The 60,948-nt window shown below is 37.3% G+C and overlaps 1 protein-coding gene across 1 annotated transcript; it reads right to left on the minus strand.

The window, feature by feature from the left end:
* Positions 1 to 15,481: 15,481 nt before the first annotated feature.
* On the minus strand, positions 15,482 to 40,166 carry GABRA6 (gamma-aminobutyric acid type A receptor subunit alpha6). The gene is made up of 11 exons (XM_062587089.1): positions 40,108 to 40,166; positions 39,621 to 39,739; positions 39,356 to 39,423; positions 38,064 to 38,284; positions 37,879 to 37,961; positions 37,154 to 37,297; positions 36,574 to 36,726; positions 36,340 to 36,492; positions 31,621 to 31,880; positions 19,735 to 19,998; positions 15,482 to 15,532 (listed from the first exon to the last, which is right to left on the minus strand). Exons 1-11 carry the CDS (start codon positions 40,143 to 40,145, stop codon positions 15,482 to 15,484), a joined length of 1,554 nt encoding a protein of 517 aa, XP_062443073.1. The 5' UTR covers positions 40,146 to 40,166.
* Between the last annotated feature and the right edge of the window lie 20,782 nt (positions 40,167 to 60,948).

Consider the following 60,948-nt stretch of genomic DNA (forward strand, 5'->3'; position numbering starts at 1 on the left):
GAGTTTCCATGCTGGAGGACCAACTCCAGCAGCTGTGTGCCGCTTGGGGTGGCTGTGAGACCCAGCTTCGTTACACTGAAGCCGAGCTGCTCTTGGGGTGAGACTGTGCAGAGCCCGTGCGATTCCTGCTTGGCTTCGTGCATGCTGATGAGCAGGATGTGCTGGGGCCTCGACCTTGGGGCCGCGCAGGCTGCCCAAATTAAAGAGCATGTCAGGGCTGCCAGAGGCTCCCCAATCCCTAAACTGTCTTTGAGGTGTCTCCAGGGGTCCCTCCAAGCCTCAACTGTCCTATGATGCTGTGACAAATCACAGCATCTGACTGCTGTGATCTGAATATTATGTATCATGAAATCTAGCCCTTGACTCATTTCCTCATGCCACTTGCTGTCAATTACAGTCTGTTGGTTGAGTTTTTGTACCAAATTGCTGAATGTTATAACTCCTGGCATGACAGTGATCCCAGTAAGAGCAGCCTCTAGTTGTGCTGATCTGCTGTTTATCCAAATGGGAAATAGGCTGGAGACAGCAACTGTATAATTGAAAAATGTACGTTTGCATCTTCCCCCACTGCTTGGAGAGCAGCCCATGACCATGGTGCGCTCAGGTCGGGAGCAGATGTTTCACCACTGAAACCCAGGGCCAGCTGGCAGCATGGGCCAGCCCCTCCCTCCTGCTTGAGCTTGCAGATGTCCCTCCTGGGACACATCCCTGTGCAGAGGGTGACCCGACAGTGCCAAGCCTGGCACGGGGCAAGGAGCTGCACAGGCACATCTGCCCTTGTGTGCTGTGACGGAAGTGCAGGGCTGTGCCTGTGCTCTGGTGGACATCAGTGAGCAGCTACATATGTTGATTTATGGACTGACTCCTGTGGGGGCTGTTTATTACCACGTAAGCATGGTAGAGCAGTTTGTCTGCCAGCTCTGATGTTCCTGCTGCCAGAATGTGTCTCCTCAGCCTCCAAGTAACTGTAATCATGCTGGTGTCTTGGGGCCAGCGGTCTCAGTGGTGTGGCTCAAGGTGCCACTCGGACTTGCAGGTGGAGGTGTATGAGAGCCATTTAGAGAAGAAAAGGTGATCCATAGTTACTTGGGACTGGAGGAGGTTGTGCTTCCTCTCCCTGTGCTATCAGAAAGAACTGACGTTGGAGGGGAGTGGATGGAAAGTAACTGCGGGCATTTATGGCATCACTTGGTGGGATCTCTACATCAGAGTCGTAACCAGCAGCTGTTTTGTTTCTCCAAGTGTGAACTCTTGTAATGTTGCTTTTCCAAGATGCCCAGTATAATCAGTTTTCTGCAGTTATCTAATCTTTTGCTCTTACAAAAATCACATTAAACTAGGTTTGTCAGTGGGTTATAAATCAGCCTTTTGTGCAGTGTGATGTGCTTGCAAACCAAGGAGACTTTCCATAAAAACTTTCCATATGCTAACTTTGTCTATAGGCTTATGGACTGGAAAGTGCCAGATGATAGCTTTTCTCTTCTGCAGCCATTGACTGTAAAGCCATGTAAAATCATGCTTATCAAGTAATTAAAGTATGATGTCATTGCTTGCCAGAAATACTAGAAGTGGAGTGCTGCTTTTAAGAACAGAAGTAAAACTCTATAAACTTGCATTACTCTAGCTGGCTGAGCAAGCAAAGCAGCTCGGGGCAGGTGATGCTCCCCAAAGACTCCTTCCTGATGGGAAGATTGTACCATATCCCCTTGTGACTGTCAGTAAGAGCAACACCCAGCTTCCCTGTCCTCATCTCCTTCTGCTTTGCCGTGTTTTGTCCTATGTTGGCACAGATGCCACAATGAAGGAAACTTCTCTTTACAACAATGTTGATTTCGTGAAGGGTCAGTCTGAAATGACTGCAGGTCTTTTTAAACATAGATGAGGGAAATTTTATTTTCCTTTTACTTTGCAGAAGAAGGAAGGATAAAATAGAATAAAACCAGATATGTAGAAAAAAATATTGCTGTGATCTTTTCCTAAGGATGTAAAACCCAGCAGTTTTCTATAGTTCAGACGATATAAAGAGCTTATTTTAAAAACTTCTGATAGTGACTCAGATTAATATTATTTTTTTCTGTTAGCACTGAGGTGCTTCAGGGGGTGTGTAGCAAACTATTGATTCATTTCTTGGTCTGTCAAAAGCATTCTCCTTTAGGCTTCTTGCCTCCTGCTTTAGGTGTACTCCAGTAGCTTACTACAGTGTTTAACCACTTTAAAGCAGCTCTTTAAAAGCAATCCTTCATGAAGTGCTGTTAAAGGAAACCAGCTACCAAATATTCCAGGGGAACATGGGTTAATCAAAGATTATACCATGCAATCAAGCAAATAGTGTTTAATGATCACTTCAAGACTGAGGGATATTTCTATGTTTTTTTTTCCCTAAGAGCCCCCCCCCAAAGGAAAAGCAACTGCTGTAGGTAGAAAAGTTGTCCAATGGAAACAAGACTAAGGGGGCAGCGGGCTTAGAAAGATTTCTTCCAGCACAGGATATGGAACTTGTCAGAACAAGCAAATTACATCACCTTTCTGTAGACTCAAACCTGAAGTAGCCAAGTCATAGCCACAAAACCTTGCTTGTGATTACAGCTATACCCTTGGGTATAGAATCTCGTTTTGAGGTCCGACACCATCAGCTGGGATGGGAAGGTGTGCAAGGATAAGGTGGAGCCTTTGGTTGAGGAACAGCTCTTGCGACAATACCAACTATCGCATTTCAAGGTGGCTCAGTCCTGGTTTCTCATGCCTCTCTATGGTACTCGATTGTTATGATACACCACGGGTCAGAACAGAAGGGATTCAAAATCCCTCAGCAACTGCAGGGTGGTGGAATCCCAAAGCAAAATGCTTTCTCCTTTTTTTTTTTTTTTTTTTTAGCCACTCCCGATCTACTAAGAGCTGCAATGATGTTTATCTAGCAACTCCATTCTCCTTGAGGCATATTTTCTATTAATAGTAATTATCTATGACTTATAATTTGTCTTGAATTCTCCCTACTAGTGCAGCACTTGAACTGATTATGTACTCCCACTATTAGGATAAAAAATGATGCGACTGCATTCTTAACAGCTGCATATAAGTGTGTGCATAAAAATATCATATCTTCTGAAAATGAGAGGTGTTTCTACCCACAGTGAGGTGGATGAATGTTCACCAATTACAGAATAAGTGGGTTGAAGAGGCTCCTGACATTCTCTTTAACTAGACAGGACGTCTCCTGACACTGACTTGCGTGCCTTGGAAAACTCAAGTTATTCTTAGTTCCTTTATATATTGTGGAAACACAGAACGATAATTTTGGTGCTTAATTGGGGATTTTCACTATAAGTGCATAAGGCAGACCTTGACATGAAGAGTTTACAATCTGAGCAGGAAATACAGAAATCATTACTGTGTGCAGCTGCCAGATGCAAATGCCTTGGACCTTGTGAACTTTACAAGGTCGTATATGTTGGACTTTTGACAACACCAGGAATCAAGCTTAAATACTTCAAATCCTGGTTTATTGCATGAACTATAATGCCCTACATCTTATTGGTCTTATTTTGGTGACTACAGATTGGGTCCTGATTGTTATGCCTCTACCTGGTTTGTGGCTGAAAAGCGCATTAGCTCTCGTTAGCACCACTGTGCAAATCCTCCTGTCGATGAGTGCTATGCTTTGCCTTCTTAAAACACGAATTCAGTTTTTGCTGCATGTGCACAGGTAGGCTGCAAGATGGTGGCTGAAGAGCAGGTGGGTTTTACCCCTTTGAGAAGATATTTTTACAATTGTACAGTGCTTAGAGCTCCTCGTATGGATATTGCTGCTCTACTAGGAGCTATAAAACATGCCATAGAGGAGGAAACTTAGAAGTTCTAATATTTGTTCTATCTTGACTAATTTGACCTTGAAAAGTTGCATCAAGGTTTTTTTTAAAAAACAGTCTCTAACTTTGAATGTCTTGTATGTCAGCTGAGTTATACATACAACCCTAAATAAAATTGGTTTTCTCCTGCACTGGATGTTGAATGTCATACTGGGCTGGTGACCCTGCCATTTCAGTTTTCCTGTCTCTAAAAATAGACCTCTACATTTACCTCACAGGAAAGATGCAAAATTAAAGTTAACCTTCTGGGGGGTGGGGGAACCTTCTGAAAAATCTGTCACCAAGACTAATAACTGCTGTGATATGAGGACAAAGAAGATAGAGATATAATACTTTAAAGTGATCTAGCTAAACATTTTTTAAGATGCACATTAGGAAAATGTCACGCATTTTGGGCCTAAATCTTTCAAATTTTACATATCAAGCCTCTTTTCTAAAATGGTTACTATTCATATTCCTACATATGATTCATGTACATAACTGATGCTATTTTTACAAAGGGCATCATTCATTCTGATTCATAGCAGCTACAGGTGTGGTTGGAAAAACCTCAAAATTTGGTTATGCAAAGTCTGTGTGTGTGGGGGGGGGGTGGGCAATGCAAGCTGGTTTGAGTATTAACAGGCACAGTGCTCCCAGGGAGAGAAATAGTGATGTTGAGCTGACCTAGCAAATAAAACAGGAGACACTGGCTGCTGTGTGTAGATTCTTCAACAGATGTTCCTCTGCAGCGTGCAGGCAAATCTCTTTGAGAAGTATCGTACAAACAACTTATTGTTCTTCAGCAGGCTAACTATGTGCTAAGACTATGGAGACAAACGTGGAAGCAATGCCTCATTTTGTGCCTCTATGTCCACTTGAAACAACTGACCAGCAGAATCTGAACTGTAAAACAATATTTGAATTTATATAATTAAATAGTTCATTCACAATTGGAAGTGAACTTCTAATGCTACACCATCTTGTGATTCCTGTCATTGTAATATGTTCAACTATGTTTAACTGTATAATCTTACATGGAGCATTATGTTCTGCTCTGATCACCTCATCTCACACAAGACTTAATTTCAGAACTACATAACAAAAATGACTACAGGAGGAGGGAGAGAGATTAGGGCTGATTACATGAGTGATTATAATTACTTTAAATGAATGGCCTAGAGGAATAAGGTTTGAAAGCTTTCAGTTTTTTCTTGTGCCATTGGAAGCAAGACAGAAGTACATGGACAGGTTTCTCCAAGGTGATAAGTTCTTGTGCTCTAGGAAAGTGAGCTACTGGGACTGATGCTGCGGAAGTCTATGGGGGGAAACCTTGTGGAAGTCTATGTGACCTAAGAGTTTACTGAGGAATATGCAAACTAAATCTGGTTCTTCTAATATTTGGAAAATGTGACAGTTAAATCTCAGAACTGAAGAATGGAGTCAGTAGATAAGCAGAAATTTGTGGTGTTTTCTCCAATCTTTGAACCTAGGTGTCTAGTACTTAACACTATTCTAAAAATGCCGCAAAGTGGAAATTTATCTAAAACATATGTTTATGCATGAGCACCCATAACTATCTGCTCATATTAACAAGCACCGCTGATAACTTTTTATTTAGCAAAATGACAAACATCTCGTATTTAATTTACTTGCAGATGTAGAAGATGGCTGCAGTAGTTAGTTTTCTGCTGGTTTGTTAGCACTATGGAGACATTTAGTTTTATACAAACATAAACAGAAAAAATGCGTATGTAATAAGTTTTCTTATTTGGGTGAAGTGACGCTATAAGCATACTCTTATATACACGTATGTATATAAAAGTATCCAATTACCAGAAAGGTTACAGCAAACTCCTTTAGAAAGGAAAAGAAACACCTGATATTTTATACTGAAGTTTTTGTTCTTTGTAGATAAAGTACTTCTCCCTTTTTGTTTTCTGCTTCCTCAACCCATTTAGTTCAGATTAGTCCATGCTTTTTCTGTATAGAATATCCAGAAAAAAACTGTACAGAGTTTATAGTTGTGAATCCAGCTGAAGTATGCTGGGATGTTTCAGAGGCTTCTCAGCATATTTGTCTGTGCAACTGTTCTGACTGGAAACATCTTTACATACTACGCTTCCTGTGTAATTACGCTGTCATAGGTTAATCTGGGCATTCATCTGGGGCACAGAGTATGACAATTCTGGTGTTTTGTTAAAGTGCACCAGCTCTTACTGACCTGTGAGACGGCCTGGGTTCCACCAAGTGACTGATGTTTTGGTCATCAAGCAGGTGTTATGGGTCCTGAACTCCGTGTGCTGAACCAACAGATTAACATAGGTATGTTAGTAATAGAAATAAAGATCTATAACTTACAGGAACATCAGGAACATTGTAGTCAAAATATTTAAAAGGGAAAAGAGAAATGAGACCTTGAAGAAACTATTGTGGAAAAATATCTCTGAGCATTTTTGCAGTACTGTAAGATAGTTAAAGTGGCAACTTCCACCTGGTCAGAAGCATGTACAAGATTGTCTATATATCAGCAAGTCAATATGGATTTAGCACAAATTTCTGTATTTGTCTTTGACCTCTAAATGCCTGACAGTTGTCTCTTTTCCCCCCTGAAGAGATGTCCGTGGAGTTAGCGCTTTAGAAATGTGGGATTTATGTGGTCTTCATGCTTTATGGACTCTTGAAATGTCTTATCATTCTCTAAATTGCCTATCTCCATACACTAAGTGCCATTATGTGTTAAGGACTCAGATTTCACTAGTGCTTCTCCAAGGAATATAATCCTATATTTAAATAATGTTCAAGTAAACTGTACTCCTTCATTCTAAACTGGACTTAGAATTTTGGTCATATGATAAATATGTACTTAAGTACATACTATGAGAACCTGTAACCTACACAGACATTAATTCATTCTCATTGTAAACAGCGTGTTAATAGCCTCAGATACAAATACATATTGAATTACCAATCAGATAAAATGCCTGCTGAAGATCTAAAAGTAATTATTAACCTAGCTTAGCCTGGCTTTATGTACTTGTCATGTTTTTGGGAGAAAAACCCACATGTCCGTGACACTTAGAGTAAAATGCTTTGGCTATGAATTATGTGCCCATAATGACTGAGATGCCCACAGTGATCGTTTGTCTAATCACAGCAGCACAGGTGACATTGTACTCTGGAACATTTTCTTTCTACTTTTAAGATACTTTTGAGATACACAGTGGTCTCTAAGCTGTGTCATAGCAATGCATTATATATAAGTGTTTTGCAGTATCAGTATGTTAGCCTTAAAATGAACACAGCATGCTGGATGAAAGTAGTAATTCACTTCTAAATAATTCTTTTTCTAAAAAATAGAAGGTAGAATAAAACCACCTGGTGAACTTTGTTTCACTATTTTAAGAGTTGGTTCAACAGTAACAAATATATTTGTGCGTAATGTATTCAGCAATTGACAAAAATGTCATTAATTTGTATTGTTCAACCAAGTATAGACAGGCTATTTAACATGAAAAAGAATAGATGAAGTAATTGTACTGTAAGTGGTTTCTCTGGAGTTGCAAAAAAGCTATAGCCTTAATCTTGGAGGAAGAATCTGTGAATGCTACTTGAAACTATGAGAAGGAGATTCTGGAAGCTATTTTATAGAAATGAGAAAGATGCTGTGAGATTGACCACCAAAAGCTTGAATGGATGATAGCATGTGATGGCTACAGTCTTGCTGTAAGCACAGCAGTGTATACCCCATATAATGAGTTAAGTAGAGTCTGTTTTTATTTAGATGAACTGTAAGATCAAAAATAATCAACTGATGTGATCTTCAGCAGAAGAGCTTGTGAACCAGTTAGATGGGACTGGATGTCTGTAGGTGCCCTCTAAGCCAAGAGGGAACTTTTAGGCAGATTTGGTGAGGTAATCCCACGACTGAAACAGTCTTGACTGCTTCCTGCTGCAGCTGCGACACCTGCAGCTGTGCACCCATCTCTCCTGAGCTAGCAGCAGCTAGTCACCAATGTTGGAACATTGACTGTCTTTCACAGAACGTCTAGAACAGATTTTGCCCTATAATTCAAACTATAAACTTTCCCTCAAAATAGATCATAACTACTTACTCTTGTGTGTACTGCCTCCTTTAATCCAACAGGAATACACTGCTAGTAGTTCACAGTACTTTGTTTACTTGATCTGCACACTTTGTGAAATTCCTTGGCAGACTTGGTTAGTTTGATATAATATCTTCAGTGGCATCTGAGATAGCTGCCACAGTTCTCCAAATATACTTCCTTCTCTTGGAGATCGTGTGGAATTTTGCGTGGCAGCCGGTACATGAAGTCTGGGACCTGCAAACTGCCTTCCACGGTGGAAGTGCTGCTGCTCTTCTGTTTGTCTTGTCTTCAGTTACAGTATCACAAGTAAGAATGAAAATGCCACTGCTTAAGGTAAAGGAGTTTCTACTCTCCAAACTTTTTAATAATACAGGATGCATCATCCTATGGATAGTGCTCTGGATATGATGTCCTATATTTTACTGCTATTTCTAACGCTAACTGACCCTTGTGTCAGGACGCATATCAGTTCTTAATGAAATGAGCAAATTCCTTGAATGTCATGTCTGTCTTTCCAACACTCCTCTGTTTGGGTTATGCTGTAGATAATGTCATTCTGATGAATTAATATTGAAGTAATTTTTCAATGGAAATGGTCTCTTCATCAAACAACATTTCACAAGTTTTTCAGTCTCTTTGGGGAAGGAGGAGGACTCAGGTTAGTCTCAAACCTAAAACTTTTTAGAGAAATGTTAAAACTGAGAAAAATTATCTGGTGAACTGTAATGTTTCATTTTTTTAATGAAATCATAAAATAAACTGTATGAGTGCTTGATGCTGATCTATGTTGGTCACAATCACACAGGGAAAGGATGCAGGATCACTATTCTGCCCAGTTCTACGTTTAAATTCTTTATTTCAAGAAGCGCTTTTGCTGTGAGTCTGACCCGGGGCCCCTTGATGTTACTGCGCTTTCCCTTGGATTCTCCTGGTATTAGTCCCATCGTGTTTGCAGATGGCCTAGCACAAAGTGCATCTTAGTCTTGGGTGAAATCTCAGAGCTCCTAGAAAACTGTATTATATAAAGAATAATATCTCATGTTCTTAGCAAATTAGCCTTATCTTCTAGGTATCTACTCTTTCTATGACCTTTTCTACGCTTCTGTGTCAAACTCTTGCATTTGCCATTGGCAGGCAGTTTGCTACTAGAGAATCTGGCAGTCTTTGTGCAGTTCCTTTGTATAGATGTATTATCTGAGCTTTGGAGTGGGATTTCACAGAAATATCAGACTTACTCAAATTCTTCCAAACATTATTCCGTTTTTGCTGCTCCAGTGACTACATGGCCCACTGTCTGTCCATAGATTTTTCCATAGAAAATCTGATTCAAATTTTCCTGGTAGCTTAGCCAACACCTTTACCTGTTCTTCAACACTTAGGCCAACATGAGTTGTGTGACCAGTGAAGAGAATGGCTCAGATCGATGAATTAAGACCTATTTTCACTATTGTTGGAAGAGTGTCCTCTTTGAGACCACCACACATGATAAAATTATTTGAAGACAGAATTTGTAATTTGGTGGCTAAACTGTCTCCTGCAGAACTACATAAAATCCACTTCACCCTTTTAGTCCTAAAATCAGAAGTTTTTCCCTTCCTATTTCTATTTAGTGCCTTTAGGAAATAATTTTTACCCTGTCTGGCTGTCATGGAGGTGCTTTGAGATTGCTGTACCTCTAAGTGGAAGTCTTAAAGTGTCACATTAGCTCATCGCTAACCTGAATATTCTCCTGGTGATTTGGAGAATCTTTAAAAGTTGTGATTCCTTGATTGGTCTCTAATGAAATGATACCTTGTAAATGAACAAATTACTATTTTAAAATGAAAAGAGGGTGCTGGAGTTTTATGGATCTTGAACTTCAAGTATAGCTGGAATTAGTTTTAAACTCGCTCAGCTTCACTGGCTACTTATTAGTCCCAAATACAGCACATTTATCCAGTAGTTTTAAATTTTTTCAAGTACCCAGTAATTCTTCTGTGACTGCTCTGCAAAGAGGTGTTAATGAGCAGGTTTCAAATGTAGAAAGTGATTTTTTTGATATAAAATTTTTGTATGCCTGCAGAATAAAAAATATTAATAGCTACATTGTATATAGTTTGCTACAAAGACATCACTGGTCTTTTTGGTTTCTAAGTTCCTGCATCCCTGAGGGTTTGTCTTTTATTCACTATGATGATCTCCTCACGTTGCCTGCATAGGGTATATCAAGACTGGTTTGCTTTTTGTTTTCATTCTTTAAAAATGTACTGCTATAGCAAGAATTTCTAAGCATAGCTTTTAAAGGATACATTTACTTTAATTCATGTAATTATTGAAAGATACCTTGATTTTTCTTCAGCTGGTTGTCTTAGGCATTTCAATTTATGATAAATGGATTTATGTGATTTTTGAATAGGTTGTTTCACATTAGATTTAGGCAATATAGTTCCATTACAACTGAGTGATCACAAGTTTAAAAACTGATATTTAAAATTTAATATGGTCACAGTTAGTCTTGGTTAATTTGTTTCATTTTAGTCTCAATCAGCTTTGGCATAATTGTTCCCCTCTTACAGCATTAGGAGTAAGATCAGAGTAAAGCCTTAACTGACTTAAATTTCTACTTGTATTAGGTTTAGTTTAGATACTTAAAAAGCATGAAATATAACAGTCAGACATGTATGCTGACTTGTACCAGCAAAGGCTCTGACCGCTTTGTCTAGCAGAAAAGGGCTTTTTAAAACAGATGCAGTAACTGTAGTTGAAGTGATAAATGTCAGAATAGTTTCAAAGACAAGGCTAGACAGGTGATGTGCTTCCAGATTTCTTGAACTGGGAAGCAACCATTTGAAAGCAGGAATACTGTGGTTGTTGCTGTGGAATATCTTGACGGTATTACTCAGGTTCCCGCCCACACACCTGGGAATTTTTATTTATCGTTTTCACACCCTGAAATAAACACTACCTTAAAAAGTACTAAATGAAACTCCATAGGTAATGTTAAATGTAGTGATTCTCCATGCTAGGCCTGCCTTCTACAAATGCAAAGATAAGGTGATCGCCTTACCTTGCCTCTGTCCGTGTTTTGAGTTCTGGCTGCCATTAGTGGGATTGCTTTCCCTGAGGGAAGGCCCCCGCATACCGCTCAGTTTTGCTCATGAGCATTTGCTGTTCCAGGATACAATAAATGACCTAGACACGCAGTCTTAACTTTTAGAATACAACCTCTATCTGCCAATGCAAGATTCCGGGGTACATTACAGTTTTAAGTACTTTTTCTGACTCTTATTTTAATGTTTTTTTTTGTGTTTTGAATTTAGTTAATTAACAGAAGAGTCTACTCTTGGCAGCATGTAGCACAGGAGTCAACACAGCAGAACAGTAGCTAATACAAAGGCTGCACTCTGGGTGTCTCACATGTAGTCATAAAATTATAAAATTACTAATACTTACCCAGTTACTCTTTTGAGGCTGTGCAGCTGATCTGCAGTAATCTAGGAACAATTTATAAGTTATTCAGGTAATTGTTTACTGCACAGTACTAAAAGGCCTCTGCACAAATAGATTTATTTAATTCACAAAAGTCTGTTTGAATCAAGTGAGAAGGCTATTGTTCCTAAATAAAATGAAAAACTTAAACTGATGAATTCAAAAAAAAAACTTTTCCTTCAAATAGATCTGAGTTGCAAGTAGACTTATGCCAAGCAAATACTGTAGCTTTTTTTAATGTGAAGACTGGATCAGAAAGGAAACAAGTTTTAACTCATCTAAAAATATGCGAGTACAAAAGAGTGTGCCAGGTTTTAGCCCCTGAGGAATTCATAACTTATTAAAATTGAATATACATGGACACACTTATGAGACAAAACAGCCATTTGTTAGTACAAAAAATATTTCTGCCTTTAAAAAAGTTTAATTCAGTGAAATTCAAATCTTTAAAGTATTCCATTTCCAAACCCCAAACCTGTGCAATACTGCTTGAACATACAATTTCATATGGCCCAAAGAATGCTTACTTAAGGTGTGTAGAGAACTTAGTATGTTAAAACTATTAAAGGCTTACTCCTATAGAGTGAAAAAAATAGTCCAGTTATAATTGAGGTCAGATCATGTTTTCATGAACTTTAAGGACTTTAAAAATATTGATCTGAAGACAACCGAGATGTTGCAAAGTATTTGTTTTGACTTAGTAAAAATGCAGTTTAAATGCTTCATGAATTTCTGCAGTGACTTGTCCTAATTTTATGCAACTGTATTAAATACATATGGGCTAGGATTACTTTCTCCTCTGTTTGAAAGATTGTATATTTTGTTTCTGGACAGAACTCAGAATATGTCCTTGTAAACCAGGGACACTCAAGAGGTGTAGAATTCTGTTTGTTAGCTTAAAATTGTATGGGAGATTTTTTTTTTTTTTTTTTTGTCTTGGAAAGCCCTTCTATTTTAAGACTTCTCAGATATAATTAGAGAGTATTGCTGGGTCTCATTCATGCTTTGTTAGTAACATCTACATTCAATGTACTGTGCTTACACTCAGTTGCTATCACGATCACATCAAACCGCTATCTGGAAATGAAGTGTGGCTCTTTATTCTTTGTATGTAATCATCACTCCAGCCTCAATTGCCACTCCCAGCCTCATGACTCAGAATTTAGTAACAGTTCTGTTGAACAGGTGATGCAGGATGGAGCAGTTTATTCTCCCCAACTCTCTACCAGTTGTGCTTGTAGGTAAGAACTTTTTTTTTCCCTAAAGCCAGATGGTGGACAGCCTTTCAACAGAGGTGAAAGGCTTTGATTGTTTCGTGATTACAGGAAAAACCTGTAATCATGAATGCTATACAGTAGATGAGGAATATTCTTGTCCTGAACTGGAAGAGAGAAGAATGTAATGAAACTAAATGACAGAGTTGCATCTGAATTTTGTTTACATATTTATAACAGAAAGCCAGTAAGCTCTCTCTGAGGGTTTGTGGGCTGGAAGCTTCCTACTAGGATATAGAGAAAACTAGGTCAATGTCAAATAGTGTATTACCAGAGTGTAATAACTCAAGGTAACTGCCACATACAAAATTCCTTCTTATAGCTACTTTAGTTTCTGCTCTTCCTATTGTATATGCCCCCCTAAATGCTGGGAAAACCTGTATCACTTAATTTTCTTTAATTTTGTATTAAATATACATTATAGAGTCTGTAAAATGTATATAAATATACATATAATTACACTAATTACATATAAACCTTTCTATTTACCTGTTCTTCACTGCATAGCTTGTTTGGTTAGTGTTGGACCATAACCAGGCTTGCTAAGAACTGACATAAATAGCAAGTAATTATATTTATTCTAAGATACATCTGGACATTATTAACGTTACCATTGATTATATCTATGTCTCTACAAAGCATTTAATAGCAAAAATATACATTCCTTTACTAATAGTTAATGTGGAGAACCAGATCTTCTCTCTTGTCTGTCTCTTGTCCTCCTCTGAAGAAAGATGAGCGATTTACGTGGTTATGTTGAAAAATGTCACGTACAAAGAGCTGCTAGTGCATTTTATAGTGCTGATATACCCTATAAATTAGGCAGTTACTAGTATTTTACACATTTAAATACTGCACTGCAATGGCATTTGACTATTCAATAGTTCTCCAGCTTTGCTCTAAGACTTTTACTAAGATTTCTCTTTAGACAAAAGATTCAACACAAACTTCAATTTTGTTTGTTTACCTGCAGCTTTTAAACACTTTCATTTTGTGCAAAAAAATTTTAAAGGATTCTGAAAGTACTTAATGATATTAACATATGCAAAATAAATGTCTATGAAGCAAAAGTATAGTTATACTGTAAAATAACCTGTGTCCCTACAACACCAATATGCTTTTTGCAAAATATGTAAATACATTTTATAAAATAAACATTTGTATGGAGTCTGGTTCATTTTAAAAAATAGTATATGCAGGCTAAAAATGGGGAAAATACAAATTTGTTCTCAAACTGAAGAAAGAATTCAGTGCACTTAAAATACATCCAAGTCTGCCAGTCTGCTGCCAATGGGGAAAAATAAATTCTGTATTTGTCTCTATGCAGACTGTAGCTGTTAATTCAAGTGTACTTAAATTGCCTAAATCTAAGCTCTACAAAGACAAGAGTAGGGAATTTGAAAACTGATCTAGCATGTGATCAATTAGCGGTCCAGTTACTACAGTGCTGAAAGGTATATGTCTCTCTTCAAACAGGAGGAGAAAAGCAGCTGGAGTGAGGTCCTTAGATTAAATTGTTACAGCCTCAGCAGAGCTCTGTAACTTACTGGGATCAGCCAGACCCTAAATATTTTCTCATACCAACCAAGATGTTGGTTTAGGAAATGCAAAACACACTGGACTTCCTGAATTAATGCAGCATTCCATTATTCTATTTAAAATATAGCTTTGATGTACTAGAATTAATTTGAGGATAGGAGTTCTTAATTTATATTTGGCTGTTTGTAACATTTGCTTGTGTGCTTTTACCACCAGCATCTATTATGCCTGCAACAAAGAAGGCTTGGGTTTGATTATTTTAGACATATCCTAACTACATTACATTCTTAGGTTTATGGAGATGAAGAGTGAATGTACAGTAAAATGAGATCTAGGAAATGAAATCCTGTAAATCTGTGGTGAGAGTGAGAACTAAATTAGTTAACAGTACTTTGTGCAAAAACTACTAGGTAGTTTGCTATGGGCAGTTCAGTACATCTAGCTGATAAAATGCAACTGGTTCCCTGACTATGGTGACTTGCCTTCAGGAAGCTCTCTGGAGCCATAGGTTTGCATTTAGCTTGATGAGTAGCTGCTGCTGCTTCTGTCCTTTCTGATTTGGCCCTTAAACTTCTTGGTATTAGTCTGGCTGTTCCTAGATCCGGTTCCCAAATTGCTTGTTATTAATTTGGTTGTACTTCCACTGTCACTCTCAGCAAGAAAGTTACAGTATCATAATTAACCAGCTGAAGTTCATAACCAATAGTTTTTCCTCCTTTATATTTTGTTCTTTACAAATATAACTTTCAATTTTAAAGGAGATGAAAACATGATGGGATTGCAGCTCACTTTCATGGGGTTTCCTAGTGTTATTTTAGGCCAATTTCAACTCATATAAGTCACTGCAGCTCCTAATGTTTCAGTGAGACTGTGCTTGGTTATACCAGTTCAGAATGTGGTTTGCCTCACTATTCTAATTATTAAGAGAAATAATCCTATTGTTGATGGTATGTGTCAATGTAAACATTCAATCATTTACAATAGGACTAGAACAAATACACATTCATATTCTTTGACCATTCAACAGAATAATAAACTTTTATAGTAGAATCAATTGAGAAATTGTAAGAAAGTATATTTAGAATTCTGTAACTTTTTTGAGTTGTCCAGAGTCTGTTTCCAGGTGATGTTCAATATAAATATTCCCTGGTTGACAATTAGAGCACCTGTGAATGACATATCCTTTGAAGTCACGTAAATCCTACAAAACATTCAGTGAAGCTTTTCTGAAACAGTCTGCTGTTCTTCAGTTGGACTGATGATCATTTCGAAGATGCATTGCTGTTGGTTCAAAAAACTGGAAGAAAAATTTAGAGAAGTTTAAGTTACAGATTGTCAACAATGTAGTTAATCATCAAACCCACCTCACTTGTTACTGCTTTTTTTAGGTGTCTGTGCAGGCTTAAAACAGAACTGCATTACAAGAGAATCTCCTCAGTCTGAAGCTATATTCATTGCCTGGATGATCAAAGCTCAGTTTTAAGCATATATTCCAATGACTGTTTTCTCATGAACTTTATTTGCCTATAAGATTTGCAAGCTTTATGAATATGAACATACTGATGCTAAATGCTCAGCAGGTTTAGTACATTAGTGCCTTTTACCTTTTTTCACACCTCAAGGACAAAAACTGATGTCTCTGCTAATAATATTTTCCTACAGATTATCTTTAAAATCTTTAAATCACAACCTCTTTTAGTTTGATTCACTCCATGTAGACACTAGTCCATGTTTTTAAACATATGAACTGTAGTATGTTCTGGACAAAAATTGGTACAGGTTACTGTAGAAAGGAGATGCATCAGAATACGCCTGAAGAGCATGTGCACTATGAATGAGATGGCAAAGTACCTGTATTTTTCTCAGTAAAAGGGTATTTACATTTTAAGTGAAGTAAATTTAAAACTTGTTACAATAGATCAAGCATGCAATTCACTTATCAAAATCATTGTCATGAATTAGTATTCAGCTCAAGGACTTGGCAAGGTTTAAAAAAATGCAGGAATAAGACACTAAAACACGAAGTAACTTTTTCTTATTTGTCAAATAAAGTTCTTGAAAGGAGAACAAGCTTATTTGGCTAATCTATACAAATATGTATTGTTTATTAATGTGTAGAGCTTTTTGTGGCTGGTGAACATTGTGCTCTATGGAAGAATATGCATCACAAACATGCCTGGCAAGATTACATCTTCCATGTACAAATCATGGGGATCTTGTATTCTCATAATTTCAGTCTAAATTAATTAGTAATGGACCTTTATGTTGTAACAGTAAGTCCTTTTAAAATAATTTTAATGCTTTGATTTTTTTTCATATAATAAATGGTATATCCATGTTGCTACTGTTAAACATCTGTCAGCATTTCAGTTAAAACCTTTTGAGAAAGAGAGGCTTGTAGTATGAGTATCAGCATTTTCTGTGGTCTAAGACCGGACATCTGTTATTTCAACTGGAGAATATTTTATATAAATATTTTCAAATTATCTTTTCTTCTATGTCTTCCCTCAATTAAATGAGGCCTTAACAACATGCTGTCTAGTAAAATGCAGGCAAAGAATTACAATAGCTTTATTTCTATAGTTTTGCCAACATAGCTGCTGTCCTGCAGCACTGTTGTTACTCAAAATGCAAAACAGTCTTTCAGTTGAAACATCTTTCAAGTATCAAGGTGTGTGGCAGACTGCCACTGAATAGAAATGCTTTCCCAGCCATCTTATGGGAGAGCTGAGCCATTTATTTAAAGATAGAGGCCAGAAAAGAACTTTCTTTTCCATGTACAAAAAGCATTTAGTTGGATCGCTTAGCTTCAATTTGCAAATTCTTTCCATCTTTTCTGAAGAATGCGATTTCGCTGAAAAATGTAGCGAAAGGAAGTTACTTAAAAGAAATCAGGAAGAAAAGCAAATCAGGAAGTTCAATAGTTGAGTTGAACTTGGTTCAGCACATACAGAAGTAAAAATAGAGTTCAGTGAAAGCACCTCTTGCTATTTGCACAGCCTGCCTGGTTTAAAAATACTCAATGTGTAAAGGTATACATTTCAGAAGAAACACCTTTGATATACAAACATCCAAATCCTAGAATTTGTAATTCTTGTAGTTTACATGTACAATATGAGAAAAGGTGGTAAACCTGAAGCCTTCTGATCAGGAAATGACTAAGGAGAGGGGAGAATGTACTTGGAAAGTACTTTTAACCATAATATATTCCAAAGTGTGTCTCAAATATATCAGATGCTACACAAGACTATTTCATTCCTGTAACACAGGGCCTATTACTTGAGCTGTAAGAAAAGTGCTTAGTAATGCAAAGAAATACTACCAAATAGTTTAGAGGACAGCTCCTCATGTCATGCAACTGTGTCATATTTTGGGCCTGAGCCTCTGAGTTGACCATGCCTTAAGCATGCCATGCTTTGCTTGTCTAACTTATGTATCTTCTCCCCTTGAATGGAAAGGGTGGCATATACATATTTTTAAAGCAAAAACAATTCTGATAATAATTGAATTAGATTCAATAATCTAATTCAATGTGAATTAGAAACCCACCAACGTAAATCACAATCATTACCATTTACAACTGAGTAAACAAACAGGAAAATGGAAAATGTAATTTATGAAGAAGAGCTTGAGCCACACTTTACATAATTGTTTACGTTCATCATTTAAAGTACCTCAGCTGCCAATACTGTTCTGCTCTCTAAATCTTGCTACTGGATTTCTGTCATTCTGTAAGGCTACTACAGAAGATTTGAGCTTTTGTGCAGGTTTGTGAGCTTGCAGAAGTGAATGTATGGCCTAGTTTTTAGAAGTATTTCAAAAGCCTAGTTCAGTTCTAATATGACTATTAATATACACAATTCAGTACAAATATTTGATAGCTACCAAGGGAAAATGGTAGCCATCTATAAATATTTCTGTATCTAAAATATTAATGGTTGAATGAAATCACTGGAGTTATGGTAAGCTATATAAGCTGAGGAATGGCCCCAAAACAGAATGCTACCAGAAACTGTAATAATTACACGTGAGCTTTTTTTTTGATATTTCTCTTGATTGTGACAAGTAATGTGCGCACACAGTCAATATTTTAGAGGGATCAGTTCTCTGGCACAAATGATAAATTTAGCATTGGACAGATTTTGAGTGGCCAGGAGTTAGCAGCTGTGACCTCTTGAGAGAGACATCTGCAGGAACATTTATAAGAGTTAGTGCCTCCTATCCTCCTGCCCTCCTGACTTCATAAGCTGCCTGGCAGCACATTCCCTCTTTAAGAGAGAGCATTTTCTAGATCTTACTAGTAGCAGAGATCAGCAAAATTAGCAGCTAGTAACCTTTGCTTCAACCAGAGGCACGATGCCACCAATCAGCTGATCAGCATTGTCTTGCTGCTTCAAACTGCAACATCTCCTGGCTCTCTGTGAGATTACCTTTTGCTTGCTTTACCTCTAATCTAGGAAATGAGGGTATAATCTGTGCACCACTCATACCAGATTGCAAGCCTCTGTTTTTGTTGATATATGGACTTTCTGCATTCAGTGCTGTCTAAATACCATCATTATCTCCCTAGCTGTCCTAAAAAAAATGTAAGTGTATCAATTATACTGACAGCAAAGTATAGTGAGTTTCAAAAACTCTATGGTAAAAAGGCAAATGAATATATTTTGTACCAATGAAATGGGACACCATTAGCTGTATTTATGTGAAGGAAAAATTAGGAAATTAAAGCATTAAAGACTTAGCTTATTTTCAAGCAGTCATTAAACTAATCACTGACTGATTATTCCAGGCATGCTCAATTTGTAGGGCATCTCTCTTCTGGACCTCATGAAAATTTAAAGACAGGATATCTCACTGCCTGATTCAAACAAATTTATGCTAAGAATTCAGCAGCTCTATCTGCATAAAGTAGTTCAGTTATACTGAAGGAACAGAAAAAGTCAGTTTTACAATTCTTTGATACAATTGAGTCCCAGTTTTTAGACATTGTATCTTAAGTGTGTACTGCAAGTGCAGATAATGCTTTGCACTACTGATAAATGTTCATAATGTATATCCAACATTTTTCTAGATAGTTATCTTATTTCTTCATCAAGGAAATCTTAGGAGATATTAAGGCTCTTATTGCCTTCATTGCATTGATTCAACAAATGCTCTATCATTCCTTACTACAAATAGGAAAATTAAGAAATGGATTATGCAATATTTATATTTGCTGAGAATGGTGTCACACCCTGCCTTACACACTTGTCTGTGTCCCACTCAGTACTATATAAAGTGTTTACATTCCTCAACTTCAACTAGCTTTTTGGCATTGTGCTTAGAGTGCCATTATTTCTGGCAGTCACAGTTAATTTTTACAGAAAGGTAACATCAATTACTTTCCTCACAGAGAACCGATTAACTGGAGTTGCAAGATTAAATAAACAACTAAATGAATATTGGCCCTCTGAACATATTACATATTATAACTGAGTACTCTAAAATTCTACTACTCACTTCCATAGTGTCTTTTGAAAGGTAAACCACCCAGTATACCAGGTTGAATCCTGCAAATGCCACTGGAAAGAGGATCCTAGAATATTGGTCTATTTTACTTGTTCCTCCAACAGGTGGTGGTGGTGGCGGCAGAGCCGGTGGAGCAACAGACATTGGTTGGCACTGGGATGTAATATCTGATATTATGCTGGCTTCAGGAGATTGATCTGCCTGAGAGGCTACAGAGTTTACTCGCTTCTTCAGATTACAGTTGGAGTCAGAATGCTGTGGAGAGAAAAAAAGTGTTGATTTTTATGGCTACAAGGAGTTTCACCTCCAGGTTTTGCAGTATTAGGCTTCTTGCCATTTTTTTTTTCATTTTTGTGCTATAGAACAACCCAAAGAAATCACGGGTAATGCAAATATACAGAGGTGTATTTGTGGCCTATATTTATATTTGCTGTAAAAAGATAAAAGAATATGTGCTCTCCATAGTGTTAGCATGTTACTAATGAGAAACTACAAGAGGGGAAGAAAAAAAGAGACAATTTTAAAAGGAACAGAAAAAGAGGTAACAGTATGCCTAAATTGCAGTACATTGATATGATTGGAGCTTATGTAGATGTGAATCAGCTTTAAACCAAACAGCATGTTTTAGCTGGCTCCAGTGCATTCTTCACTGTATAAGCCCATTGATCAGCTTTGGCAAATACTTGCTGAATGGAGCCAAGTTGTCACAATGTTACTGGTCCCCAAACTAGCTGTCAATAAACTGAAAAACTGATGAAAGAAAGGAAATAAACTAACTTTACAGGTGCTGAAGACATTAATGCCAAGAATCTCATTGTTTTCTCTAGGCTGAAATTCAGTTTTCAAATACGTGATTTCTACAGTATTTTCATGCCTACAAAGACAAACTCTCCTAAATATAATGAGACTATTTTTAGCATAATTTATGGTATAATCAAACCTCATGATTCCCATACTTTGTGCAATATTCACGGCCAGCTCTAGTTACTTTTCAGAGTTGTACAAAATCTCTTAAAATTTAGTTAGACCCCAGGACATTTATATTTACCTCCTTAATTGTTAAGTCAACATCTATATTCATTACCTGCCTGTTTTATTTGGGCTTTTTTTTTTTTTTTTTTTTTAACTTTGACAAGAGAAGTGAAAATTTCATAGTTGCAGAAATGGCTTCGGAATAGGATCTACCATGCCTACTATAATGTATATTATTTAGCCTGTTCCACATTAGTATCAAATGAGAGGAAATTTTCACAACTTTGCTAGCAGTTCCTGCTACTATTGCCACCACCCCGAGATCGCCATGAGGAATAAAGATCCATAGCAGCAGGTGCAAGGACATGCCTGATGGCTGAGAAGATGAGATGGTAAAGAATGCCTTCTCTTTGATTTGAAATTCTCAAGTTTTATGCTAATGGGGAGCAGTATCTTAGATTCTGACAAGCAACACTTTAGTTAGGCTTGAGCCTAAGGATAGGTGAGAGAGTGACGACTGCAAAACTTATTTCCAGATCACCGATAAAAAATGTTGTGCAGTCAAATTGCAAAATATTGATAGTTATTTCTGGGTTTGAATAAGCAGCACTTTTAGTCTGCCAAACCAGATGATTGAATGCATGAAGCTGATAAGGGAAGTCTTAGGCCATATAAATACTGTCACAATACAACAGTGTATACATATCAATTGTAAAACAGAATAAGATGCATTTAAATGGTTTTAGGGTAGTAAAATTCTGTTAGTCATATACATAATTTCCAAAGTCATTTTTAGGTATCATTTACTTAAGCGTAGACCCCCCCCCCTTTCCAATACTATCATGACTTATTGTGTAGCATTTCTATGTATGGATACAGATTTTTGTCAGTTGCATATAGAAGCATGATGGACTGCATCTTTAGGAGAAAAAGGAATGAGCATGTTTTGAAATACATTGCCCATCCTTGTAATTGGGCCATAAATTGTATATAAACTAGCCTAATCTACCTTCTCGGAATCTCAGGTATGATTTAAAAAAAGAGTTATAACAAGAATTATCCTCTCAGTGTTCAGTATTACTGCCAAAGTATGAGAGCAAGTTACATTGCTACAACACAATGCCAGTTTCTGTTTGAGGATAAATGTACTGGCATCCAACTGAACTTGAGGAGAGATGGATTCCTTGCAGAATTTATTCTAAGTAGAAGGCAGAGAGAGCAACAGTATCTTATTTGCACTAAAATAGTATTCTTTCTGTACGTATGTCTTTATTTATTGCCCTTTTTACTCCACTTCCTACTAACACTTCCTACTTGCCTTATTGCTCTTCCTTTTGCTTTGCTATCTACACATTAAATGATGAGCATCATGGTATGAATGGATATTAAGAGACATTCATATTCTGGGGATGTTCCTATCTGGAACACAGATGTTTGATTTTGTATTTTCCAGTTACATAGCAAGCAGCAGAGATTTAAATGGAGGATCATCTATAGATGTGTCACAGGAACAGAAGGTTATCCATGTCTACTTGCACTAATCATAATAATCTCACTCTATAAACAGACTGACAGCGCTAGAGCCATTGCTTTCATTCAAATTGTTTGTATGTTCTGGTTTGAACTGAATTGTGGGAGTCGCAAGATAGCTTGTCTTTTGCTTTACAGCAGGATGGCTTGACCTTTTGTTGTGAATGAATGGTTCTTAGAAAGACAGTTGTTAAAGTATATCTTAGTCCTTATCTGGCAATATTCCAATTTAAGCAGGGTCAGATTTGCTCTGCGTTGCACAAGCATGAATCAGGAGTTATTGTTCTGAGATGATGATTAAAAATAGTAGACAGAACAGACATAGCACAGGGTCTGTGGATGATCTGTATTGGGCATATTCTGGAATGCAAAGGTAATAAAATCTATGATAATCTGTACCTTGGAAAAGGGTAATACTGGTCATTACCTAAAATGTTTATTAAATCTTATATATATATACTACCATAGAGGGAGGATTATCTTGATGTCATTCCAGAAAATCCTTTAAGATTTGGAGATGGGAAGTTTTCTGGAGTCAGTATATATCCTCAGAACTTGGGGAGGGCACTGACTCTCAGCCAAGAACAATTTTATGGTCCTACTTTTGGACCATTTGGAGACTGCTCATTATCTAAAATATCTTATTCTGATATTCAGAAAGGAGGAGTGCATTTTACTGTTTCAGTAATGCCACAGTTTCTCGTCATCTTGCTGAAGATATGGTTTAGAGCTGATGATTCAAATTCTTTCCATTATTTTTGACACCCTTGTTCAGATGCTGAGGATATGGTTCAGAGTTGATTTAAATCATTAAGTCCTTGAACAATTCTTTACACTGTCTTTGACACCCCTGTGTGCTAATCCAGTAAATCAGGGTCTAGATGATTTTCCTGTCTGCCACTATCCAGGCTACAGAATCAAAAATCTAAATTTACCTCAGACTTGTAATGAAGATGTTTCTCAGTTTGGTAGCTGACAATAGACTAGTCCTGATGCCCCAGAACAACAACTCATACTTATTAGAATTCACTGCTAAATCAGGAGGAGGAGGAGGTGGGAGAAAACCATATAGTTTCTACAACATCTGAGTTTTGAACAGCAGCTACAGTCATTTGTTTACTATGTTTAGATTTAGCATTTCCTTTTGACAAAGACTTCTGCCAACAGTAACATGATGAAACTTCACCAAAGTAGAGAGAAAATAGGAATGAATGGCCTATTCTTGTTCCTGTTTTGCAGTTCACACAGCCAGTTACTCAAATAGTAAAGGCTGTTGTACAAATAGCTACAGCAACAACAAAAAGCCTGAAGTGGCATGGGACACTGTCATAATGACATAATGTATTTTTTAAGTTACTGAATTCTGATTTGAAAGAGCACTCTTGCACTCATATGGAAAGTTATTCATATCAGACAATTTAACTTGTCACTACGTATGACTGCCCAGTGGCACAGAACAGATCATGGCTTAATTTGAAATATAATAAAATTGGACTAGACAGGTATTGGTATAAAGGCTAGAAAGTGCAGTCTGGATTCTATTAAGCTTTTGCAGCTCAGCTATCTGATCTCCTAGAAAGCTCACAAAACAGTCTCACCTATAAAGGTGCTGATCTTTCACAACTCTCATCAACATCACTAGAATTTGTACATGCTCAGAATTACTTAGAAAGCTCTCAGCAAATCGCTCCTCCCCCAGTTTTAACTAATATAGCGTATATAACCTTGGAGTAAATGGAATTCTTTCTCTGCTTTTTCTGTTTTAAATGGATGCTAACTGTGATTTGTAAATATCCTTCACTCTTATGTTTATTTTCCTCAAGATAGTTCTAAAACATATATATTTAAAATTCTCTACAGATATCTGTTCATTTGTAAATATATATTCTTGCTATTAGTTCATCTTTTGGCGTAGCAGTAACATGAGTAGCTTATGTATGCATTCAGATACCAGCTAATTTTAAACAAATGAATACATGTCCTTATTTCTCTCTTTTTAATCACTTAAGATCATGTCCCTTTTCTGAGTGCAATGCAGTAAAAAAGGACTGGTGGGAATAAACTGTAAAAGTTTAGACAAAAATGTATTATTTCTCCTTTTTTTTTCAATTTATTGCATTATGAGTATAGAATTTTGATATCACATAAAATCAGGACTAAAATTCACCATGCACACTTTTTCCCTGTGTATTTCATTAGTAGATACAATTTGAGTAATTTGAACCATTCATATTATATACAGGAAATCAGGCGCTGGTGACTTAGCTCTTGAAGAGAGAGTAAAGCATCATTTAGCTACCTAAATCCTTCTTGGACTTGCCCCTATGTTCAACAGTTTGATGTGTTAAAAAAACCTTGCTTAGCTACAGAATAATCTATATGCATCAGCCCGCAGCAGGAAAGTTCACCACATACACAAGATCTCCTTTTGGGCATGCACTAATGAACCTCACTCTTGACAGTCTAATGGAGATATGCATCCATTGCACTCCAGAGACTTGTTGTAACTCCAAATTTAGATATTCATTTGTGTATCTCATCTGCAGGGCCAGATTCAAGAAATGTGCACTACAAACATCTATGAAGTGTTCTGCATAAATAAGAGCTGAAAGTAGTTTAGAAGTTATTCACAGCCTCTAACTTTACATGTCTATTTAGGCGTTCTAAATTTTCTTCTCTAGGCATGTTATGAGGAATTATCCTCAACAATTTTTTCTTGTCCCTTTACCCTGGTGAAAGGGTTAAATCACTTCAAACATGGGAAAGCCATATTCAAAATCTTTACCTTTGGATACTGAAATTCACCTCTTAAAATATAACTTAATATCAGGTTGAAGGTAGTAGGGGATAAGCTGTTTCTTCACTACTTCAAAGCTCTTTTATTTTGTATTAAAAAAAATTAAGAGCCATTAGAGGAAGAAAATGCGTCATTCCCACTCTAATGTTCAAAGTCAAGTTCTTCTCTGAAATTTATCAGTGTTAGTAATCCCAGATGCTTAATGGGACTCTGACTTGGGAGCAGAGTAAAAGGAATCAAAATTCAGTGCCTACCTTTACTTTTCTCTGCAGCACATAGCAACTACTTCTTGCATGTCTATAAGTGACTGAATTACACAAATGGTACTATAGGTAGAGGTGTTTTCCCTCCTCTTTTTATAATTTACTTTATTTATTTTCTTATTGCTAGAAAAAAAGGTATGGAATTAGACTTTAAAATTCAGCAAAAATGTGTAAGGCCAAAGAATAAATTCTTTATCTTGCATTTTTGTATTTTGGTGTAGATTTCAACTGCTTCTTGACCCCTCCTTACTGCACTGCTCTGGCTTTGTCAATCAGACAAATATTTAACTCAAATAGAACCAAACAATCAGCATTCCTTACTGGAATGAGAAAGTCAATACAATTGAAAGTTGTTGGTTCTTCTTAACAGTGTGCTTGATAATCTGCAGTTGTGGAGGAGTAGGAAGATCTCCCTAATTTGATTGCAAGTGCCATGCTCTCAATCAAGGCTTTAATGCATAAAGCTGTTTCTAGGATGATCTCACAAAGGTTCATTGATAATCGGAACAGAACTGCTCTCTTCTTAGCTATGCTAGGATACTCATTAAACATACTCAATATATTCTGACGTAATTATAGGAAACCAAATCCTCTATGCTGAGGTGACATATGGCTGCTCTGCGGTTGGGAAGGGTTGCTAAAGAGAATGAGAATCCTCTTCTGCCTGAGCCATGCTATTTTGACATAGAGGTACAGGGTTATTTGTAAGAAGAGGGAAATTCTTCCAGCAGTATTTGTGTTGTGCACTGTTTTTTGTTAAAGTATCAGCTCTTTAGGACATAACTGTAATCAAACTACCACACTGTAACAATCTTTTTTTTTCTCTACAGGTACTCTCTCATACAGAAAGGATGTCTTTTGACCCACACTGTGCACTCAGAGACCACGGAGTGACCATCTCGTACAGCACTATTTCAAATGGTGCACTCCAGACAATGTCACCAATCCCCTTTCTCCTGCAGTTTCCAGAACTGGAGGACTCCGAATAAAGAAAGTCACAATGATGAAACACTGTGACTGATATAGATAATATACATTTTAAAATGGATTTAAAAGCTAAATGCTAGAATGCTTTAAGTGTGTGTGTACACATACATACATACATGTGCATGCACACATACACATATATGTACATAAAAAATGTTTGTTTTTGACATACTACAACAAGCTTGGTCACCATATAAATAAAAACAGGCTTCTCTCAAGGTCCAGATGAGTGCTCAGCTTGTTGCTGTCATATTTTGGAGTGGAACACCCATAGTTTTGTATTTCACACAGGGATTGCCTGCAGCTGACAGACAGAGCAAGCCAAATTCTGCTTGCAGTTAACTGAGGTAAATAGAGTGGCTTTCCTGAAACCAAAACAGCCAAGCTGGGCTGTCATCAGTTAACTGAGCACATAGTCAGCCCATTTAAACCAGTGTAGTCCAGTGGCTTCATCACAGTTACTCCAACTTTTGTTACTATAACAGAGCAGAATTTGGTCTTGTGCCATTTTTTAGAGTGGACAGACTTTTTGGAGCATATAAAAACTAGTGAGAGAAAAAAGGTTTATTCATTGGAATAAAGCAAGACTTTGAATAAAATTAACCAGACTGATGGGTGAGAGAGTTTTGATAGTGTTTTGATTTTTTTTCCAGATAAAATTATTAATTTGGCATTTTAAAAAATGAATACATTCTGTAAATACTTCTATAATGATCAGTTCAGGTCCTCATTCAAGTAAAAAGAGCTTCTAACCAACTATTTTACAGCTCCCTTAAATTTTCATTTCTAGAAAAACCTGTCTTCCTGGGCTTATTTTACACAAAGGAGAACGGGTCTCTTGCCTTACAGAAAGTACTGGTTTCAACAGGATAAGGATATTCCCACCATAATGTCCTTTAGCCACCCTTCAAGGTGTATCACATAATATAGTATTGAAAACGTAATCCACTTTGTAGCTCCTACCATTGTTACTGTTCACTGGTAGTTGTACAGCCATGAAAAATTCCTAGTAAGTACGTCTCACTTTTATTTTTACAAGTGGACTCCCCAAAACTAATGAAACTTATACATTCTTCAGAATTTTTTTCCATCTAAAAATACTATTTGATATAAATGCATAAGACAATAAATATTTTTGATACGCTGTTCACTATTCTTCATCCTGTATCTGCCCCTTCATATAGCTAAAATTTTGACAACTTTTGTACACGCAAAAATCATAAAACAAAAATCCTAACATTAGATGACTTTCTGCTCTGTGTAATGGAAAAAAAAAAAAAAAAGTAAGCACGGCCTAAGGCATGAGAGAAGGTGAAGATTTTAGTTAAATTTTAAAAAATCAAATAAAGCAGACAATTTTTTTATGTATAAGAAATGGCTTCTAACAGATTTTTTTTTTTCTAATGAATTGGAACAAGCATTTTGGGAAGAAGAGTAGGGGAGGAAAAAGGGAACTTTTTTTAAAAAAATGGACAGGTAAGATAAATTATAAAAGAGGTAAAGGGATAAGAATTGGGCTTTGCAGGACCAGAGAGAGACAATCTGGAAAGAAATATAATGAAGGAATTTAAAACTGGACAAACAGAAGAAGTTGGGAAGGGTAGAGGCAAGGGGCACTGAAGAACCTCTAAAACAGCTCCTAAACATTCATAGGAAAGAAACTCAGTATGATGCCATATGCATTATTAAGAGCAGGAATACAACTACAGAAACCTACAGCTCAATAGAGGATGATAGTTCTGAAGAAACAGTTATTCATGCAGTCAGCCTACTAGCTACATTGATAGTACTCACTTAGCTTGTTCAAGTCTGTTTAAGGTGAAATTACATCACTGACTGAAGTATATCCTTATATGTCACGTTATAACAGAATCCTCAAACACCCTAAGTTCTTTCTTCCTTGTCTTCACCACAAAAAAGGGAAAAGATTCTTAAAAATGGTAATCCTGTAATTACTCCTTTATCCCAAATGCCTTCCTGCAATGGCAATAGACCTTTTAAATCTAACAGTCAAGCAGCATGGCTTGTCCAGAAGCCACTTGGACTACATCTTCTTTCCTTCAATTGTAAGTACCCTTCATTTTTATTGTCAATTGATTTTTCTTTTTGTATTACTGTAAAGAGGAGGGTTTTCCTCCTCTTTACAGAAAGAATTGGTCCTGTGAAAAGCAAGTGGCAGACTCATGGGGCTCGGAAGCGGCTGCTTTGGCAATACAAGCTCAAAGCAAGACTAGGATGCTACAGTATTTTGTAAATACTATGGGCTGCTTTAGAGATTGGATTTACCTTAGGACCTCGATTTTATTGGTTTTTCTACTTTTCTATATCTAGATGTTCCTAGCTAGCTGCAAGTAACTTTTTTGAGGAAATTGTTGCAGTGTGCTTCCTACATGTTTTTAAGGTCTGGCTTGATTTTACTTTGAAAAAAACTAACAAGAAAAGATTTTAAAAATAAGGTTATGTCTCATGCTCAGCTCTGTGGTTTGTTGTGGCTAGAGCCATTGAGAATGAAATGGGACAGACTAAGGCCTTTGAATTCTTGATTTTGTTTGCTTTATTAATTTGTTCAGAGGCAAATTTTTAGTCTGTTCTTAGCTTGGTCTGCAAAGATATAGAGAACACGTAAATCTCACCCATAAGTAGCTAGGGCAGTCACAGTCATTAAATTCATGTTCTAGTGCCTCTGGGTATCTGTAGAGGGGTATTTATTTTTCTGTAACAACTGTCTTCGTGGGGGTGCGAGTAGTAGTTATGGCCTTTGTAGCATATGCTATGAATACACCAGCAGGTGTTGAATAGTCCAGACTCTATTTTCGTATCACTTAGCAGGGACCTAAATGGAACAAGTACATTTTCTCTCCCCCACCTCACCCCAGACATTGAAACCACACTATGATGAAGTGAAATTCAAAAAAGGGAGTGTGTATAGGAAAGATACAGGCTATTGCTCCTCTCCATACTGTAGCATCAAAGGCTGCTATGGCATTGCATCTCTGTAAGAGAACGGACTGAGGCTTAAAATGATGGCTTGCTATATTTCTGAGCATTAAAAAAAGGCAGTGAAAACAATGATGTCCTTTACTCTGGTACGTGGCTGAACAACTATAGCTTGAGTTTAATATTCTCTGAACTAAAAGTTTGATTGGAAAATTAAAGAATTGTTCTGCAGGTATCGAGGGAACACTGCAAAACAACTCATGACGTCTGAGACACTGAATGTTAGTATGGGATCTACCAGTCTCGCATTCAGCAGAACTCCTCAGGGTCTTTTTGAGATATTGCCATTGCTATCTCTACTGTACGAATCAATGATCTCAAACAAATAAAGTAAAATCTGTCTATGAGAGAATTTGGGACTGCTGTTATACTTTTGCTTTTGTGTCCTCTAAGTTGTAATTCTTGCACTGTGCTTTATATGGTACAGTTCAGTGCCTCTACCTTTTATAACTTGTATGAAATTTTATTTTTGCTTCTTTCTGAGAATTGGGGTTTTCAAGGAATAATGTGTAATTGTTCTTTTCTACGCTTTCTGCATTGTATGAATTAAAGATTTTTTTCAATAGTTTCATCTACAGTTTCCTTAATATTCTATACATTGAAAGGGTTTTTAAGCACAGTACATGATAAAGAATATTACTGACAAATGAAAAATAAAAATAATATTCAGTTCTGTTTCAAAGACGATGATGATGCTCCTATTATCAATGTTTTTTCAAGCTATATAAAGCTTGAGTGGCTTATTTACCTATTTTGCTGATAACTTGTCCTCAAAAAAAATCGACGATGAATATAAAAATGAAGTTTTAGTACATTTTAACATATGCACTATTTTTCTTATTTTGCATCATTTTATTACAATATTCTACTCATAGAATCCATAGTACTTCTCCATCACATGTCAAGATATTGTGGAGTAAGGGAAGTATTCTTAATATTTCCTAAATATTAACAAATACACGCTCTCTTTTTTTCTCATTGTCTTTTATATGGCTTAAATATAATCATAAAACTTTAATACACTAGTAAAAATAAATGTTGATATGAATGATGCAAGTATTGCTAAGTCAACTTTTTTTGCTTTCTCTTTAAAATCAGTGCAAGATCTGCAAACATTTGTTTTCAAGCTCCTCTCAGATTTTGCTGGACTTTCTTTTGTGTCTTTATTACAACTGTGGTTAAAAAAAAATGTTCTCAGGGCTCTCAGTTCAAATGTACAAATAATTTCCTCCTTAAGGTTTTATATATTTAGTGAAAATAGCATGCATTTCTTTGTTGTTATGTCTTCTGGCAGTGTTATGCAACTTTTTTAAACGTTAAAACAAATTGTATGCAAAATACCGTGCTTGCAAACCATGCTGTAATCGAAGAAAATTTGTTGATTAGCTCCATTGAGGTCCAGTAGCAAGATGCAGCGGAGCTTTGGTTTCAGTATTAAATGTAGCTTATCAACCACTAACAGTTGGAATGTGCCTAAATGTTATAATTTTAGCCGTTATTTATAAACAAATGTGGAAGAATGACCATACTGCGGATAAGGTGTTGCCCTGATACTCAGTTGTGCTTGGCTGATCTCCCAGTTCAACTTCAGACTCAAAAGTTTTGCAAAAAGTCACTCAGATTGGGGAATGTGGTGGTAGTAAAACTGATCCTGAAAACAGGGGGTCTGTACTGATAAATATATTAATTGTGAGACAATTAATTACTTAGCTGAAGATATAAGGACTAGTATTTGCAAATAATTCTGACAGACTTTCTTCTGATACTAGAAAGCTTTTCTATCACATGTAGTAAACTCTAATCTCTAAATTCATGTTTTTCCCCAAGCTTCCTCCATCTCAGATTTTTATGAAAATAACAGATGCCAAGTTTATGTAAAAGCTAATTCCTCCTTTTCTAGATGACCCACTTATGGCATGCACCAGTATATGACAGTGAGCCCATAATCTGGCCAATGCATACATTCATTCTATTGCACAGTGTCTAATAATTCTGCAGATTTACTCATATGAGAACCGCAAGGCTGCCTGACCACAATACCTATGGCTTTGCTCAAGGGAGTGCTATGGGTAACAATCTAATGGTATTTATTAAATATCTAACAAAATAAAAATCTCTCTAGCAAATCATATCTCAAATTTAAATAAGCAGTATGAAAATATGAAGTCTTTTCATTTTCTGAAATTTAGAACAACTTTTTGGACTGATAAATAGACATGATCTGGTTACATAATCTGTTTCAGCTTAAGATCACTTTAATATTGTTTTTTATTCACTACTTCAGCTGCCTCTTCCTATATGATGCTTATTATCAGAAAAGCAAGCAATTACCGAGACAATCTCGTCCTCTGCCGGTACAGTTGCTGCTGATAGTGCTGCTGCCAGTGCTGCTGCCCTGGCTGCCTTCCTCATTGCTCTCTGAGTCTGAAGATTGGTAAAGTAGTTGACAGCTGCAAACTCGATAAGTGCAGAGAAGACAAAGGCAAAGCACACAGCTATGAACCAATCCATGGCAGTAGCATAGGACACCTTGGGCAAAGAGTGGCGTGCACTGATGCTTAAAGTGGTCATCGTTAGAACTGTAGTGATCCCTTGAAAGTAAGAGAAAGAAAATGGATGCATTAGGATTCTGCTTCAACCTTGCTATTCTTAAATACATCTACCTATGTATAGTAAACATCCTCTTTAACAGTCATCCCACCTATCAGGTAATTAAGAAGACATCTAGGTATTTGAACATACTGAATCTCTTAATTCTTGTACTCTGGTTTGCGTATCCACAAGCTCTGAATAAACATCCTTAATACCTCAAGCAGACTGCAAGTTAAGGTAGCTACCTGCTACAGCGCTGCTTCTTAGAATTTTGAGAAAACATGGGCATAATAAAATTTGGGCTCAGACTCTGAAAGACACCTACTTTATCTATGAGTTAGCAAGTGCAATGTTCAACAGAAATCTAGATTAATGTATGCTAATTTCCTAACAGTGTTACTCTTTTTGCCCTGATGTTATAGAAGACAGACCATGGTTTACATAACATTTATTAAATCCAGTAATATTTTGCATTAAAACCAGCGGTAGGCAATTGTACAAATATTTCTAGTAGTAACAGATTTTGGTCCTCTCTGCAGTTGACTTTAATCATGGAATACGATCCGTAAGACTCACTAATAGTACATAAATTTGAAAGTTCCCACAGTCATAGATTTCCAAGGATGGAAAGGTTGCTTCTCTAGAGCTCCTTATGTATTCTCATACAACAAATCTGATCACATAGCTCACATGTCTGTCATGAAGAATTTAGTTATTTTATTTTGGAGTGTATATCAGTAGTAGTATGTGGGAAATGTACTTACATCCCACTGCTGCCTGATACAAGGAAAAAAAATGCAAGAGCAAACTCATCCAATAATAGGTAAGTCTCCATGACTCATGTTCACTTAAAATTATGCTTAACTAGGACCTGAAAAGTGCAGGTATTTAAAGACAGTAAGCTGGAGAATGCCCTCTTCTGCTCTTTTCTTCAGTTGGGAAAGGGTGAGAAAATAAAAGATGGTATAATGTCATGTTCTGATAATGAATCAATATGCTTTGAGTGATGCTGAGTAGAAAGGATGCAGTGTCATTGCATACTGATGTAACATCTTACTGCAGCATCAAGACAGGGTGACTTGATTATTTTCAGGGTTTTTTTCTGCAACTCTCACGTGATGTAGCTTGCCAGCTGTCTGAGGTTAACTAAGCCCCAATGTCATTACTTAACATGTTTTAATGAAATACAAATAGGAGATACTATAAAATAAGCAGGATCTCTACTTCCACAGAATTTGCCATACACATTTTATAACAGCAGTACAAATATATTGAGATATATTTCAATTTCAGATATCTAGAATGAACTTTTCAATATGATGTGTGACTAGATTAGAATCTGTGTGCTACTTAATAACTAAAAAAGATATTTCATATCTGAATAAAAACTTACTGCAGTAGGAATTTAAACTTAGGAGTAGGACTCCTATCATGATATAGATAAGACAGATAGATAGGACTCATTAATCTGGAGTGAATATTGATCAACTGCTCTGGATTACGGAAAACTACTTTACCAAACAGAATGCCAAATTACAGTTGGTAAGCTTTGTGGTGATTGTTTAGCCTCGTCTCTTCTTGGTAGGTTCTGAAAGGTCTGTTAATATAGACTGAAGTATTTGCATTATGTATTTTTTCTTAAAAAAGAAAAAACAGAAAAACTTTCTGCATCTTAGACTTTATTATAAACACATAGTTCAATGAAAAAATATTAATTTAAAATTCCCAAGGTGACCTGACAGGAAGGTAAAAGCTGACCATGTTCCTCTGCAAAACAATAGAGATTTTTGCCAAGAATAAGAGATCAGATAAAGGTATATAAAAATCTGAAAAAATAGCCATTGTTATGTGGGTTCACAGCATCTGACACATAACAAATAATACCTAAAAATTAAGCCTCAGAGAACTGTATTTCTTATTCTAAGTTGGTTCTGATAATGCCACGTTTAATAAAGTGTGTGTGTATGTATATATAAACATACACATATATACAGAAGCTTTCCAAAACACAACATAAAGAGTGCAAAAGTGTATTTTCAGGTATTTCTATCATCTTCCACATTTCACTTACAGGTCTGTGAAGAGCTGATCCTTATGACCATTAATCTATCTTTGCAAAACTTCAGAGTATTTATAGTGATACCACCTGTGAAAGATGAACTGGCATCCGTTCTGCAGGGAAATAAAGTTGCTACATGACTTTGGTGTGAGAAATTGGTTTGGCACACTATTGTCATTCTTCTAACAGTGATTTCTCCTCTCTCAAACTTCTAGTGAAGGAAGTTAGATGCAAAATTGAAAAAACTTTGTAATATAAGTATTTGCAATACGACGCAGAAAGGACACTTCTCTGTTTTAAACCTTTCTTTTCTTATTGGGGCCAGAAACTTTTTTTTTTTTTTTTTTTTTTTTTTTTTGTCAAAGAATTGGTCTTTTTCTTTTCTTTTTTTTCCCCCCCTCAGGTGAAGGTACCTGGAGCCCATGGGGTTCTGAATTAGAACTATAAAGTCAGACTGTGCCTGAGAGAAATAAGGATGGGATAAGGATTTAAATATTCTTTTAAAATGCCAGCATGACTAATTTTCTGCAATACTAAAGAAGGTGTCTATTTTACTATTTTCCTTAAAATATGTTCTGTTGATAATTCCATATTTATTCTTCAGTATGACTTCTAGGGGTTCTTATTCCCAGATTCAGGGTCTTTAGTAGTTATTACAGAACCATCTAAAGACTTACTTGCATATTACTTCAAACGCAGAACTGACTTTCACTGACCACTAGGTAGCAAATGTTTTATTCAATGAGTAGTGGATGTAGCTGTACCTTAGAGAGGTGCAATATAAAGCTGAAACGGGTAACACTGTATTTAGAGTACAAACTTTCTGTATATATGTCATGCTTCAACAGCAGTAAACATCCTTGGAAATATATTATCTTTTTTTTAAATAATTTTTAAGAACTTAAAAAAAAAAAGGAATCGCAATTGCTGAGAAATGTTGGGTTTGTAAGTGTTTAATGATGATCCACTACACCCAACTGCCAGTTGGGATTTCAAGAACAGAAGCGTGCTGACAGTCCTTCAGAAGCAACTAAGGAAGTTGTGTTCACTTAGCATTCCTAAAAGTGGGATCAGAAGTTTGGAACAACACAGTCTTATAATGCTTTTATGAATATTATTGCATGTGGATATGAAACGCCACTTGACTGCAATAATTTTTGACAAACTTCTGTCGGCTGCTAACTACAATTATAAATTTATTTTGAATTATATAACTTGCATCATTTATGGAGAGGGAATCACAGAATCACTGAATGATTGAGTTTGGAAGGGACCTCTGGAGATCACCTAGTCCAATCCCTCTGCTTAAGCAACGTCACCTAGAGCACGTTGCCCAGGACTGTGTCCAGAGGGCTTTTGAGTATCTCCAAGAAAGCAGTCTTCACAACCTCTCCGGACAATCTGTACCACTACTCAGTCACCCTCAGGGAACATATAGCTGTCTATTTGCTACTGAAGACAAGTCTCACAATAAGAATGTATTGTATAGGAATACTGTGTTAAGAGAAAATAGAAAGATGGGGCTGAAATTTTTAGACAGTTTTAGATGAGCTTTGTTATTTCACTTAGTGTTGTCATGATTGTTTTTCTAGAAATAAAATTCAGTCAATGAAAGTTTACCCCTTAACACTGAGTGCAGCTTCAGAATTTGTCAACATTGAAGTGGGGGGGAAATTAATAATAGCAGAACACACACTAAAAATTAGGGGAAAAAACCTCTCAACTTCATAGCTTGTGCTGAGCATTAATTCAAATGACTGGAAAGAAAAAAGGAACCCAAATATGTAATATGGAGCCACCTTTAATATTACAACTCTAAGTAGGGACATGTTCATCTCCTCCAAACTTTTCCAGCCAAAGTCCTTGCTATTTGTTTAGACACCTTTTATAGACCATGGTAAGAAAGAGGACTCGAGAATGAATGAAAGTTAGATGAGGAACCTACAGTCAGCAGTGAGGAATCCCATCCTACATGTTGTTGTTGCCTTTTTTCTTTCTTTCTTTCTTTTTTTTTTTTTTTTTTTTTTTTTTTTTAAGGCATTAAATCAGATTATTGGTTTCACAGAGAGTAAACCAGTAGGGAAATTCCTGTTTAAAAAATGGAGAGGTTGGCATTCTCTCTGAAATTGCCTTTTCCTGTGTATGAAAAAAAATACTGAAGGTACACAGTGGGAAGGAAAACATCACAAACAAGGCTGGCTAAACAAATACTCTGAGCAAATAATTTTGACCCTGAGACTGAATACTACTTGGTTTAATTTTAGTATTTACTTTTGGTCACTGAAACCTACTAGCTTTCCAATTTAAAGCTAATCCTCAGTAGATTACAGAAACTGTTCAACACAATAGATTCAGTACAGTGAATGAAGTGAATGAAAGAAGAACAAAGACATGAATACCAGCCACGGTTCTTGCTGGAACAGATTCTTTGTTGATCCAGAACACAATCTGAGATAGGACTACAGTCATGATGCATGGAATGTATGTCTGAATGAGATAGTAGCCTATTTTCCTTTGGAGATGGAAATAGAGCAGCTGAAGTGAATATTCACCTAAAACAAAGAAGCAATGAAAGTGATGAATGAATGGTATGTGTGAAGCAGTGACGTTGCAAAGACCTTAATGCAGCATACCAAAAACTGTTCTGGCTGGAACAGATTCCTTGTTAATCCAGAAAGACACCTGAGAAAGAATGACTGTCATAATGCAAGGAGTATATATCTGTATCATGAAGTAGCCCATCTTCCTTTGCAAGTGGAAATAAACTGTCATGATTACGTATTCACCTGTTAGGAGACAACTATGTCAGCATTACTCTGGTAAAATACGAGTAAACATCATAGGCTTAAATCTTGGTGTATCTTAAAATATAGTTTGCTATGTTCTGAGGCAAGCACTAATAGGTTTTCTACTGTATAATAAAAATAAGCTGATAACTGGTAAAGTGACCCTTTGAAACAGAAGAAAAGAACGAATGCATTATTTCTACTGGGGGCAGCAGGGGAGGGGATTTTTAAGAGTTATATGAAAAGCTGTACGCTTAAAAGAAAGGTATTGAAAAATATCTTTTGCAAGATTACAATTAGATTCTTCACATTTTAGTTTTAAAACTAGCAAAATAAAATAAACCGGTTCCATATGGAAAATAATTGTCATGTATCTTTTAAGATGCATTTTTATAATATCAGTAGTTCCCACTTGGCTACATCTTACCTGTGTTAGACTTAATTGTTTCACTAGACACAGTTTGTCCTATGAGGTCATACTGGAGGAGACTGGAAGACTCCTGTGGTACTTCTACTGAATAGAGGGGTCCTTTCTTCCACGTATAAATTATTTCACTTTTTGGATAGGCATCTGAGTTATGGAGGGGAAAATACTATTACTAATTATGTAATTCTTTAGCAATGGACAAAGAGTTGCACAATCCTTTCTGTTGTTCAAATAACCATAGAAAAATGGATCCTGCTCCAGTAAGCTTCTAGCCTCATTAATGACAAAATGCAAAAAAATCAATAGTGAGGTAATTTTGGGAGTGGGAACTGTTAGGCAGTAGCTTTTGCTTCTTAATTTTTTATAAAACACATACATTCATTACAACAAATCGACTACATATTTTTAGTTTGCTAAACCAAGAGTAACGTAGTAACTGTACCACAGCTTGTAAGACTTGTTAAAAGACCCAAGTTGATCAGTAGATCTGTAAGAATAACAAACCACAAAATACCCTGTTAACAGTCACCCTAAAGTGAATGAATCCATATGCCTATGTGAGGTTTGAGTCTCAGAAAAGCAAGTAAGATTTTAATACAAAAATAAAATAGAAGATTTCAGCTATGCCATTAAGTAGTGTCCTGGCATCTCGCTTCTGATCTTCTAACATACGTGCGTATGAAATATATTTACTAAATAAAGTTCAAAAATGTAGAAAAACTTACAGCTTCCAAACTTCAAAGGACAAGCGTGCCCATCCATTGGGAAGTTCACCAACCGCATAGGACAATCAGCATTAATGGTAAGTCTAGAATACATTAAAGTAGGTGGCATTGAAAAATAAATGGTACTCAGGAAGACTGCTGAATACAGGAAAAACAAATGTCAGCCAAAAGTAGAAGGCTCTTACCTCATTGTGTAAAGAATAGTTCCATTCTGCATAATTCTGAAAAGTTTGTTAGGAGTAGTCATATTATGAGCAATTGACTTTTTTCCATTTCTAAAAAACGTGTCTGGTGTCCAGATTTTACTGACCATTAAATTGTTCAACCTCAAAATTTCAGTTGGCCCACCAAATTTCAACCTCTCATCAGTCCATGTCTGACGAAAGAAAACATCCATTGTGTACTCCTATGGAAAATAAATAGGTACGTGAGTTATGTGTGAGGGCCAGCAGTCCTAAGCTGTTATGTATACAGTAACTCCCTGAGAGAACCTGTACATTAATGGCATTTAATTTACTACTTAGACACTTAATCCTATTATCATTAAGCAGTTACTAAAAAAAATCCAGTCTATAAGAAAAATATCCTATTTTGTTGTTATTTTAATTAATAGTTGCAAATTAACCAATGAGCCGTTAATTTTATATGTATAAGGAAGAAACTCATTGTCCTCCCACAGAAAATAACTTAATTCAAATGACTGAGATCTAAGGAAATACAAATGTCTAATTTAGTTTCCTTTCAGCATGCTAAACCAAACTATTAATGTTCAGTTGCCAGGAAAAAAAGCCATGCATTCCAAAGGACTAGCGTCAAAATACCCACTTCACTAAGATGATGGGTGCACATCAATATTAGCCTAAGTTAATTTTCTTAGTAGGGTTTTTGGTAATATTGTCCTGAACATCCAGAAAGCAGTGCTCTATAGAGGGGTCAGAAGGGAAACGCAGTTCAACGTGGGCAGCAGCAGCGATGTCCGCAGGCATGAGCTCGTGTATCAACTGGTGGGGCTGTGCCTTCTCTTAGGCTTTCTGGGGAAGGGAGAGAGACTGACAAACTTTCGGGTGCCTCTTGTGGCACCCACCTCCTTGCCTGCAGACTGGAACACATGGGCCCAGGCGAGCACGCACGGGAGCAGGGGCACGAGTAAGAGACCCAAGGCCGCAGTAAAGCCACCTTGGCCCTGCCTTTATTGGGGTTAGAGGGGCTTCTTCAACGTCCTGTCTGTGCAGCCTTCAAGGCGGTTACAGAGGCTGCTTTCGTGTGCCGCCCTGGGCCGGGGGCACCTGCCGCGCTGCCCCCGGCTGACTCCGCGGGGGAAATAGCTGTATGCAGCTCCCGGCCAAACCGCTCCGCTGGGCCCGCGGGATTGTCAGGGAGATTAAGCCTCATAATCTGCTCTAATGACGGTCAACTCAGATGCCACCGTAATGAATCCCGGGAAAGAAGCGGGGCGCGGCGGGGCGCGGGCCCTTACCATCTCCACGTCGGACACGGGCCCGAAGCTGGTCACGTAGATGTCCGTCTTGACCTCCGTGACGGCGCCTGCGGGACAGGGGCACGCGCTGGGAGCGGCGCCCGGGGCGCCTCGGGCCGCCCCGCCGCGGCAGCGCCCCGCGGAACTTTCCTCCCGGCCGGTGGCGGCAGCCTTCCTGCCCGCGCCCGCCCGGCCCCGCGCCGCGCCGCGCCGCCGCGCTGCCGCCGGCCCGGGGCTTCGCGGCGCGCCGCGAGGCTCGCTCTACCTCCAAAGCCCGGCCGCAGCCTGTTGTCGTAGCCGTCCAGCAGCTTGTCGAGGATCCGAGTGATGTTTTCCGAGTAGAGGTCCCCGCCGTCGCCCTGTTCCCCCAGCGCCTTGCCGACACTGCGGGGAGAGGCGAGTCCCGCCTCAGCCCCCGGCGCCCCGCGCCCGCCGCAGCCCCCCGCGCCCGCCGCAGCCCCCCGCGCGCCCGGTTCCTGCTCCAGCCCTTCGAGCCCAGCTGCCGCCTCAGCGCCGCTCCCCCCCCCCCCCGCCCAGCTGCCGCCTCAGCCCCCCGCGCCCGCCTCAGCCCCCCGCGCCCCGCTCCCATTTCAGCTCCCCCCGCCCAGCTCCCGCCTCAGCCCCTCTCGCCTCAGCCCCCTGCGCCCCGCGCCCGCCTCAGCCCCCTGCGCCCCGCGCCCGCCTCGCCTCAGCCCTTCGCGCCCCGCGCCCGCCCCAGCGCCGTCGCCTCTCCCCCGGCGCCCCTCGCTCACCTCAGGGCGACGCACAGCCAGGCGGCGAGCAGCGCCATGCCGCAGGCGGGTGGCGAGGGCGCTCCGGCGGCCTGAGCCTGCTCAGCCCGCGCGAGTCGCGGCGCTCATGCTCCCCGCGGCGGGCGGCCCGGGCAGGGCGCCGCTCGCCCCGGCGCCCGTCCCCTCGGGGCCCGGCGGGGCGGCTGCGGCGGGGCTGGGGCAGGGGCTGTGCGCGCCCCTCGGTGCCGCCGCCGCCGCCCGGCTCCTCTGCCGGCTCCGGTGGGGAATTAGGGGCTGGAGGGACGCGCGCGGCCGGAGAGCAGTGACAATAATCGAATAAGGCATTAGGGGAGATTAAAAGGAAGAAATCCACTGCTAGTTTTGGCATGGAATTAGCAGGGACCCGTTAGGAAATCTGGAAAAGCGCTGGCATCTTGCTGATAGAGATTATGTTAGATATGGCCTCAGCTTTTATTATGTTTATGGTTCACAGAGAGATTATTATGCGGCTTCTGCATCATTAGAACTTCGAAAATAAAAGTACAGTTTTCAAATTTGCTGGGTTTTTTGACCTTTCTCAACAGATTTCCTCATGATCAGGCCTTTAGAGCTGTAGAGAGTGCGTGAATATCTCATATTCAGTATCCTAACATCTAAACATTCAACTTTCAAAGCTGGTTCACAGTTTGAGGTAGAAAGGGGTCTCTCTCTCTCTCTCTCTTTTTTTTTTTTTTTTTTCGTTAATACTAAGCTGTTTCGGAGGTTACATACACAGATTTTGCTCAGACTTTAAACCAGGGCATTATCAGGCCTTCTGCTAGAATTGGAGCTGCTTACTTTTAAACCACTGGAATTGTATATCATTACTAATTTTTTCCTTATAAGTACTGATTGGGTCATTACTATCTCATCCTTCAGTAACTGTGTTAATATAGTCAGCCCTATGGGAAAATAAGATCAGGCTGCTTCAGCGCTTTCTGTGACCTTATTACTTCTTATAAAACCAATGAATGATGTAGCACATACATCATTTAGCTACCCTGTAAACAAAGCAATTGGGTCAGTTTTCTTTCCTCATGGTAATACAGACAAGAGGTTGCTAGACCAAAGCAAAATAATTATTTTCATAAAATTTTGTTGGATAAAGCACATTTCTAAGCAAATTTAGTTAATTATCAAGAGATGGAAAGCAAGAGTTTGCATGACACTAGGTGAATCTTGTATTTATTTGCCGGTAACACATGAGGTTTTCTTGTCTAAATACAGTCTAGCTCTGGAGTTGGATGAGTCAAAGCTTTTCCCCTCAAGCTTTGGCTTCTGGAAGAGCAAATGTCATGCCACAAAACCAGGAGAACATGAGAATGGGATTAGAAATACGGGATATCCTCTGTCATTGAGCCTCCTCCCCGCCTGCCAAGGGCTATGGTGTTGTGTAATGTGCATAGGCGGCTGGTTGGGCTTTGGCTCTGCCTTTGAACCGCTGTGAACCCTCGTTCCTGAGAGGCTTTGGTGTGCTCTACGAACACACCAAACACGATCTGTGTAAAGTCTTAATGATCTGCGTGAATGTCTTAATATTGCTCAGCTCAGAACTAACATTGCTATTCAGAACCAACTACATGCATGAGTTTGTTCACTAATACACTACCTCTATGAAAAAATCAAGGTTTGTATGAACTATTAGGTATTTGCCAACATAAAAGGGAAATCAGTAAATCAGAACTGCCTTTTTAGGGGGTTTTATTCTTCTGTCTGCGTGTCCAGATTCAAAGCCCAGCAGTCTGAAACCTTACCTCATTTCTCTAATCTTACTGACTTGTTTGAGGCTATTATCATCATTCTTCTCAGAATATTAAAACTGCATTTAGCATTTAAACATCACTAATACCCATTTTTAGCAAATATGCTTCCATTAGTATTAAATATGTAAACATTTTTTTAAAAGTCTTATTTTTTTCTGGATCTATTGCAGCACTTTATTCACTGCTAAGAGGTACTGTGACTCACCTTAGATCTTGTCTTGGAATTAATCCCTCTCCCTTTGAAAAAAGGGAAAAATAGCCTTGTCAAAATATTTGCATGGGCTCTCTAATTTCATTCACAAAACGATTAAAAGCAGCTAAACTTTTTAAAACAAAATGCGTAATTTGTACATACCGGCATCCACAGGGTAAGTTGCATATATCCAATTTGTCATCTTTATGGTAGTAAAAACAACAGTATAAAGTAAAATGAAATCATGCAAATGTGAGGCACGTTACTTCCTTTTGTTGATCTGATTATCCAGCAGCTTTTTTAATACTCATTCTATATGGGCATTAAAAGCTCAAGGCTACATAGAGGTCCACCAGCTTCTCTCAGCCACTCCTTATTTCCCTTTCTTCCATTTACATTGTTGTGGATTGGCCAAAAACATGTTATCTAATTTTATCATTTACAACTGCCTTTTGTTCACTAGCAATCTGTTCCAAATGAGACTCCTTTATTAAAAAAAAAAAAAAAAAAAAAGAAAAAAGAAAAAAAAAGAAAGAAAGAAAGGAAGATCTGTCTCATTCACTCAGTAGACTGGGATTTGAGTCAATGAGATGGAATTTGAGTTTTGTTTGTTTGTTTTCTCTCTCTCTTGGAGAAAACCTTTCCTTTCTGCTTTTTGTACCAGGTTGAACCTGGATATGGTTGGATCTGTAGTACAGCAGCTGGACAACTATGGTTGTCTCCTCCAAAATGGGCCAACTGTATAGAAGCAAGCTTTAAGAAACTTGTTTTTAAACACCTGCCCATCCATGGAAACTTGCTTCCTCACTTATTTAGGCTGAAAAATGGGTGCTCCAGGGAGTAAACAAAGAAAACAGAGAACCACAATAGATGAAATGTTCTAAGAGTTGACTGAGCTCTGTTAACCTTCCCCTTCTCCTAAGTCAGAGAAAGCTCAAGGGATGATTTGGACAGAGAAATGCTGGACGGATAAAAAAAACAATTCAGCATTTGCCTTTTGATTAAAAAAATAAATAGATCACAACATTTTTCTTTAAACAGAATAGTTCTGTTAACTTCCAGTCTAATCTAGAAAGGAACACTTCAGGAGGAGCACTTAACAACTTTTTGGCTGTCATGCCAGTTAATGAGAACAATTTATTTTGATGCTGATTTAACTTCTGTTGTTCACTGTTCTTGATTCCTGTTCCTTGATTCTAGCAAAGGGCTCTCTTCTCTTGTCTCCCTCAACAGCAAAGGGCTCTCTTCTCTTGTCTCCCTCAACAGCTTTTTATCATGGCAAGCTTCCTAGGTCAACCAGAACTGGAAAAAAAATGCTCTTAACACCCAGTGCTGCACTGCAGACAAAGAGCGGATACAGTGACAAATTTGGCAGAATGCGTTAGTTCAGTGGTGCTCCCAGTCTCTGGCTGCTGACATATGGAGGAATGATCTCTGCCTTAGTGTGCCCTTCCACCCATGCAAACGTGCATTAAGATTTACTTAGTTTTTCTTTCTTTCCATGCAGCAAGTAATAGAGCTCATGCAGAAGAAAAAGCAAAGTAAGCTTGATTATCTGTCACCAATCAGAGTAGCATACAGGCTATCCTAGACTATTTCAACAGAGTTCAGAATACTTGAAAGTGAAAATTAGGGCTTAGCACTGTAGAAACAGAGGAACACTTGAAGAACATAAAAAGAACCATCCTGGGTCAGGTTAAGGGTGTAGCTCAATATTTTGGTTTCTAACATGGTTTAGAGAGAAACCTTAATTGATTTTCCCATAGTGTAATATCTCAGCCTCTAGTTCTGAGCAATTTAGACCTTTCTGGAGCCAGAAGTTAAACGGAGATTGTCAGGGAGAAATTAGCAATGCCTCTCTCCCCTATTAATTTGTGTACCTTCTTTTCAAACCCTTTTATATTCTTGGCCTTCAAACTCCCTAATGGTAATAACAAATAATAATATAAAGTACAGTGAAATTATGCATTGTGGGGCATATTACTTCGTTTCGTTAGTCTGATTCTCTGGATACGTGACAGCTACGTAAGAGCCTCCTAGGTGTTACGCTGTAGACAACAGTGTAGTATCATTTCCTAGTCACCTTCTTCATAAAGTATGATTTTATAGACATCTGTCTTGTCCTTTCCCATCAATGCTTTTTCAAGCTGAAAAGGCCTAATCTGATTAGTTTCGTATGAAAGCTACTGTATATTTCTCATTATCCTTGTTCTTTAGCTCTAGCAATGTTTCTCTGATATAGAGTGACCAGAATTGCAAGCAATATTCAATATATGGGCATATGATGAATTTTTTACGATGTGTTCTAATCTGCAAAAGATGAGTAAACTGTTAGATTTCTGTGGTACTGTTAACTGTTTGGTTCAGTTAAGTGAGGGTTAACAGTTCAATTCTCCAAGCTTAGTGTTGCTATTGTAAGGAGGATAGCACACACCTCTAGTCCTACTCTGTTAACTTGCCCTGTTGAAAAGGAGGATTTGCAGTTTACAGAAGTAACAAAGTAAATTAGCGTGGGTAGATTCTGTGCTAACTCAGATACTCCCTTCTCGGTCCCTAGCTAGCTTTCCTACTGCTGCACAGTACTGGGCTTTGCTGTGTGGCTATGCTACTGCTGAAATAAATTAATGAATATTGTAAATAAAGGAGCGTAAGTTACAGGTTGGGAGCTCAGTGTGAGTCCAAGTGCAGTGAATCAAAGAGAATTTAGAGGGAATCCAGCTTACTGTTATATAAGCATTGAGGAACTGGTGGAACAGGTTGCCCAGAGAGGTTGTGGAGTCTCCTTCTCTGGAGATACTCAAGGCCTGCCTGGCTGCAACCCTGTCTAACATGCTCTAGGTGACCCTGCTGAGCAGGGAGGTTGGACTAGATGATCTCCAGAGGTCCCTTCCAACCTTACTGATTCTGTGATTCTGTGAAGCTAGAGGGAAGCTTCAACACTTCCTAGACTCACTTAGTTGCCTGTTATTATCTCACTTCTGACTCTAGCCCAGCAACTCCTGCACGGCAGCATCAATCTCTGATGGCAGGGCTTTGGCAAGTGGACTGTAGTGTTTGAATGAGTCGTATGATTTCAGTCTGGGGTTTCCCTGCAAAAATACGACATGATAATATTCCTTGCAAGAAATTTGCAGAGAAGAGTCAGGACAGGCAAAATATTTCAAAGCAATTCAAAAAATTCCAGCCTACTTTCTAAAATCCAAAAACATTCCTTGAATAGTAAAGACAGTAGAAGGGAATTGCATGGACTTTCCTGTCTGTTGCAGAGCTGGATGGTTTTATGAGCTAAAGTAGACTTTGGATAAATTTTAATTTAATTTATCTTGAATCTTCAGTTAGTGTTTTCTTCTTATGGATTTGGAATTCTCAAGTGTGAGACAGATATTTTTTCTTTCTAAGTAGTTTTGAAATACTTTGAACCAAGAAGTTGTGTACTTTTTTGGTTTGTTTTCTAATTATGAAGAGAAATGCGCACACTGTTTAAAGCAGAAATTCTTTTATCAGGGAACATCAAACCACTAGCAAATTTTAATGAGTCTGTGGTTAATGGGTTAGTATGAAAATAAGCATATCTTCTGAGAAAATTCTTCAGAAATCATAACTTCTAAGTGACCTACGCAAGCTTTATAAAGGAATGGTGATTGTGGAGTCAAGAAGAGAAGTTTCTTGGGAATTATTCTCTCATGAGAATAGAATAATGAAAATGTTTAGCTTATAAAAGATTTGCCAGCACCATATGCGTTGGGTATATAAGCAAACAAACAGTTTGGAAATTTGTTAAGAAAGTGGCATGAACTGGACAACAGCTTGGAAGAGGTGAATGGCAAATTGAGAAGTGTGGTGGCAAGATTACACTTCCCAGACGCTAAATGTTATCACCTTGTAGGATATCATTAGCACTATGATGAAAGATGATATTTCTGATTCATTTGGGAAATACTACAGAAAATTAGATGAGTTTGCAGCAGATGAAAACTCTGAGAATTTTTTTTTAACCGAGGAATTCTGAAATGAAAATAGATAATCTGAGTGAAGTTTCTGTGGCAACTAGCTAGTTAAAATATGACAAATTTGGCACAAAGACTACAAGACTGCAATTCATTTTCTGATATTTGTAGTTAATCTAATATGTGCTAGCTGTTCTGCCCTGGCAGGGCAGAGATGTACCCTTTCTTCTTTCTTCTCAGCCCCTAAAAGTGCTAAATGAGAAGAAATATGCTTTTATAGTGTGGGTATGATTACTAAATTAATTGAAGGAACATAGGAACTCTTTTTTTAAAAAGTGCCCTTACTTTGTGAAACATTTTCAGATTTCAAGGTATTTGGTTTTTACTAGCTATTTATTTCCTTGTGAAGAAACTCATTTGTTGTAGATACTGTTCAGTAGAGATACAGTTAAAAATCCTTGTATAAAAATCCTTGTGATCCTTGTATCCTTCTGCAATTCTGTGTAAATGAGACACATGCCAGGTTGCTAGTCTGTTTTGGTAATTTTGCTGCCACAGGACAGTGTTAATTCTACTCTGTTTATCATTCAGGATATTTCCTCTGCCTTCAAATATCTTCAGGGAAAATGTATCTCACATACTGCTACCTATGTCACTCACCCCACTGATAATGTTGAGAGTGTGGATGAGTCATCTGCTCACAAATTGCCACATATTGGTGGCTTGCAACATGGGTAGCTGGCACAGGACCTGGCCGCTCTCAGCTCTGAGGGAGCTCAATACAGTAAAGATACCTCTCTCCTTTTCATGCTTGTCTTGTATGAAGCTCAGCCATAGTAAAAAATCGTTTTCCAACCAATACATGCACATTTGAGTTATGCATCTGCAGATATGTATACACACACATGCAATCTTATTTTTATATATTAAGTGCTTAAGTATCATTCAAGACTGAACTCGATTTTGTTTTACATCCAGCAAAATCAAAGGCCCAAATGGGCAGAAACCATTACGTATTGTTCCAAATCTCGTGTTGATTCTAAGACATTATTCAAGGTGCATTGTAGTAGTAACACTTCCGTAAAGTTGATTTTTGACAAATCAACTGGGCAGCAAATTAAAGAAATTCTTCATTAAACATTTTTGAAATATGTGGGACAAACTGCTGCTCAGCTGCCAGTATTTGTTCCACCTACACTGCAGGTATATAATTGACATTTTGAAGTAGAGATGGAACAGGCTGTCTAGGGTATAAATCAGTAAAAGTATTTTTGTGTGGTTTTTTTTTTTTTGTTTTTCTTTGTGATTGCTGTTGGTCATATATACTGATCACACGTTCCTAGGAAATATAAAACATCTGCAAAAGGAAGGTGGTGAGTATCTCTAGATGCCTCACATGCATGCCATCACCAGCTAACTACAAACAAACCGGAGCCCGAGAGGCTCCTTCCCTACTGCACAGAGAGGAAATACTGCAAAACAGACATAGTGGGAACCACACAGGAGCCGCTACATAACTCTCCCTTGTCTCAGTTCTTGAAAAACCTTTTCTTTTGTTGGCATTTTCACCATCTGCCACAGCAGCCTTCTTTCAATATCCATGGACAAAAGGGCTTTTAGTTAAATGGCAGCAACTGTTTCCTATTCTCTATTACAGAAGGAAAGGAATCTCAGGGAGTGTGGTAGAAATACTGTTTAACAGCCTGTGTCACCCTGTGGATCTGATATATTTCAGTCACTTTCTTTTTTCTTCTTTTTTTTTTTTTTTTTTTTGGAAGTGCCCTCACCAAACATAGCGGCTGAATGATCATTCTGTAAGTGAAGCATGGGAAAAGGAAAGCAGTGCTTCACTTTTCGAAACCTTGCTGCTTCTCCCGAGAATCTCGTATTATGCAGTCAGGTTCACAACTTTGCTATGCTGTTCCAGGGTGTTTGAAGGATGTTCTGTTTGCAAAGACGATGTTTGCAAAGACTCTTAGATCTGAGTGATACCATATTGAAGTGAAAACCTGATACACTAGGTTACATTAACTGTAGTTGGTGTGAATTAGTCATTGTTATTTCTATGTAGATAACCTTTACATAGCCATTTACAACTAAGAAATGAGGCCTGTCCCTAACTTACCAGGAAGCAAATATTCTACTCTATATTCTCTCTCTCTTTTTTTTTCCCCTGAAGTTTGCATAAATCTTGCCGTATTGGCAAGCATCTCAGCCCTAATCTGGAGGAATCAGGTTCTCTTTACGTGGTGGTGAAGGCAGCGCTGTGATTATTTGTGCGTGCTTCACACAGACACAGACAACACAGCTGTAAAGTGTCAAGCGCCGGGGGAAGGGAAACCCATCTCCAGCACCAGCTCTTGAGCTAGGAGGCTCTGGCAACACAAATTCTTTTCACCTGAGCTGGTGTGAAGCTTGGTGTGGTCAGCAGCGATAACTAGTGGAAGTAGTAGTTGTTGTTGAAATTTTATATAATAGTATTCTGATGCTTTTTTTTTTTCTTTTTTTTTTTTCTTTTCAGTGAACAGGAAATGTACTAAACCAAATAGCTGGTGCCTTGCCTGGTATCCTTCTTCATATTTCAAGAATCAGTGAGCACAGCTTCTCACTTCTCAAGATTTCTGCTTTTTTGGAGGTTAGTCCTTTTGTATTGTGTGGAGATAGTGCTAAACCCAAATGCACAGTAAAAGAAGTCTATGCTGTGTTTGTTATTCTTTATATGGTAGTAGGTATGTAGGACTGTATTCAGTGATATAGAAGGTAGACATAAAAGGATTTACAGATGGAGGAAAGTCTCATTCATTATTTGCAGTGATATCATTGTGCTTGATATAAAGGTAAAGCTGCCCAGTTGAAAAATAAGTGAGACTGCACAAGACAACGGAGTTAGACAAGCAATTCAAGAGATTCTATAACTTTAATATGTTGCTTAATATTCTTTCCTTGGGCACATTTGTTTATGAGTACACATTTAAAAATAAACCTAAAGGAACAGAAACATTTTGTATGCCCAGAAAAATCCATGTTTTTCTCTCACAATCCCACAGTCCACTGCCAGTTTTCAAGTTGCATGTGAACTAACAATATAATGCAGAAGGTGTTAATTTATTGCAGTGGCTCCAAGTGGGATGAATGCATATGAGGTCTAGAATGTCTTAAATATATTTTTCCTTTTGCTAAACATAGTAATGTTTTACTCTGGAGTAATTGTGGAATGCATTAATAACCAGTCTCGTCCCCTCTAGCTAACACAACTTGACTGTGGTCAGAGATTGGATTTATGATGCTTTGTTGTAGAGATTCACTGAAGCATGTTTTCTATTTTAGTCTCTATTTTATATTTTCTCTAAGAAACAGTTATGCAATTGAAATGCATAATCTAATGTATGAGTTTTAAAGTCATGTACCTGTATTTTTGTACACTGAGGTACGCTGACGTTAGCATCCTGAGTTGAACAGAAAGTAACAACCTCATGTAAGTCATTTGGCAGTTACAAGCTAAACAATCTTTTAAATATTGCATGCTAAAGAGTACTATTTATAAATAATCTGTTGAGAGAAAAATATGAAATGAAAATTTTGAATTGTCCCTTTTAATGGTAGAAGTAATTTTGGTGGAATTGTGGGCTTTTTAAAAGCCTAATAGACTCTTTTCATCTTTTTCCCCTCACCTTCCAGAAATAAAGAAGGAAAAGAGTCAAGATTCCTCAAGTTATTAGCTGTGGATTATTTAGTAATCTTTAAAGACTTTTCCTTATTTTTCTTTGTTTCACAATACTAAAATTTACTTTACTGTCCCATATCAGAGGTTATTATGTATGCTTGTACAAAACAACATGTGAATCTTTCTGTCTTGTTGACTGCTTATATAGGGATAAACTGGTTAAGTGTTCCTTAGTTAGGCTCATTCTCAACAGCTGCTTGAAGTTATTAGGAAAGATTATATGGTTACATTCTAGTAAGATGTGTGTTTAATGCTCTGTATTGCTAACTAGAGTAAAATGAAAAGTAGTTTGCAAAAACTATATATCCTTTCTTATGTTGCAGTTAAAGCATGATAAATTTTTGTCCAAGGAGCTACATTTAGTTCTGCTCTAATAAGTACTGTGAGGCCTCTTGGAGAACCTAACAAAACTTTTAGTTATTTCTGCTGTGTACTTCCATAATGATTATCTGTAAATGACTCACTACAAGCAGAAACTAGCTATTTCAGGCACTTGACACATGTATTTGAAGGGCAAAATATTGATAAAGAAGCCTAATATAATACACTTTAGGACATAAAGTTGGATCTATTTGTTACATCTTGTTCTAACATGAAAATTATGCATTATGTACATATGAATATTAAAAAAACTGAGGTTGGGGGAAAAAGCACAAAAATTCACAACACAAATTTGTAATCTATTTTCAGTAAAAATAAAATACTCTCTTCTAATGAAATGCTGATTAAGAAGATAATTTGAAGGTGTAATTTTATTTCAAAAATTCTGAGAGACTTATTTATACAGAAAATTGTGTGAATCATGATAAATTATTAGAATGCTTGAATACTTGCTTTGTATTTAACTTAAAATCATTTATGATACATTTCCCATAAAAAAGTAATCTATTAAAATATTCATCATTTGTTGTTTATCAGTCTCACAGTTCTTAAGAATTTTGAGATATCTGCCCCTCTTTTACAACAGCATTCAAAATTGTTAGTAATATATTGCAATTTTTTTTTCCATCTTCAAAGATTTATGGCACTGGATATGCTCTTCTTACTAGTATTTTTACAGTAGATAAAAATCATATTTCTCAGATGAGCATCTTGGAATCAGTAATTTGTCATTGGTTATAAAATATAAAAACCCTGATTATAATAAGTACTTTTGAGATATTTATAGCCTTTACTAGAAGGGAGATCTGGCAGGGGCTAAAATGGTAGAGAGAAAATACAAAGATTGTTTGCTCCAGATATTTGCCAGATAGTCTTTGTCACGATATATGCCAGAAGAGTGAAATATATTCTAGAATAATTTTAGTATAACCTTTGCCACTCAGAGGCTTCTCAAGTTGCTAACAGTTCTATTTTAATAAAAATTTCTTTCAATCTTGGAGTAGAAAGATACATAAATAAAATTGTTGTCAGGAGCTAGATTTAAGTGAATTTTTGATAGCCATTCATATCTTAGATTTTCAAGGCAAATGTTCCAGCCCTATTCATGTTATGTCATGCACTCTTCCACCCTCTAACGTAATCACCAGAATCCTTCCAAAGAAAGGAGCAATATGGACTATGATAATGAAATCTGATCCCGAACAGCAGGTCTTATGTATAGACTTGTAGAGGCAGAGAGGCGGTGGAGAGGTCTTCGGTACCCTGATCAGCGTGAAGAGATGGCAGCAGAACTTCTGCGTGGAAGAGCTTTAGGTCTCAGGTACCACGATGACTGGAGGAACTGGGATGCTGCTATACTTTGAATCTTGGAGTCATGTTTGCCACATGGAGTAAGACAAATAGAATGAGTGTGTGTACTCACAGCAAAAAAAACAATTCCCCACCCCCCAAGCGTATGCTTTTATCCGTGTGCTGCCCTGTGCGCGTTTGCAGAGGGAGGAGTAGCTGTAGCGTAGGCTCTGTGTTCAGGACCTCGTGAATACCTGCAGCTCCGTTTGTGCAAAGACTATTGAGCACGCTCTTAGTGCTGTTTCGGATAACTCCTCTTTGTCGCCTTCAGTCCTTTTCAAGTTTCACCGAAAGGAGGGTTGCTTCACTTTCTCTCCACCCTTCTTAAGCGTGAATGTCGTATTTGTAATTTCCAAACAAATGAGGCCACAGCTCTGTAGCTGTATGGGAATGTTTGCTATCAGACCTAGAATTGTGACTAGCTGTTTCTTCTGACTATGAGTGCATTTGTCTGGGTGCAGTCTTCCAGATTTTTTTTTCATGTCATCAGTGGTAATTTTAATTTCCACAACCCCCTTCCAACTTGATAGCAGTGAAGCAACCCATCGACTTATACTTTCATTTGGTTTTAATTTTATGTTTTGTTCACCTAAAAGGTTTCCATTTCCTCTACTATGTTGGTAGTTTTTGTATTTATTAGGTCTTGTATATTATGCTATATATTTTTATACATCCGTATAAATATGTAATCTTAATCAGCTGTCATCTTTTCATTTATTTATTAAATACATGTTATATGTAAAGGAAGAAATAGTGTAGTGGCCAAAAACATGTTTTAGGACAATTGGAGGAAAAATAACAATTTAATGGTAGCTATTTTTGTCCTCTTATCCTATTTCCCAGTATAATTATTTCTAGATCAGTGTCCTCCTTTCTGCATGCAGGCTTCTGTGAATGTATAATATTTTTTCTTTGCCGTAACTTATCCTGTAATTTACTTCCCCCAATTTTTATAGCTTACTCTTTCTTTGCTTTTCACAAAAGCGTTTATAGCATTAAAAAAAAAATCACTTAATGCTTATGTTATTTTTGCAAGCACATTACTTCCATTTAGACATGTCAGCCTTTCTTTCTGTTTAGAGCAAATGATTGTATTGGTGTTTCTAACTGAACCTTAAACATGACTTCTCATTCCTTCATTGGCACAGTAGATCTATACAAATGTTACAATTATTGGTAAAGAGATACAGATTCTCTTAGACTCAGGCTAGCCCGTGTCTTAGTCATAGTGGATTTATGGTACCAAACTCAGATTCAACTTTCCACACTCTGAATGCTTGGGTTTCTGCAAGTAGCATGCTGACTTCTTTTTTATTATTATTATTATTTTTATTTATTTATTTTAAACTATTTGTGGGGAAAATTATACAGATCCACTTGGAAATCCTCTGTGGTCAATGGATGAAAGCTGTTGCATATAATTTCTGAACTGATGAGATTGTAATATTGTGATTGCTATGAGAAGTATTTACCTCACACCAGTGCATGGGAGCCATGTTAGAAGAGAAAAAAACACGCTGTATGAAAAACAGCTTCTGCCCAATGAATCTTTAACAGAGAAGGCAATCCAGCTATCCTTATCAAGTGGATTATTGTGCTTATTTTTACATAATTGCTACCCGAAGTTCAAGTAAATAGTTCTGACTAAACTGTAAGCTTTTTTGCAGATAACCTTTGCTATAAAAATAGTGTTCTAAAAATGCTACAGCAGTGATTGGAGATTACCTTACTCCACTTTTGATAACTTCCATCATGTCCAATAAGTTTTGTTCACTTTTCTATGCCAGCCAAATGTAATTTCCCTTTGCAGACTCATTATTTTAGGTCTCTGAAGCCTCAAGTTTCTGCTATTTCAGTTTAAATACCCTGAAATCTTAAATTCTTAGTCTTATCCTTAGTTGCATGTAATAATCTAATTATAACATTTTTGAATGTGATCCTACAAGCACATATGTTTAAGCTCCCATAAACACATGGATACTAGATATGTGTGAGAGAGCTAGCATATGTGAATCTTGCCTCATGAGAAGACTATACCTAAAAGGAAGATTGGATAGTCTCATAATGGCCCAGCTCTTAACATGATTTGGTTTTGTGTATGACCTGCTATATGTCTGCCTTTGGGATAAAGGGCAAATTACAATAAGAGCCAGGTGAAAAATTCTGATGATAATAAAATTTTACATTGAAATCTCTTTGTCAAAATAAATACTTTAGGGAACTGAAAAGTTTTGTCTTAGCTGCCGAGAATCTCGGGCTTCCTCTGATGAGGAGCTTTTATAGGTCTCTGACGTTTTTCTGTCTCTGGTCCTCAGCAGTCCCGGGAATGCGGTGTAAGCCTTTGGGCTCCTGTCCTTTTGACGGAGATGCTGGCCACCTGCACGGTCTTGTTATCTGGGTCCCTGTGACCGGCAGTTTGGGAAAGTCCTGTTTGGAAGCCTGCAATATTGTGAAGGTTTTGCAGAGAACGTCAGTGTTTTGGAGTTTTGTTGTCCATCGTAAATTCAAATTTCAGCATCCATCACAGGAAGGTTTACCTTTTCCTAGTCAAGAGCAATGATACTGCCTTTCTCCTCCTTCCTTTATCTTATGTCTGCCTTACTGATTTAGATTATTTTTCTTGCAGAGGTCTGTTTATGATCATAGTTTGTACAGTGCTTAGTACAACCGGATCTTGTGATGCTACTATATGACAGCCTTTGTTGACAAGTTAACATTTGTCTATGGAGGTCTTACAATTACTAACCAAATACCTCATGGGAATTATCAGATTTCCTCAATTATATATAATTTTAAGTCAGCAGCAGATTTAACGGATAAATTTCAGTCAAAAAATGCCTTCTGTGGGAGTGTGTTTTTGAATGTCTGCCAGTTTCAGCAACCAAATATTATCAAATAATTCCAGTTCTCGTTGTCTGACAAGTTACAGTTTATGAGCAGACCAAGATACTGAATTTGCCAACATTCCTTCCCAAACAAAATATCTTCTGACCTTTGTCCTATTCATTCTTATCGTTTCCTCTTTTTTTCTAAAAGCTTTAAAAAATGACGATTTTTTTTTTTTTTTCTAGAAAAGAAAGCTATATAACTTTTTTTGGTATATTTCAGCTAAGAAAAGCTAAACAAAAATATTTTTCATAAAATCATAAAGCATTTAAGTTGGAAGGGACTGCTCAAGGTCATCTGGTCTAGCTCCCTGCTCGAAGATCCAACATTAGATTCAATTCCAAAGTTAAATCAATTTGCTTAGGGGCAAATCCACTTCAGTTCTCCTGAGCATCTCCTACGATGGAGTTTTCACAGCCTTGCTGAGTAGTCTGTTCCAATATCTGACCAATCTTCATCTGAAATTTTAGTCCTCTTATCTAGCTGGAATTTCTCTTCATGAAATTTGTATCTCTTGTCTGTCCTCTTTTTGATGTTTTGTATTAGTGCATCAATACTTTTTACCAGAAAGTAAAGAAACAATCCTCTCAATGTATAACATAAACAATCCTTCTCAATCTATCTCTAAGTGGGAGGAGAGATGTGGTTAAAGTTCAGTCTTCCTGTTCTGGATCAGAAGTTAGTCATGTTATCAGTGAAACTCTTACTATGTTTGAAAGTTTCAACCTACCCCACTTGTTGCTCCCAACAGTCCGCACAAGTTAGCTAAAATGCCAGAGAGCAACACAACTAAATAATTAGTGTTCAACAGTGATACTGAACAATAAAAAAATAGTAATAACCTATGTCATGTAGTTTAACAGAAGATGTAAATTATAAAAGAAAATAGGAATGTGGGGAGAAGTGGGGTGTAATGATGACTTCTTCAATGAGCTTTCTTTTGCCTGTATTTGCTGTATCAAATTTCTTTCAAAAGCGTTCCTATTGGATGTACTTTGAATACCTTGAAGGAAAGAAGGTATTCTTTGAAACAACACTGATACCAGAGAACCCTGATTCAGCTAGATCTTGTAAGAATTCTAACTGATATCTAACTGCTACTCAACAAAACAAGCAAAACTCAACAGAAGTTGAACAGAAGTTGATTGCTATACAGCAATTTCATTTGTTTTTCTATCTCCATCTACTGGGAGGAGGCTTTATTACACGCTTGCCTGAAATGGCATGTGTGATCACCTAGATGAAGATGATCATGAAGATTTCTGTCTGAATTATGGTCAAACTGAAGTTTGGATATGTATACATGTATAAGATTAGTTAACTTTGATCCAGCATCAGTAACAATGATATAAAGACAGTTATGATATGAAGAAAATTATACAGGGCTGTGAGTGCCATTTGCTGAATTTTGTAGTTTATTTTTTAATTGACAAACAGTCAAGTAAAATGGATGTTATATAACCAACCTAAATGCAGATTGTCTTAATGTATAGTATTTCTTTTTTTAAGATACTCAGCAATAAAGCATTGCTTTCAAGGCAATAAAACTGAATGTGCATCTTTGAGTTTAGAAATTATACCAACTTGGTTTTATATTCTATTGCATTTCAGGAGCTTGTACTGTATGTTACAACTTAGCTCAGCTGGTCCTAGACAGATAAAAATACATGGCTTGACTGGAAGTGCTATGGAATATCTAGAGTTTGCTATCCTATAGCATTTTTCCAACTATAGGGAGGGAAAAAATATCCATGCTTTCAAATGTAATAATCACTTTTCTGTTGATTGACCAGAAGCTTTAAAATGAGATTTCTTTGCAAGCACAATGATTCTAGGTATAACAGATTATTTCTTCCTATATGTATGTTGTAGATTATTCTTCAAATTCTCACTCATGTAAACAGAAGGCAAAAGATGATCAATCAGCTTTGAAAAGCACCTATTTTTTTGGATAATACCACAATAACTGCAAGAACTTGTATTGAGCAGCTGTGATTGAGCAATAACAGCTTTTCTAGGGTGACATTTCTTTGCTCAGAAATTCATCAATGGACAGCGAATCCCTTCTCTACAGGAAAGAATGAGCTGTGTTTTGAAGTCCAGTTATTATCTCTGTTGCACAAATTGTCAGTCAAATTTATGATACCCCTCCTGAGATCTGTCCCCTATGTAAATTAGCAAGGCATGAAAGGATAACTCTTGCACAGCACTTTTGTTCTCTGAGGTAAGTTTTACAGATGGACTTTTATTTTTGCAGAGTTGTCATTTGTGCATGTTATATTGAAAGTCCTTCTTGAAATTGATGACAGCTTGAACTTCCGACTGGCTCAGTCAACAGCAGCATCCATGCACATAGCTGAATTGTGAAAATTGAAGAGAACAATGTTATTTTTAATAGATACCTATATTTATGGAGAACTTGCAACACATTTGTCTTATGAAGCTGTTTTGTAATCCTCATTTCTAGGAGCTATTCAATGCATACTACAGGTGTGGGCAGTTTTCTTCTTTGCTAAACATTGCATCTAAACTGAAACTCTTTCAGTAATTGCTGAAATCCAGTGAAGTAATTGATTCTTCTCATCTTTAAAGTGGCTGTTGTCATGCAGCAAACAGTCTCAAAATTCTGTGATCACCTTGTTAGCAAAATCTAAATACTCTAACCAAAACGATGTTTTAGTATGCTTTTCTGCTTTTTCAATTCCTTTTAAATTGTATTACTATCTCTATTTTTTCCCACTAAGAAATAGGTCTTTTATCCAGGATCATAGCACAAATAAGTCATCCAGTTTAATTTGGTTTCAACAGAATCATTGTAGAATCATATCTACGGTAGAGGTATGACAGGTTATGGTTTAACTTGAAGCCTGTGCAATCCTTTTAGGAACTACCTCATCTTTCGCAGTGCAACTCTATCAGAAGAATTTTACTTGGGTTTCATTTTGTTGTTTCTCCTCTCCCCCCCACCCCCCCATTTTTTTAAACATGATTAGGGCATAAATACACAAATTCTGTAAATAATGCTAATAATAACTGAACAGAAATCGGATATATTAGAAGTTGTAACCTGATATTGCACAGAACTGTCATTAAGACTGCAGCAAGGTTGCAGGTGGCTAAAGGAAAAAGGTCTGGCCTCTTAGATGCATCTTTAATTGTTGTCTGTAATTGCACCTAAGCAACATGCGTAATCCACTAAATGTTTAAAAAGTGAATTCTCTACAGAGGTAGTTATTTCTTTCACTGCTCTGACACATTCATACTTTCAAAACAGGTAAACATGTTTGTATGTGTTCAATTGGCTTTCTTGGCTTCAGTATCTCAGGCTTAGGGTCTTCTCTTGCTTATTGCAAGTTCTTAATTTATTGGCCTTGTCGGATATAGTTTAGGTACTGTATTTTTATTCTCAAGGGAAATGTGTAAGATTTTAATTTGTGAAATTGTGTTAATAGGACAAAAAGACTTAAATTCAAATTAATTTTTCATTTTTTAAAGAACACCTTCATTATGTGAGAACATATGGAATTCAGGAGTCTTTACCTGTATACCATGAGTTCTCCCAAGAAATCTGGATTATTTTCTCATTTCTAAAAAATGACCTTGCCACCTATGAGAGACCTCATTGGGGTAGGAAAGAGAATATTGGATGTTATCATTTCTTTTATTTTGGAATTCAATAATATAAACACCAGGATTATCAAGATTGTCTTCTGCCTTGAAGTGTTCAAACCAAAATCTAAAGTGGTCTGATTTTTCAGAGGACTTCATTCATTTTCTGAAAAGTTAGCCTTCGCTGACCTAGCTTAACTATATCTTTGATAACTCAGTCATAATGTGAAGATGTTGAAGCAGACTGCTTAGAGAGGGAGGGGTGCAGAAGTTGAGTGCTCTTGCATTTCTTTAATAATGGTTGAAAGATAATTTTTTGAAAATCTATCTGCAACTCTTGTGGTTACAAGCATAATGAGATATCAGTGGGATATCAATTGATTAATTATGGGTCTGCCCTCCCAATAGGGTGCATAATGAAATTATGTATTAAATTTAAAGAAACTAAATATTAAAAGAATCTAAAACTGATGAGCATAGTTTATATGTAAAATACACTGTCCTGGACATAGTTCTAGACTCTTCAATCTGGAATGCTGTTGTGTTAGGTGTCCTGAAGACTGTGGTAGCAATATTTTGAGTACATTCAGGGTTTGAAAAGATTTTAATTAACATATGTTTCTAAATATTTAAGGGCATGTGAATCTGGAAATCCAAATTAAGTATTACCAGTCTCCAAGATGCCAGTTACCTGACACATTGTGTATTACCAAATACTTCAACTTAAGAGAATAACAATTTTTCCTGTATATTTTTTTTTAATTAATATTGCTATATATCTACTAACATGAAATAAGTTCCATAAATCACAGTTCATGGGGGAAGCCAACCTTACAGTAATTATACTGTAATTCTTGACTTTATCATTGTCATTTTTACAAAGGTTTTGTTCAAGATTCCAATTTCATTCTCATGATCATTCTAAAACCTTGAAATCTGCTGCTTAAAACAGGTGAGCTAGTTCTTCCCTTACTGCTCTGTTTTCTTCTTTTGGTAATTTAAAAGGGCTGACTTGTGCACATCATTATCCTGCCATTATACATATGTCTTTGAACTAGAAAAAAATATATTGATAAGTGAAATTCTAGAACTACAATTTGAACTATACTAATCTACAATTTGTTTAGTGCAGATTATATCAGACTTTTCCATTAATCTACAGCTATTACTGCAAATGCATTTGAATTGCTCAAAAAAACCCAACACTATCCAAATGCTCAAATGCTTGTATCTAGCTTTTTAAAAGCAGATAACATACAAGAGTCCCAGTTAAAGATTTAATCTGAAGATAATTTAATCTGGGTTATACTTGTTCTAATATTTTAGAGGTACGTAACTGCTAAAAGAAATGGAAATAATATTATGCTTCATCTATTTTGCCAAACTATTTTGTCATTTTATACAAAGTCTGTTTATTTTTCTTAGAATGATCATCTACCCTCTTACTGCTAAAGAGTGGATGTGAACTATCCTAGTGCCACTTGGGATTTGAACAATGAAGATTATATAAATTAAAAAAAATCTTGCTAGAATCAGCAGAGAATGGATGCCATGTTCCACTGTCAAACTGGATTGCTGATGCATGGTCATCCTGTCCTTCCTCAAGTACATCCAGTCCCACCTGCCCCTTTCCTCCCTGGCATGAGCAGAATGGAGCTCAATTGTGGGGGAACTGCTAAAGGTGCCCCCTTATTATTGGAACTTATTAATGGGCTCAAGATGAGGGTTAGGTACAAATTTATTCAGTTCTTGCTGGAATTATGTCATCCCAAGCGTATTTGAGGTAAACAACAACCCTGTCCATCTATGTCACTAGATAGACTAGTGGACTTTGTTAGCATATTAATAGAGTGACAGAATGTAAACATGTAGAAACTTCTTTAATTCTGTGGCATAATAGATTATTTTAAGGTCTTGGGGCTTTTATTTGAAAAATTCTAATTATACCAATTTTTATAGTAGATCTTTTTTTCTTCATTTGGGAACACCTGACAGCAGGATACACCTGTAACAGAAAAAATGATTCAGATTTGGTCTTATAAGCTGTAACAGTCACCACTTGCCAGCACAGTCTTTTGCTGGAATCGTTGAATTTGGGCAGCATACAAAAACTGTAAACATTTCTTTAAACCAATATGGTCATCATCTTTTGGTGTGCTGATGCAAAACTTCTTTGGAAGTAAGTTTTCCGTACTTTACTGTTGCAAGCGTCTATGGTTGAGAAAGATAGGAGGAGGAAGCCAGGCTTCCCAGATGAATATGTAGGCCCAGAATCTGACTTGGAATAGTTAATGGTTTCTTCTACAGTTTCAGAAAATGTTAGAAAAACCCCTGGAAAGGAAAACTGTACCTAATAACTGTAGATCATGAAGGATATGAGTTTCAGCATCTGCATTTATAAAACCAGAATACCTAAAAAAAAAAAAAAAAAAAAAAAAAAAAAAAAAAAAAAAAAAATCCATCTGACTGAGCTCCAAATAGTTTTGCTAGTTCCTGCAGCTGTGTTCTGTTGCCCTTCTCTCAACTTCCTAATCACTATAGCAAAACCAATCTCTTTCAGCAAAACTTCTTTGCATGTGACTTTGAAGTTTAGCAGACCTGTTAATTGTGTTTTGCTAAGCAATAGGCTATTTTGCTTATCTTGCAAGTGGTCCTTCTTCTAGTAATATATTTCTTTCTTTTTCACACCATTTTAATATGAAATGTTGGCTCTGAGTGATCCAGCATAGATCGATGCAGTTACTTGTCCTACCTGTAGATCTCAAGCTCTTAAATAAGTTTTCAGGGGCCAGAGGCAAAAAGCCCCTGTACAAATGGTCACAACTCAGTCAATGTAATGCAAAGCACATATTATTAACTGTGTGTGTGTGTGTGCGCGTGTGTAGGGACATCCCTCTACTTCATCAATCCCTATCTGATAGGAGTACCTGCCCTCGCTTGTTTCCCATTTTAGTTTTATTATCATTTTCT

This window comes from Rhea pennata, chromosome 14, assembly GCF_028389875.1.
Source record: "Rhea pennata isolate bPtePen1 chromosome 14, bPtePen1.pri, whole genome shotgun sequence".
In the NCBI taxonomy this organism is placed as follows: Eukaryota; Metazoa; Chordata; class Aves; order Rheiformes; family Rheidae; genus Rhea; species Rhea pennata.

Excerpts from the sequence above, each read along its gene's own strand:
- GABRA6 (XM_062587089.1), bottom strand. The coding sequence starts at position 40,145 with ATGGCGCTGCTCGCCGCCTGGCTGTGCGTCGCCCTGAG. Across the intron at positions 39,740-40,107 it reads TGGCTGTGCGTCGCCCTGAG|TGTCGGCAAGGCGCTGGGGG; the intron begins GTGAGCGAGGGG and ends CTCTCCCCGCAG. Across the intron at positions 37,298-37,878 it reads TCCTTTGAAGTTTGGAAGCT|ATGCCTATCCAAAAAGTGAA; the intron begins GTAAGTTTTTCT and ends TCCATAACTCAG.